At 41.8% G+C, this 72,089-nt stretch overlaps 1 protein-coding gene across 1 annotated transcript; it reads right to left on the bottom strand.

Moving 5' to 3' along the window:
• Positions 1-14,545: 14,545 nt before the first annotated feature.
• LOC132590599 (gamma-aminobutyric acid receptor subunit rho-2-like) lies at positions 14,546-69,655 on the bottom strand. Its single transcript, XM_060263554.1, has 9 exons — positions 69,305-69,655; positions 53,857-53,963; positions 33,076-33,143; positions 28,643-28,866; positions 26,776-26,858; positions 22,911-23,051; positions 20,982-21,134; positions 19,810-20,006; positions 14,546-15,142 (listed from the first exon to the last, which is right to left on the bottom strand). Exons 1-9 carry the CDS (start codon positions 69,415-69,417, stop codon positions 14,834-14,836), a joined length of 1,395 nt encoding a protein of 464 aa, XP_060119537.1. The 5' UTR covers positions 69,418-69,655; the 3' UTR covers positions 14,546-14,833.
• Between the last annotated feature and the right edge of the window lie 2,434 nt (positions 69,656-72,089).

Genomic DNA, 72,089 nt, shown 5'->3' with positions numbered 1-72,089 from the left:
TGGGCAACACTATCCCAGAGAAACCTGGCATGTGGTTGGGATTGCAGTGTCTATTATTTGTCCTTGCATTATTGGAGGTGTGGTGAAGGCAAGCATATTCAGTGTTGTGTATGAAGCCTAATTCTGATCTCACAGTGCTCGCAAGTCTGTGATCTGGGGATTTTTTTCCCTCTGCAGCCATATTCTTCCCTGAACATATGTTTCTTGCCAGATTTATGAATTGTTTCAGGTCTTGAACTGCCTTCAGCCTCAAGAATTAACTCTTCTACTCATTCATAAGTGGCAAGGTTAATGTTATGGCATTTATATGATTATAGGCCATTGACCTGAGTGGCTGTAATAAAATATTGTAGAGCATTCTGCTGCATGGAAGATTGCATAGTGAAGCCTGACAATTAGTGCTCCTAGTATGAGAAAAGTGAAAGGGCTGTTCAGCTACATGATTTTGGCTTGCTTTTTCTCTTGAGATAGGAAACATTCTGGCTTTATTTTTATTTTGGTGAGTCTAATGAACTCATTAGTGAAAGAAAGAAGTGGGGATATAATGAGTGAAATCCTGATAATACCTATTGAACATCTGTCTGAACTTTGGCATTTCTCTGTTCTTATAAAAATTGTGTCATCTCAAGCTCAAAATGTATAAGTTGCATAACACAAGTTTTCAATAGAAGCTATAATGCACCAACAAATAAGACAATGGGTTAAGTAGCAGAAATCTGTGGGAAGTTACCTGAAGAAACAATAAAGAAAAGGGTCCAGGGAATAAAGGAGCAAGGAGGTTCAGGGTAACTAGATGGAGACTGGAAGAGGGAGGTACAACAGACAGGGGAAAAGCAAAGTAAATGACACGCTGGAGGGCACAGAGGCAGGAGGCAAGGAAAGGCCAAGGCTTTGCCTGATGTTACCTCTTAGCACTGCTTTTCAGAAGTTTACTGCCTCTGGCTATGAAGGTTCCCTGAAGACATCTTGACTAGTAGTCCTAGATGGACATATTTTCCATTAATCCGTCTAATCTCTTTTTAAAACCATCATCCTCCGCAATCATATTCAGGTCCAATGTTCTGACTCTGGAGGACAGAGCTATATACAAGGTAGAAAGCATCCCACCATAATAATATTATTAAATAAAAGCTCTGAATAGTGCTTTTATTTAATAATAAATAATTTTATTTAATAATAAATAATTATTTAATAGTGCTTTTATTTAATGCTGACATTAAACTGTCTTTTCATGTCCCTTGATGTGATGGGGAAAGTTCCATAGCATCACAGGTATTGGCATATTAGCATATTTGTGATGTGCTTAGGGTAGGGAATCCCTGGGCCCTGATCCTAGGAAAATTTCAACTCATATGCTCTGAACATTTCATTTGTGTATTTAGAGCTGGACTTTACGATACGGTAGAAATATTTTTCTCTGAATCTATGCATAGCAAAGATAGCACTAGCAAAAGTAGTAACATTTTTCTCTGAATCTTTGCATAAACGTCTGCCTTCTCCATCTGTTTAATTTTTTTAAGTCTCAGGATTCTGAAAACCTGTTCAAGGTTATTTCAAACATTGCTATAATGCACTGAGAATTAAAAGGCAACTTTGAAGTGAAAGAAAAAAATGGTGATTTATTTCCCTCTGGTGGAGAAAGTGTAAAACTGCAAATTCTCTCCCCAAATTTCTTTAAAATGTTCTAATGACTGGAAAATGCAAAAATTAGTCTGAAAGAGGAAAAACCTCTACTTCTATAAAACATGTCAAAAGACATTATCTTTGCATACACATCTTTTCTTCTTTTTTGTCTCCTATTGTTTCAAGAAAGGAGTGAGGATAGAGAAGGAATGCATCGTGAAGACAGGGCCTCCAGGCAGGGAGGACTGGGGGACAAAATTCCTAGGGCCCAAGTTAGTTGGAGACCCCTGAAGCCACTGTCATGCTGCTGCATTCAGATTCTAATGCAGTTCTGCATTTCAGCCACTAGAACAGTAAACATCAGTCCTCTGCTTTCTGAAAAATTTACTACAAAGAGTCAAGCACTAAACCTATCTACCAAACTAGCAAGATAAGACAGCTCATGGCTTCTATAGTCATTGCCAGGCTTCAGCTTCCTAACAAGGTGGTTGTTTCTAGCAGTTTGTTTCCTTCTTCCTTCTCTTCCACCCAGTTCCGTGGTTTCGTCTGCTCATCCAGATGTTTCCTGTGTGTTGTAGAAAATAAAACAACCTTTCCTCTTTTCTTAATTCTCTTCCTCTTTTCTACACTTTTCTCTGTTTTGCTTTTTCCTTTCATGATATACCTTCATTTCTCTCCCCCCTTCTAATCCCGCCCCTTATTTGTCTTTATTGCTCAGTCCCTATCTTGGTTGGCTACTTAGAAGTAGTTAACAGTAGTCGAGCATCAATGCCTTATTAATATTATTAACGGAAGTAAGAGGAGGGGGGTTAATATTTCCCTATAATTATCAAATAAGTAAAAGTATGTCCCTGTATGGTAATGGAATGTTAATTAGACTTAGTGGTTACACATGTGGAACAGAAGTTAGAATTCCCATCCTTAATTAGTTTTAATTACATTTTAAACACTGTTCAGGCAGGGGGTTTGTAATGTACTGGGTTCAGATACGTTTAGAATGCAACATGCTTTATTGGCAAGTACATCACAAAGACAACATGGCGGGGCTGGGTCTCCTATTATATATATTCCCTGGAACAACCCTCTTTCTAGTCAGGCCCAATCCTGATCAGTTAAACTTCCCACCACTGATCGTCATAGACAGATTGCATTTGTCCCTTACAGTCAGGTGACCCGCGGCTTCCCGCTGGTCACCTCAGTGCACATAGTCGCACTGTGTTGTAAATTCAGGGACCGAAATGCAAGACACAACAGAGTTGTTGTTGTATTGGTGGGAAAACCAATATCTTTTGTTAATGCTGCTTTGCTGCTGTAGACATTAAGCTTTAGGTTACATGACAGATGACAATCATTTTAGAAAATATGCCAGCAAAATCAGCCCCAATGATCCCAGTACTTGCTCATCCAGCACATTTCATAATCAGTTTGCCCCTGCTTTTTGTGTTAGGTAGATGTACAAGGGTAAACTTAAACTTCTCACTGATTTACTTACTAAAGATATATTGTGATATGAAGTTTTTGTGATCTAGAGTCTATCAAATGTAAGAAGTGTGTCCTATATTGGTGTGTAAAATATAAAATGACAAAATTAGACATGCCATTTCAATCAGGGTCATACAAGGGTAGAATCTTTGTCTGGGGGCCCATGGTGGTTCTCAGCAGCCCTGCCAGAAGAATACTCTGGACTATGAGAGCGGAGATCACTGGGGAAGTGGGCAATCACAAACGGTGTTGTGGAAAGAAACAGAAGCAATTGTATTCATGGACAGCAGCTATAAAGCTGGGAAATGAAGGGTTTTAAACAGAAGGAAGTTATCGGTAGAAAGCAGTAAACAGGATGAAGAGAGCTGGTAGGCAATGGCAGAAAAAAAGTATTTGGAACAGAAAGTGACCTGCCATGGGGACACAGAGACTGTAAAGCCCTGGTGTGGTTGGACGGTATGATCTAGATGGAACTTAGGTGGAAGACCTGCACTGAATGCCGCCTTGAATGAAAAAGGATGGCATATAAATGTAATACGTCAGGGTCTAAACTATAGAAGCGCCCCCCAACTGCTTCTCACTCACCCTTGATGTAAAATTGCTGTGCCATAGATAACTGAGTCACTCTGCTTCATAAGGGAAGTGCATGGTTTTTTAATACTTGATTTGTTCTTCCCTCCATGTTTTAGAAAGAATTCATGGATGGGGAATGTGCTACATTAGATAAAAGAGCTGATGGCTGTGTCTTGTACTCATATGCCTTTATGACTTGCATGGCAGTCATTTGAGCAAGGAGGGAAGTGGAAGGATGCATTTGGGAAAGCTGCTTTGTTTTATATTCTTGAAGCTGCTGGTATCCGTGAGTAATGGCTTCTCCTTTAGATGGGCAAGCTGTTTCAAGACACACAGAAATTGGGAGGACAGGGGCAGGCTTTATTCAGCCACCTCTCTGAATATCCTTCAGGCCCCCAGTAGGGGTCTATCACCATGACTTCCAGGTGCACATAAAAATACAGAAAGAAATAATTTAGCAACCCTAAGCAGGTCTACTCAGAATCATTTGCAGATCTATTTAGTGGGGCTGACTCCAGAAAAATGCTCTTAGGATTGCATGGCTTGTATTTCAATCCAAGCCTATCTTTCTAAAACTGTGGAGGTGAGGTAGGAGCGTGTATTATCCCACATGCTCATTAGTAATGGCTCTGTATTTCCAAGAAGCCCACTCTACCCTTCTAGACCCGTCTAAACATATTTGCTTTTTTTGTCAGTGTTTCTTACATATTGAAATATGATGGTTTAATGTCCAGACTTTGTGCAGGCTTCTGTTTCTCAGCATCTGCCAGATGTTTTCTGCTAGAATGCTGTCCTCTTGCCAGCTTCCCTTTCTCATAGCCCAGAGAAGGTAGTCAGAAGTGTCCTCATCATGGGCCCACCCTTCGGTCCTTTGGAAGATGCAGTCCTACTGCTTCTGCACAAAGGTGGCTCCATTTTTGAGGGATCAGGAACGGCTCCTGCTGGTGTCACAGCTCTGCCTTCTGCTGAGCCATCCTGTTGTGGTAGTCATGGTTTTTTAAAGGCGAGTCGCTCAGAGGCAGCTGCAGCCCACCAAGAATTAGTAAATTAAAAGGACCAGTCTGCAGCAGCATGTGTTGGTCCCTGTTTGTTCCTTTCCTTTTGTTTCAGGTTAACTCTTCGTGACCAGTGTTCCCTCTAAGCTGAGTTAGTGTGAGCTAGCTCACAATTTTTTAGCCTCTGGCTCACACCTTTTTGTCTTAGCTCAGGAAAAATGGCCCCAGAGCAAACTAATGTATGCAGCAGCTCACAACGTGAATGCCAGTAGTTTGCAAACTAGAATTTTTGCTCACAAGACTCCACAGCTTAGAAGGAGTATCGTTAGTGACTATCGTTTTGTTCTCCAGTATCTCTCAATTTGATGAAGTCAGCAAAAAAAATTGCATTTTTTCTCTCTCTTCAAATTATCAGAAGGTTTTGCATACAGAAACAAATGTTCTGCCTCTGGTAGTTGCCTCATTGATTATTCCCAAAGCTGTAGGGAAAAGAACAGTTTGCTTTGTCAGTTTACAGCCTATGTACAATTTACAAGCCAAATCTTAATCTCCCTTAATTATGAATGGTTTGGTTTAGGTTGACTGAACTGTAACTTTAGATATGAACAGATATTTTAGGGGGATTTTCCCCCTCTGAAACAAAGCCGGATTTAGAGGTCTGCTGTGGGTGGTTGATTGCACCCTTGATCCACAGCCAAAAGCATTACATTACATAAAGAGTTTTTTCTTCATTAGGAATTAATCTTTACTAACCAACTGCCAGATTGTAATGACAGGTTATTAACATGTGGCTCTCTCTGAATGTGGCATATTTAATTGAAATATTGCATTTGGTACAGAATATTGAAACACACACCTACACATATTAAAATCCGGATTTACATCTATGATGCCAGTGAATACACTATTACTTGAGTGTGCATTTGTGAACTCTGGATTACATCCAATGGAGTATTTCTGCAAACAGAAGGATTTCCATCTGTAGAGCACAATTTTTTTGTCTCTTGCTCCCATTACAGACTCAAATGTCCCCAAAATCCTATTCCAGGGAGTAACCAGTCACCCAGGAATGGCATTTCAGGAGGCATTTGGGGCTGTAGCAGAAAGCAGGAGGCAAGAAAATTATGGTCCATGGATGGAAATCTTTCTGCCCACAGAAATTATCCTTTTGGATTGAGCCCCACAAAAACACAAGATAGCTATACAGAATAGTTAACTCAAACAAGTAAGGTCAAAATATCACACAAGATGGACCCTCCCCTTTCATGAACTGAATAACTGCAGTTTCTCTCTTCACTCTTCATTGAAAAGGAAGAATCTGTATGTTTGAATTAGGTAGCTTCAGTATCACCTGTACTGTCTAGGAGACACCAATAGGCTACATGTGTTCATGGTAAGCTATAGTCCCTGTATTATGTCAGTTTGTGAGAAACCTTTAGTCCATCTCTAGCTACTTGCAAAAAAAAAAAATGCCCTAATATAAATTTCAAGCAAAAGCTGCTTGCCTAGCTCAGATTTCAGTATAACAAGTTTAAATGATAAGATAATTCTGTCCAAGTAGAAGGGCAAAAAACCCCAACAACCCACAAAGCACCTCTGGGTTTCTCATAGCTGTGAGGCAGTAATCTGACTTTCCTAAAGGAAACTAGCAACTTGAGGCTGCTCTGCTTCTGACTGGCAGAACGGAGTTAATGCTGTTCAGCAGGGAAGTGAACTCGGGTTTTGGTTCACTTTTGTGGCTGGCAATGTTGCCCTGACCTGGATGGCCAAGGTTAGCCTGTTCTCATCAGATATCAAAAGCTAAGAATGATTGTGTCTAGTTAGCTTTTGGATTGGAGACTGCCAAGGTAGTCCAGGGTCACTATGCCTTGAAAACTCTATGGGGTTGCCATAAATTAGGTGCAACTTGACAGCACTGTCCACCACCAGTCTTGCCTTAGGAGGCCTTTGTGATTACCAGCTTAGTTGAGTCAACCAAGAAATGCACAAAATGAGAAGTGCAAGAATATTATTAAGAAGCATCACAAACAATTGAGTAGGGCTGTAGCTCCCATTTTTGGACCAGAGTTTGAAAGGAGAAAGCCAGTGAATGGCTCCAGTGAATAACAGGTGGGCTTGTTCAGCAATTTTCTTAGTCTCAAGTTCTGATCAGTGTTCCCTCTAAGCTGAGTTAGTGTGAGCTAGCTCACAATTTTTTAACCTCCAGCTCACACATTTTTGTCTCAGCTCAGGAAAAATGGCCCAAGAGCAAACTAATTTCTGCAGTAGCTCACAACTTTAATGCCAGTAACTCACAGAGTAGAATTTTTGCTCACAAGACTCCACAGCTTGGAGGGAACATTGGTTCTGATGCTACTACTTATGCATCTTCAAGGATCATACTAAAATTAGTGTCCCTTGCTGATAGTAAAAAATTATTTACAGTTGTTTGTCTGAAGGTTAAACTCCAAAATCCCAAACACAAGCTATGTAATACATTTTATTAGGACCAACTCAGTGACACATAACAATGTACAAGCTTTTGGGTTCCCCAAAACCCTTTTTACTGATAGTAATCCAGAGAAAACATGGCCTAGATACTCCCATTAGTAATGTGAGAATGTGTATCCCAAGGAAAAGATTCTAATATGGTTGTCTTTTTCTCTGACTGGTGTTTGAAATATCATCCACCTGCAAACTTCCTAACAAGGAGCAAAACAGATACATTTTACTATGGTGATATGTGGCCATAGTATTAGCAGTTACATGTTTATTCTACCACTACCTTTTACTGTGTCAGTTTGCCTGGAAAAAAAATTTAATTCTGTTAATATTGAGTCTAACAAATTATAGTTCAGTAGACATCTTATTGTTAGAGGTAACTGGCAGTCTTCTAAATGTGCATTTGATTATCAGTTATTTGACTTAAGGAATCTAAGGCTGAAGACAAACTATAAGGCAAAATCTGTTTCTTCCAGCCTTCACTCCTGTAGCCATATAGAACTGAAATGAAAGGTGACTGAAACATGGCAGGAGTATGCTGTCTGCTTTGTTCTGTCTCTTTCCTTTTTTTGTTCCAAGCATCTAGCATGACTATCTGAATACAAGTATGTTTTATTATATTTTGTACAGTACTTTTTTCTACTTTGTAAAGTTTTAGCAGGAAAACATGAAGGGAAATCCAGGTGGGTAGCCGTGTTGGTCTGAAACAACAGAATGAAGTTAAGATCCAGTGGCACCTTTAAGACCAACAAAGTTTTATTCAGGGTGTGAGCTTCCATGTGCATGCACACTTCCTTAGACAGGCATGAAGGGAGACAGCTTGCCAACTGACAAAGAACTAGCCAGTTGACACAGTTCTGAGAAGGGGAGTTGCTTCATGATTTACAAAAGCATTGGCCAATCAGTCCTGTGAACATTCAGGTTATCTTCAAACTAAAAGGTCATGTGCACAGAATTCTGTACATGCAACATAAATACAGTGAAATGTACTACCATCGAGACTCCCTGCTGCATTGACATGCATCTATCTTAAGCAGAAAAATTCCGTATCTGGTAAATTTGTGTGCTGAGATTGAATTATTGTGCTGAGACCATGAAAAGAACAACAGCTATTTAAATAAATTTGATATTTGTTAGGATTATATTGACAAATGTACTGTAGTTGTGATTTTCCAGATAGTTCCAGACCTTAGAGTTTTAATATTTTATTGTTGTTATCCTAATCAAATGTGAGTTCTTCTGAGTGAAGTTTACTGCCACAAGTCGAAAGTGTAAAAAAAGAGATGAGAGTTTTTCTACTTTCTGATTCTTACAATCCTTCTGAAAAATAGGTTGTTATTTCTCCTCATTTGACAGATGGGGAAGAGGCAAGGTGAGAATAAGTTGCTCTATGCCACCAAGAGAGTTCATGGAAAGGTAAAATTTAAATTCAGATCTCTCATAACCAGAAAAGAGTTGATTGATAACGTCAAGCAAAATAACTGCAAATGCATAGGACTGGTCTTGTGCTTTATTTATCCACTACTGTGTCAATAAATGGAATCAAAGACAGTAGATACATTCTCAAACAAGAACATGCCTGTATTCAAGATAATCACACACATATATGTCCACGCCAATGCCTGTAACCAGCATGCATAATTCCATCTGCTAGAACACTTACTGATACTTTTAAGGTTTTGTAACCTGTATTATATACATGCATGTGTGCATATTATGCAAGCTAAGGCTAACTTTTCAGAACAAAGTTCATTATAAAGCATTTGAGAGCTAATATCTGTAGAACAGAATCTGCCACTAGGTGAATTGCGGGGGAGCGTCAATAAAAATAAATAGCAAGATGGAGGCAAAGTATTTATTTACAGAGTGGAAGATATTGTTTTGTATGTGCATAATTTACTAATTGTGATTTTGCAAAACATTTGCTGGAGATGCACCAAAGGTGACTATGGCCCAAAACAGGGTTGCCAACTCCAGGTTGGAAAGCTCCTAGAGATCTAGGGATGGATCTTAAGAAGGCAGGGTTTGGAGAGGGGAGGGACCTCAGTAGGATACAATGCCACGGAGTCCACCCTCCAAAGCAGCCATTTGCTCCAGAGGAGCTGATCTCTGTAATCTGGAGATCAGTTGTAATTCTAGATTTTGAAACCCCACTTGGAGGTTGTCAACCCCATCCCATAATTCTTTGTGAAGATAAAACCAGCTTGTCCATTGGCTCTTTATACATAGTGCTAAATTAATAATCACCTGTAGACAGCTTAGCTTAGTTAAACGCAGGACTTTTTTTGTAGCAGGAACTCTTTTGCATATAAGGCCATACACTCCTGATGTAGCGAATCCTCCAAGAGCTTACAGGGCCTACTGTAAACTCCAGGACTGGCTACATCAGGGGCATGTGGCCTAATATGCAAAGGAATTCCTGCTGCAAAAAAAGCCCTGGTTAAATGAGATGTAGTAACTATAACACCCTGAATATAGACAGACCCTGCAGACAAGAATGAGAAACACTTAACCATATTTTCATTATTCAAACAAGCCTCACAAAACACCTGAGAGGTAGGCTAGTTCATCACCCCCATTTTATAGATGGGGAAACTGAGGCACTGAAGAGGTTCAGTGATCTATCTGCCCAAAGGTACACCCAAATCACCCAGACCTCTTTCTCTTCAGTCAAAATAGATTTTGGTGATTCATCTATAAAAATGGATTTCTACCTATGGACTGTCCTGCTGTATAAAATTCAACATGCAGACAAGAAAAAGGAGAAAACCATCATATCCAGTACCTGGAACAGCAGTCTCGCACCACTAACATCAATTCTAACAGCATCATCCATCCCTCAGGCAGTAGTGGGGGCAGTTCAAGGGAGCAAAAGACACATTCTTTTGCCCCCTTGAAGTCCCGCTGCCTTGTATGCACAAAATCTCTGCACTGGAGTCTTTAATACATTACAAAATATACATTAAATCAGTCATAAACCTATTTTCTACTGAAGGCCTAACTAACCCTTATATATAAATGCATGCAATACAACCCTATTGGCCTTTTTATTACAAAGGAAATCTCCTTTGGGAGGGAGTGCTTTGAAGGGAAGAAGCTGTTAGGATGGGGAAAGCTTTTGTCTATCCTTTTTTTATTATAAATGACCCTCCCAACTGCTTTTCCTCCCCACTTTTGGTACATTTTTCTTATATATATACAATTTGTCATAGCTCTTTTCCTTCAAAAAAGCACAAGGTTCTTTCCTCAACACCAGAGTGAGCTGTATACATATGTATAAATAGGGAAGAGGATTTATGGCTTTAAAATAATCCTTTCTGTCGCTTTTCTTAAAAGACCATCAGCACAATCTGGGGTGGGGGGAGTGCTCAGGGAGCAGACCAACTATTTCACCAATGTAGCTTGGAGTTATGCTGACAGATCCCCCTGCCTCACTGGCATAAACAGTACCACCTTGACCCCACTCTCCTCCTCATTGTTGCTGGATGTCTTGCTAGCCTTCAGCTGGCCAGGGGGCAATACTTCCACTTCCCTCACCAGACACTGATGGGGGGGATTGGCTGTGCTGACTCTTCTTGGCAGCAGCCCCACTGGTCTGCCATTGCACCCCAACAGGTGTGGAGGCTACCCTCTTGACTGCTGTGGGGGCGAAGTCATGCGGACAACCATGTGGCAGCTGCTGTGGCCTAGGAACATGGGTGCATGCATGAGATGGGAATCCTGGTCACAATAGGGCCTCTCCCCCCCCCCCATCTCTACACCTCATTATACCTATGATCCATCAGTCACTATACCACAGAAAGCCCGTGTGCCCCCACATATCCAACATGGCCTTGTACAATGGCAGAGGATAGTGCCTGGGCTGGCCCATGTCCCACCAGATGGTGCATTGAGGACAAGCTCTGTCATCCTCAAGGGGTTTGGACATGGTGAATTCCCCATGTGTGTGATCTCCAGGGTGTCCAGTGAGGACAAGTTTTGCATGTCCCTTTGCTAGTTGCCCATAGGATGACTGAAGGGGTATTTGCAAGAGGTGTAGGGGATTGAGGATGTTCCCATGGGTGTAACCCTGTTGCCTGGCCCAAGGGTGAAGGGCCTTCAACTTTTGCCTGGCCTTGGCATCCATGAGAGTAGGGGCACCTGGAATTGAAGGAGCAGCAGGAATTGAAGAATGCCCTGGACTGGGACTAGCAGTACTGCAATAGTCCTGTGAAAGGCCAACGTATGGGGAAGATCTCCTGTATAATTTTCTGTTGGCTATCTGGAGGCTTAATGAGTTGTGGGTTGCACTGAATAGGAAGTAGATGGTTTGTCCATAGTGATCTGTAGGCTTGCTCTCAATCCTACACCAGCCTCAGCCAAGGACCCTCTGAGGGGTCACACTGACAAACAAGGTTTTGGTAGAGATGTAGTCAGACATCCACAGTGCTAAGGTTCCCCCTGTACTGACCAAGCTGGGGTCACACCACATCATCACACAGTGGCCCAAGGCAGTCAGGTTATGGAGTACTTGCATGGCCTTTGCTGGAGCAGAGGCAGTGATAGTTCTGTCTTCAGCAGAGGGACACATCTGGCCAGTTTACAGAACCCATAGGGGTCTCCCTCCTGTGGGGATAGTGCCTGGGTGTGCTTGTGTAGGGGACGCAGCTCACTCCTGCAGCCTATGTGTGACTGATTGCCTTGCTTGATGATTTTAGTGGTCAGCTGTCATGAGGGGCACATTTCATTATGCTGTCATGCCCCCAGATACTGTTCACATGTATGGGGGCCAGGATGCCATGTGTGGCACCAATGTTCCACCTGCCTGGTCATTGGATGCCATCTCTTCTGTCCATCTCAGTTGTGCCATTATGCCAGGTTCTGCCACTTGGTGTCAAAGCACAGTTGCTGGGGCTCCAGCAAGGTCTCTGCACTGGCAAGCCAGCCAACCTGCAGCATGGGCTGGCTGTGCCATGGTTTGGGACTCCTAAGGGGACTAACCAGTGCTGCCACTGTTGTTCCAGCAGTCAGCTGCTATTGAAGCCACTGACCTCAGATTGGCTCTGACTGTAATCCAAAATAGTATTTCCATCTTGAGCTACAGTAATTTTGCACAGGGTTGTTGTGTAAGTCAGTTCTAATATTAAAATGTATTTTGATGTGACCCATGACAATGTGAGGCACAGAATAAATTTTCAAAGTTATCATGTGGAGTCAACAAATTTACCATTAGGATCCAGTGAAGACTTAGTTGCTTCTGTCATAAACAAAAGGGCCTAAAAATTCAGCTGAGATATTTGAATGATTCTGTCAACCCAAAAAGATTTTGAATAAGTTGTTTAAGTGACCTGAAAAGCATTTCTGGGCTTCATACTGTGGTCAAGTGTTATCTCTAGTCAGATCTCATCTATCAGATTTGGAATGCAAGATGAGATATCGTTGTATTTAAATAATCTCTGAAAGTGAACTTTTCCTTTGAAACTGAAAAGATGCATCCATCTACACATACATTATAAAATTTCAGTTTTAGAGATTCACTGGTGGTTTGATATGAGCTGCATTTTAATTTTGAACTCATGTTATGCCTGGGATCATTCCTAGACCATCACCATCTGATAGTAGTGGTTGTCCTGTGCATGGATGACAAAAACTATCAAACTGGTCCACCCTTACACAAGGGAATGGTATCTGTATGCTCAGGGGATGTTGACTTTGTAAATTAAAACATTTTTAAAAGGTCAAATGAGGACTTAAACTTGCTCCAGAAGGGAGGGGGTGTTGAGAGAAGATGAGAGTCAATTAAAGAAGAAAAAGGGGAGGACAAATCAGCCCTGAGAATTCAAGACCCTGAGAACTTATAAAATTTTGGTGGGGAAGAGGTTTTGGGGTAGGTGACATTTCCAGATGGGCCATCACCTGTAAAATCTGCCAATGACCAAGACAAAACAGATGATGTCTAATCATCTACAAAATAGATGTTGTCTATTATGTCATAATATTTGTTAGTCCAAGGACCCACTAGCCTGCTGTTGTTCTTAAATTCAAAATGAGCTTCAGATTCATATTATTGCTCTACATCTCTAATTCAAATAACAAATAAAGAAAAAGAGCACCTTGGTGTCTAAAATGTAGGCATTAGCGGCAAGATCCTGCAAACTCTGTTGCCACAAGAAATCATCCATCATGCTCATCTTGACAGCCCTGTCACAAAGGGACAATAGCATGGAGCAGGGATCCACTGGGGATGTGGGGGGGAGGTAGTTGTAAATTTCCTGTATTGTACAGGGGGTTGAACTAGATGGCTGTGGAGGTCCCTTCCAACTCTAGGTTTCTATGTTGTCAGGTAAATCTTTAGAGGATTATAACCTCCAGTTCAATTTGTTGTCATACTGGAAAAGTCTACAATATTATAGGGATAAGTTAGTAACTAACAATGCAACACTAATGGACTGACCAGGGTGTAACTTTGCTTAGAATTGTGCTGCAACCCTCCTTCATTGTGGAGAAAAAAGGAACATAATAAACATTAATAGAAATATCTTAGTGTTGCCTACCTATCATCTACTACTAGATATACATACTTTCATATCAAGACACCCCCATGATGTCAGTGAAAGAAGTTAGAAAAGGTAGAAGGTTTTACCGTGTTTCTTCAGGCATAATACTTGCGAGATGATTGGTATGTTGGGGGGGGGGCATTATTATGCCACTACATCAGTAGTATTCTGGCTACTGACATAACATGCAGAAAAGTAGGTAGTTGTGAGAATTCAAAGTTCTACCTAACCACAAGGGCAAATAATAAAGCAAAAGTTCCACTAGGATGAGTAATCTTATATAACAATGTAAATATTTGGCTAGAACCCCTTCCCCCGCCCATACAAATTATTTGATTTTACTGACACACTAAAAAGCAATATTCTTCAGCCGTATTCTAATAGGACCTGCCTTTTTCAGGATCTCTTATAAACATAAAAAAGAGAAGCCAAGTTGGATCAGGCCAATGGACCATGCAGTGCAATACTCTGTCACACAGCAGACCAAACCCAAATGCCATCAGGAGGTCCACCAGCAGGGCCAGAATTCCAGAAGCCCTCCCACTGTTGCCTCCGAAACATCAAGAATACAGAGCATCACTGCCCTAGACATAGTGTTCAGTCTATATCTTGTGGCTAATAACCACTGATGGACCTGTGCTTCAACAATCACCAGAAGCAACTATGCAGAAGATCTGGAGTAAGGATTTATAGACTACATTGATAATTCCCCGCAGAACAAACCTGTTTGCAGGTCTCATTTGTTCTATATGGTAAGAATGTTCCAAATTGTTCATTTTCCCATAAAATGTAAGAACTTTCTACTATTTCTACAGTACCCATTAAATTCACGTAGCAGGTCAGATCTCTTCCTCCACACCTCTTATTGTTGAAGAGTTGGCTTGGCAATCTTAGATGTACTGCAGGTGCCCAGGATGCATGCAGTACCAATGTCAACAGGTTCTAGTTTCAAGTATGAAATATGAGACTGACATAAATTAAGAAATGATTGCAAGCAGTAATTAAATGGCACAAGTGAGTGGTATCCAGTACAAGTTTGTGAAGCGCAGTACTTTCATGTTCCAAAGGTGCAACAGGAGAAATAAATTTGTCACTCATCTCTCTCTTGTAAATGACTCCTGGCTCCCCACTGCTTCCATATATTCAGCAGAAGACAGACCAATATACCAAGTTAAAAAATATATAGGTGCCTGGGAATATTAACCTTGAGTAATTATCAATAACATGAGTGTTCTGGATGATACGAAGGCTCATATATCCTTTGAGCCCTTTCTTCCTTGATGAATTAGACTCGTTATTCATGGTCAAATGGATCACCATCTTGTCTTGCTTATCCTCCTCAGTCACTATCTGGCCTCTTGCGTATCTTTCTAGGCTGCTGACATCTGACTCACTGTAGGTACCATCGAGCAGCACAGTTTTTGTTGACGATATTCCACAAGTACATGGAAACTGTAGAAGAAGAAATACAATAAAAGGACAGAAAGAAAGTTACTGGAAGATCATGTTTTTTTCCTGCTTCATTTAATTAGGAGCTGGTTCCCTATTTGGAGATATCCTTTCCCAATGTGGTCATGTTAATCTTCGCTTCAGGAACCTTGAGGCTAGATTTCACTAATGTGCTCTGTCCTTGAAGATTATCTGGAAACTTCGGCTCCACAAAGCAGCAAACGTAACATTAAAACTGTTAAAATATAAAATCCAATTGAAACATAAACAAACGCTCTAGGAGGAGGGCAAAAAATTATTATGGGGGGTATGCCAAATGAAACAAAGGGCATTTTCGCACATGCTAAATAATGCAATTTCAATCCACTCCAACAACTGTTTGCAATTGGATTTTGCTGTGTGCAATGGCAAAATCCAGTTGCAAAGTGAATTAAAATTGGATTGAAAGTGTGTTATTTACTGCGTGTGAAATAGGCTGAAGTCTTCACCTGGCAAAAGACGCTGATAGAGAGAGACAGATAAATCTCTCTGGTGAGGGACTTCCAAGGTGCCATGACAGAGAAGGCCCTTTCACAGGTTGCCACTCATCTATCCTCTACTTGAAGGAGTATCGCTTCCACCATATTCCTGTTGACATCTTGTTCCTTCTCAGAAGTCCTGTGTTCTGTGCCCCTTCTGTTTAAGGCTATCACAACTATCTAGTCTCTGGCTTTTTCATGGCTTCCCCCTGCTTGTGGAACAGCTGCCTAGAAGGGGCTTCTAATCTCCTGGGTCTCCAAGGAGGCTGTAAAATGTTTATTCCAGAGAGCTTTTGGCAATATTTTATTTATGTTATTTGATTTGATTTGTATCCTGCCCTCCCCGCCAAAGCAGGCTCAGGGCGGCTCACAGCATAAAACCTCACAGAATTAAAACAATACATATTATAAAATAGTACTTTCTATAAAATTATATATTTAAAGATTAAAACAACAAATCATTTAGTGCTCAGATCTAGATATTATCTTGTTGGATTTTACAGTGCGATGGTATTCCATCTATGATGTAGGCTCTGTATCAATTAAAGGCCAGCTGGGAGAGTATAGTTTTGCAGGCCCTGTGGAACTGACCAAGATTCCGCAAGGCCCGCATTTCCTCTGGGAGTTGGTTCCACCAGTAGGGGGCAGTGATCGAAAAGGCCCTTTCCCTGGTGACCTTCAGTCTGGCCTCCTTCGGCCCAGGGATTACCAATAGATTTTGTGAACTGGATCGAAGCACCCTCTGGGGAGTATATGGGAAGAGATGGTCCCTAAGGTAGGCAGGTCCTCGGCCATATAGGGCTTTAAAGGTAATAACCAGCACCTTGTAACGAATCCGGTACACTATTGGCAGCCAGTGCAGTTCTCACAGCCCCGGCTGTATGTGCTCCCACGTAGGGAGCCCCATTAACAACCTGGCCGCCGTGTTCTGCACCAGCTGCAGTTTCTGGATTCGGCACAGGGGCAGTTCCATGTAGAGGGCTAGGGTTGCCAATCCCCAGGTGGGGGCAGGGGATCCAGTTTGGAGACCCTCCCCCCGCTTCTGGGTCATCAGAAAGCGGGGGAAGGGGAGGGAAATGTCTGCTGGGAACTCTATTATTCCCTATGGAGATTTATTTCCATAGAAAATCATGGAGAATTGATCTGCGGGTATCTGGGGCTCTGGGGGGGGCTGTTTTTTGGGGTAGAGGCACCAAATTTTCAGTATAGCATCTAGTGCCTCTCCCCAAAATACCCCCAAAGTTTCAAAAAGATTGGACCAGGGGGTCCAATTCTATGAGCCCCAAAAGAAGGTGCCCCTGTCCTTCATTATTTCCTATGGAAGGAAGGGATTGAAAAGGTGTGCCGTCCCTTTAAATGTGATGGCCAGAACTCCCTTTGGAGTTCAATTATGCTTGTCACAGCCTTGATCTTGGCTCCACCCCCAAAGTCTCCTGGCTCCACCCCCAAAGTCCCCAGATATTTCTTGAATTGGACTTGGCAACCCTATAGAGGGCGTTACAGTAGTCCAAAATCAAGGTGACCATTGCATGGATCACTGTTGCCAGGTTGTCGCGCTCCAGGAAGGGGGCCAACTGCCTCACCTGCCTAAGATGAAAAAAAGCTGATTTAGCAGTGACTGCTATCTGGGCCTCCATTGTTAAGGCAGGCTCCAGCAGCACCCCCAAGCTTTTGACCTTGTGTGCCATTTGCATTGGCGCACCATCAATTGCTGGGAGGGGGATTCCCCTACCCAGACCACCCCAACTCAGGCAAAGGACCTCTGTCTTCGCTGGATTTAGGGCTTCCGTTTGGCAAGATGGAAGTGGGGGATCTCCCAATTTGCAATCTCTGCCTGCTGCCAGTCAACTGGCCAGTGGGGGAAAGCCCACCTCCAAACAGACATCCCTATGTGCCATCGGCAACACACTAACATCACTTCTGGAAGTCACATCATGTTGGCAACATTGGGGGCAATACTCTACCTTTTGGCGCAAACCTCTATGGCTTGTGGTCATTTTTATCACACAACCAGAATGTCCCCCAAATCCTCATCCTGACAACCCTACTTGGCAAAGAGGGAATATCCTGCTAGTAAGGTACAAGGTGTTTTTAGATTGGTAGGTTGCCCAGGAGAAAAGTAGACATATAATTATTACTTAAAATAGCATGAGAAAACTAATTTAACAAGGGTGTTTTTGCAACATATGTTAACCCTGCATCAGCAGATCATGCAATTGTAAAACTACTTATCTAAGGTTTCCTTTACTCTCCGCATCAAAAGATACATCAAGACACTTCACTGGGGCTCCAAAGAAGTCTGCAATGAAGTTCCAGCAGTCCATCTGCACTGGCTATGCATGCAGAAGCCTGCTTCTGTGTTTGGTTTTGACTTGCTAATTTTGGGTGTACAAAATTCAGGCCCGCAGCTATGGTGGGGCCCAGGAGGGTTCAGGCCAATAAAAACCCCAATCCACCTTTATGGCCACTCCAACCAGTCCCTCTAATTAGTCGCTCTCAGCTGTGCTCTCCTTGGCGCAGTTGGGCCACCCAGCCAGAGCAGGATTCATGCAGTGGAGATGCAGGTGGGTGGCGAGCCACTGCAGCTGCAAGTGGTGCTGCTGGGCAGTCTGCCAGGGCTGGAGGGGGGCAACAGCACCACCAAGGTGCCACTGGGAGGGCTCCAGCTTCTGCAGGAGGCAAAGCATACCCCAGATCAGGCACCATCTGAGCTGGCTGATTTGCGAGGGTGATCCTGGCTGCCTGCCTTGGCTTCTCCAGGAAACTTTTGTGGCAAGCTATCCTCTGCTGGCAGCCTTGACCGGCCCTTGCAAAGGTGCAGGCTAGGTCTCAAAACTGTGGTGGTGTCAGCTGCTAGAAAGGAGGATTCACCCTCTTTCCCTTGCAGGGCGCGTATGAGTATATATAGTGTGCGTTCTTTATAGATGTGCCCAGATCCATGCATAAAAAAAAAGTTCCATTTGCAACAGGTCCTTGGAGTGGGGGTGAGGGGGAAGAGAGAGACTCAGTCCTCCCCTTTTGTAGATTTGCAAAGAGAGGGACATACACACACCCTCCCCGGAAAGAAATCTTGCAGGTGGGCAGAATGCTGCAAGTAGGGGAATCCCTATTCCAGAGACTGCCTGTTGAAAGCCACAAGGATTATTATTATTTTTCTTTAAAGGGTGATCTTCCCTCTTCCCTGCAGCCTTGGTGTGAAAATGGACCTGGGCAAAGGGGGTAGGGGGGAGCTTGGGAGAGAGCTGGCAAAGATTCCAGGAAGTCACATGCACCAGAGCCACCAGCTCTTCTGGATTCCCACATACACAAGTGGCTGGCCAAAGCTCCTCAGGAGAGGCTGGAATGAGCACCTCCTGCCAGCTGCCTGCTGGGCATTGTAGTTCCACACTTCCACAGTGTGCCCACCTTCGCCACCATCACAGGTCAGGGCTGCTGGATGCCTCTCTGAGAGCCCTGCTGCAAGAGAGACTGGGCATCCCTCAGGTGGCGGGGAGGAAGTTGTGTGTGGATCCTTCCTCTGGCTGTGCTCTTGAAGGCATCCTTCCCTGCCTTCCAGTGCTGAGAGCCCAGCCAGGGCCAGCAAACCAGGCAGCCCCCTGGCTCCTTCAACAAAAAATCCTGGCTGTGTGCTCCACCAAACTTTAAATCCTGGCTATGGCCTTGCATGAGTTTCTCCTTTGCACTTGGTATGAGAGATGATAATACGATGCATGTCACCCATGCTTCTGATCTTGCCAACTCTATTTAACTTGTGAATCGGAGTGGATTGTTAAAATCATGAGTTTCTGCTGTCACATTGGTTGAAGCTAGCTTTAATATGTACATCTGATTGTGGTAGGGGCTTCATAATTATTCATTAGCAGTAACAAACTGCATTGAGGCAAGCATAGGAAATCACCTCACTGAATTTTCTTCTTCTTACCCTCCCTATTTTGTTCCTGCCAAAATCCCAGCCTGCAGATTTCCCCAGTTCTGATTTTAATTTCCTACTGTGTTGTTTCTACTATGATCTGCTCCTGGTTTTTTGGTGTTAGGGCTTTGATGTGAACAAAAACTGTTCCTATAAACAGACCTATGGGCACTGGAGTTTTCTTCCTCACATTCATAAACCTCTAATATATTCCATAGAGGTGTGCAGGAAGTCTCTCTCACCTTCTCTCGCAGTTTCCGCTGTTTTCGCTCTTGTACTGTGGTCAGGTAGTTCACTGCTGCATACTCTATGACTGAGAGGAAGACAAACACAAAACTGACCCAGAGGTAAATGTCCACAGCTTTGATGTAGGAAACCCGAGGCATGGAGGCATTGACACCAGTGATGATAGTAGACATTGTCAGCACCGTTGTTATTCCTGCAAAGGTGGTGCACAAGGATTTACTACATGCATCAATACATGGCAAGTATAAGGCTTAATTTGAACCTGGCCTAATAGCAGGAGCACCTGTTTTCAAAGTGCAATGTGTAGAAAATAATAATGAAAGCTAGATTGCCTTTGAACATGTGCAGAATTGCCTTTTCCCTTATCATTAAGTAGCTCAAGCAAATGCCACACATATCAAATTAAAAGATGAATGGCCTTGAGCTGCAAGTAAACGTAAGCCCCACCTCTTATGTTTTGCAAATAAAATACTGATAAAATAAGAAAAAAACAGATTGGGATTTCCCACTAGCCTTATACTGCTCTCACGCTCCTCTTCTCTGCAGGGCTTCTGCTCCGGGGCTGCAACTAGCCTCGCCTTTTTTGCACGACAAACGAACTGCTTTTTAGAGGTTTTTTTGCCGTGTGAAAAAGGCAAAACTAGTTGCAGCTTGGGGGCAGATAGTGTGAAATCTGACGGAAGCCCCGCAGTAAGACTAGTGGAAAATTGGTCTGAGTTTAGTTTCAAAGTTAATTGCTTCTCTTCCTGCATCTTTCATTTCAGGCTACAGAAGGTAGTAATTAACCATGAAGTGAGAGGGATTGTCTATAATTCTTCATCAGGATGAGTTGTTTGGGTGTATGTGTGAACATGTACTTTGAGTAAATAGGGCTGCCAGGTTCCTCCTGGCCACAAGCGGGGTGGGGAAGGTTATCATTGCCAGCTGCTCCAGGTTGGGAGATTTGGGGTTGAAACCTGGGGAGGTCAAGAACCTCAGTGGGGTACAATGCCGTAGAGTCAACCCTCAAAAGCATCCATTTTTCTCCAGAGGAATTGATCTCTCTAGTCTGGAGATGAGCTATAATTCCAGTGGATCTCCAAGTCCCACTTGGAGGCTGGCATCCTAATTGATAAGCCTTTTTAAATGGCTGTTGCTTCACAATGTAAAGTAAAATAACTATTCTCACCCAAGGAAACTCTTGCAGGCACAGCTCTGCGGTCTATCCAGAAGGACACCCAGGACAACATGACCATAAGAGTGGCAGGAAAGTATGTTTGGAGCAAGAAGAAGAAGATATGGCGATGTAAAGTGAAGCTAATGTAGAGGCGATTGTACCAGCCTGTTGGGAGGGAAGCATAAAAGTGAGAGGTAAACCTCTTTATGGAGATGAAAGCAAGAATGGTGAGACATATGCATAGTGAAAACAATAAGGCCAGAAAAGGGAGAGAGGTGGTACTGGAAGGAAGCATTCAAAAAGGAAGATAAGGAAACCAAACAACAAAATATTGCCATTATTATATTCATTAGCTTCACAAAACATTTTTATTCATATTTTATTTATATATAAAGCTATCAACATTATATAAAAATGAGAATATTGCTTTAGAATTTTACTTACTAATTAAGCTGCCCGGATTTATATGTAATAACTTTGATTTTCTAAAAACTGTTGGACTTTATATATTTATGTATTACGTATATGTTTAAATAAATCAAAATGAAACATATATATATACACACACCACTCTCATGTGCTCGGAGAAATCATATTTTAAGATATCAGATAACAATTTAAAGATATCAGATAACATTCAGCAATATCTGGGTTTTATCCTCTCAGCTTAACTGCTGGGGAAAGGAAGATGAGTCACTTGTGACCACTGAGAAAGCTATGCCAGGGATGTTAGGATATGCATAGACAAAAGTCATATGGGGTGGGAACTGATTAGTGCAAGCCTGAGCAGCAAAGCCAGGGTTGCCAGATCCCTCCTGGCAACCAATGGGGGATGGTGGGGATTTAGGGCTGCCAATCTCCAGGTGGGGCAGGGGATCCCCCAGTTTGGAGACCCTTCCCCCACTTAAGGTCATCGGAAAGCGGGGGAGGGGGGGAATGGCTGCTGGGCATTTTTCCCTATGGAGACCAATTCCCATATTGTATAATGGAAAATTGATCCATAGGTATCTGGGGCTCTGGGGGAGATGTTTTATTGAGGTAGAGGCACCAAATTTTAAGCATAGCATCTGGTGACACTCCTCAAAATACCCTCCAAGTTTCAAAAAGTTTGGACCAGGGGGTCCAATTCTATGAACCCCAAAAGGTGCCCCTATCTTTCATTATTTCTAATGGAAGGCATTTAAAAGGAGTATGGTCCCTTTAAATGTGATGGCCAGAACTCCCTTCATAGTTCAATTGTGCTTGCCACACCCTTGCTCCTGGTTCCACCCCCAAAGTCCCCAGATATTTTTGAGTCAGACTTGGCAACCCTATGGGGATTTACCAGGAGTGGGAGGGAGGCCCAGGCAATGTCAACCATGATGTGATGATGTTACTTCTGGTTTGTACTCATCATGTTGGGACATCCTGGTGATGTTCCAGTATTTGGGGGGAAACTCTACAGTAAAAATGACTTCTACCATAGAGTTTTTGCCCAAATACCAGAGCATTGGCTGGATGTCACTGACACAATGTTGTAACTGCCAGTACATGCCAGATGTAAGGCCGCCATGTTACCAGCAACATAGCCTAGGTCTCCCTTCCACTCCTGGTAAGTCCCTCTGCTAGGCAGCTGATTGGGGGCAGGCCCAGAGGATCCCTGCCTCCAGAGAGGGCTGGCAACCATAAGCAAAGTCATTGACTCCAGCTCTCTGTGCCCATCACTTTTCATATGTGGTATCCCTTACATCTATAACACAGATGTGAAAATCATATTGGTTAGAAGGTATGCTTGATTTAAAGATGACTGACTGAAATATGCTTAGTAGAATCATATGTGAGAGAAAGATGGGCAGAAAAAGATCTACGACAGTTTTATCAGCATTTCACTAAGTAAATATGTGATCCTGGGTTAGCAAACTGACAAAGATGCAAAAGAAAATTACAACTAAGCCCTGATACCTGTGCTACTGTAGAAAGCGAGCCTAGAGGTTGTATGAAATTTTTGTATTAAGAACTGAGATAAGGAAATCTTCTCATCTGTTTTCAGTGATTCATTCCCATTTTTCCAGTAGAGCATCAGATCTTCATCTGTGTAAGCATCTAGGGGAAAAGGGGAAGAGGACAGCAGAATGTAACGCTGTACAGTTCAATTCCAAAATAATGAAACTGACAGATGAAGTATTAACACTGTGAACGTGTGATCTTGTAGGAAAGTGTGATTGTTTATCAGTACTGATTAGAACACATGAAGAACACATAACTAAATTGGGTTGTAATTAGGAATACAAGCAAGCCCCTGGGTGGGAGGGGGTTCCCTGCCATGAACACCTGATATTTACCTTAGACTAAAACAGGTTGCATATTTGCTCCCCCACCCCAGGGCAAGAAATCTTTGGAATCATGAGTGTCTAAATTAGGGCACATCTTCTCACCACCTTCATCAAACTATAATTCCCAGGATTCTTTGAGGGAAGCTGTGACGGAACAGGCCTGCTTTGACTTGCAGACCCTTCTGTGCCTACCCCTCCTTGGTGCTACCAACTCCTCGAGGGGGTTACTTCTTCCTTCCAATAGGGTAACTCACTGCCACCATCTGCACTTTTTTGGGGGGGAGGGGTTTCTTGCTAGGAGGGTCAGGGCTCCTTGCACCCCTACCCAATCTGAGGCCCTGCCTATGTCCTCCATTACCCAGAGTCTGGTTACCACGGGGACCATTTACCACTTTGGGGCTCTCCTAGAGAAATAGCCATGTGCACACAAACTTCTTTTTTCCCAACCCAGGGGCCCCTCTTGCACTAGTGTTTCCAAGACAGTGGGGGATCTAGGTGGTTCAGGGACTGAGAATCAATCTCCAGAGTAAAAACCTATTTATTGAAAAAAATATATTTACAAGCATCCTTAAGCACAGCACTAGATCTGCAAAGGGATTTCCGAAGGAAATTGGTCATAAATGCAATCCTTTTCCATGTTCTAGACATACTCTAACTGATTTAATAATCTTAAAGAGTTACAAGGTTTCTATCTATGTCCCATTACCTGGGAGACTGCATGGTTACGAAAAGATGCCTGCCTGCTTGCAGAACAGAGCAGTGTCCTCCTCAACCAAGCATCCCAAGGAAAAAGAGGCCAACTTCCCCTTGCACTTAATCCCTTGTCTCTACCCATTTTACATCACTCCCTCCACCCCCTTATTATTATTATCATTATTTGTTTATTTATATTCCGCCCATTCCCCATAGGGGCTCAGAGCGGAGCCCATCCTCCAAGAGCTTACAGGGCTCTTCTTACAGGGCCTACTGTAAGCTTTTGGAGGATGGGCTACATCAGGGGTGTGTGGCCTAATATGCAAAGGAGTTCCTGCCACAAAAAAAGGCCTGGTTGGCATTCTTACCAGAGCCATTAGCATATGTACATATATAAGCTAGCAGGCCATTGAATTGGCCCCCTGCTACTTCCAGAAAGGGGGGAAAGCCCACACTTTTAAAACTCAGAATGAAGTGGGGGGTTTCCTCCAAAGAAGCCATAACAGTTACACTGAGTTATATTTATAATACGTTTGTATCATAGCTATATCCAAAATTGTTGAACTGTGGCATTTATTTGTACCAATAGCAGAAAATAAATTAAATAGGATCTTCCTATATAGTGTACACCAGCAACCATCACTCAGGGCCAAACTACACATTACAATGCAGTCCGTCATGGGGTTTTGCAGCCATACTGCAGCTGTGAGTTCCCAGTATGAACTCCCTTTAAAAGAGCTGCAGGGGCCCAGTTTGGATTTTGGCAAGGGAAACAGCACGGGGGGGGGGGGGGATTCCTGCTTCTGCCTGTGCTGTCTTCCCAAGCCAAAACAGAGATGGAGAGCTAGTTATTTGCCCAATTGCAGGTCTCCATGTATAAAGTGCAGCTCCCTAATGGAGCAAATAAAGTCCTCTGGTCCCACATCATCATGGAAAATTGGTACAGGAGAGAGGGCACAAACCCCTCCTTTTTCTATATTCCTCCTTTTTCTATATTCCTGATCCAAACTCCCCCTTCCCTCAGTAGGGCTTTTAAATGGAGTTCCCATTGATAAAACCTAGTTGCAATATTGGGTTGCCAGGTCCGACTCAGGAAATATCTGGGGACTTTGGGGGTGAAGCCAGAAGCAAGGTTGTGACAAGCATGATTGAACTCCAAAGGGAGTTCAAACATCCCTTTTAAACATCACATTTAAAGGGACTGCGCTTCTTTTAAATGTCTTCCCTTCACTGGAAATAATGGAATATGTGTGATGAGTTTCTAAGAAAATCGCAAAGAGGACAAGGGCACTAAAATTGCAATAAAGACTATTTCTTTAAATCATTTATATGCTGCAGAGACTTGCTCATGGCAGCTCACAAAATAAAACAGGATAAAAACATAATATCAAACCCCAGCCCATAAAAACAAATAGCATTAAACTACATAAAGCCCAGGGCATAAAATATGTAGCAAGGGATACAGTTTCTCCAAAAAGTGCCAAGCACATTCATAATATATTAAGAGCTTGCTTTTCCTTTGTCTTCATATATCCTAAGTATGTCTATCTTCAGTTTATTTCAGAATCTTTGCCTGGGCACAGAATCAAAGGCTGTTTTGGTCCATAAATGCAACAGCCAGCAATCCATCTTTTGAACTAGTATACTTATGAACAATGAATTAAGAGTGTGACAATGACTGCACACTTAAATGCCCTACTTTCAGCAGTGATACTAAGAAGATTCAGCAGAATCCCATACTCAGATGGACTCTACAACTGTGGCAACAACATAATTGATTCTGTAGACCACACCTTCTTTGACTCTAATCTCCCCATGGTTTAATTAGAATTCTTTCTCTCCAGAAGCAAAATCATCCTGGCTACTCAGTGATAAAGATAAACAAACTACTCTCTGTGTGGCAAACATTTTGGCAGTTTGTTGTTAAGTTACATAATAACTAACTTTAGGTTCTTATATGGGATGAGAGTCTGCTGCTTATGACTTTGGTTGTAAAAACTATAAGAAGTAAAGTATATTAATACAGTTGCCTTGTTTGGAGTGCTGCTTTTATGTCCTAATTTTTTTACTTAGGACTTCATGACATAAAATAATAATCTTGCATACTTTGTGGGTGGCGGTGGATTAAAGGTTGCTGTAGCCAAGTACGTGTACAAGCAGAGCCAGCAAGCAGATGCAGACGATTTTATCACTACCAAGATTCTGCATGTCAGCTGGACCATGGATTAGCAGGTCTGCTCAGAGGATTTATGGATGACAAAGCAAAGAGGCTCTTTCAGAGCCAGTGGCTGAGCCATAATTTCCGCAGGGTATATGTTGTTGGTGTATGACCTTTGTCCTCTTCCTCCTCATCGGCATGGGGATGCCCTGATCTGAGGACACAGGGGAAATAGAATGTTTGACCTTTTATTCTCCTTTGTCCCATATTCAGTGATAAAGACTTTCACTGTGCAAATGGCAGTCAAGAAGAGCTGTGTGTTCTTGGTTGCATTGAGTAATAATTATCTTCTGGTTTAACATGTCGCTCTTGCAGTGTGAGATGTTCATACAGGCTGGAAATGGGAGGGGAGTGTTGACGTATGTACACAAAAATGTCAGAACCCAGCAGAAAGCTGTGGGTATTGTTTATTTGGGTATTGTTCACGTAAAGCCCAAATTGCACATTATGAGAGATTCATGGATATCATTGAGTTGCATTTCCCACTATCTCTCCTGTAAACATGTGCTAGTTAACCAAATTAACTAGTAATTGAACAGTTGTGCAGGAAAGAATTGCAGGGGGAAATGTGAATTCTACATACAGCTTTCCAGCTCCAGAGAACAGGTCTGGGAATCTAGTGGAAAACGGCTAAAGTCCATGTTGCACATTGCTGTCACTGTGATCCTAGAAATTCCAAAGGACATAGTCAGTTTTGGTATACATGGGCAGGCACAGGTACATATACACACCAATAGACTATGAGTTTGAAATGACTGAACTGATAATTATTACACAAAAACATTAATCACAGATTTTAAAAATTGCTCTTCCTCAATTGATTGATGAGGTTGGGATGAAAGGGACAATACTTATAGAACAAAGTTTGAGTGCAGTGGCACCTTTAAGACTAACAAAGTTTTATTCAAGGTATAACCTTTAGTGTACACATATATTCCTCAGATACAATGTAATGGAAATTATCTGCCCATACATAAAGACAGAAGCTGAGCACTTTTAAAAGAGTTTTATGGCTTATGTGTTGCTGTGATAAGAAATTCTAAAGTTCAGACATCTTGAATTGATGAAGAGAACATTTGAAATGATGTGGAAATAGAGGAAAGAATACATCTCTATTAATGATAAGAGAACCCAAGCCAGGGTCCCTCTGTGTCACCACCTCTAGGGCAAGCAAACAGTGCTCAGATCTGTGGGTCCCTGAGGCTGAGTGCACACAAGAAACCAAACCTTTGAAAAAGATATATAAGTTTATTGAATGATTTATTTAAAGGAGTATCACACAGTCTCTAAAATTCATTAGCAAAAAATAATAATAAAGACTAACTTTTCTAACACTTTGGTACCTTGCATTAGATGGCACAGCATTCAGAATATCAAAGTCTAGGCTAGAGGCTTAAGTGTCTTCCACATAGCAATCCATTGAAATGAAACTTATCATAGTTAAAGCAACTGTCCCATAGAATCATAAAGTTAGCATGGCTTCCTTCTTATCTATGGCTTAATTATAGGGCGTTTTTGCACTGACCTTACTCAGGAGCGACGTCCCTCTTCACCGCGCAGCGTCCGCACGGATTTCGCACTAATTGCTCCGCAGAACCCGGAAGAGCCGCAAAGTCCCGCGGCTTTTGCGTCGCAAATGTAAACTGGTCTTTGGCCAGTTTACATTTGCGACGCAAAAGCCGCGGGACTTTGCAGCTCTTCTGGGTTCTGCGGAGCAATTAGAGCGAAATCCACACAGACGCTGAGCGGTGAAGAGGGACGTCACTCCCGAGTAAGGTCAGTGCGAAAACGCTCATAGTCTCTTGCCCTCTGATGTCAAGTGGTCTTTAGAATCCAATCACAGCACTTGCTCATTGGAACCCTCTAGAACAGGGGTGGCCAGTGGTAGCTCTCCAGATGTTTTTTTGCCTACAACTCCCATCAGCCCCAGTCATTGGCCATGCTGGCTGGGGCTGATGGGAGTTGTAGGCAAAAAGCATCTGGAGAGTTACTGTTGGCCACTCCTGCTCTAGAAGATTATTCCATTTGTTCCTGACTCCCCCCTCCCATCTAGTTATGGAACTGACTGCAAGTTTCTGCAGTTAGCCAATTACCACACTCTTAACCCTTGGGTGAAATTAGGGTTCTTTGCCTCACATATATCATTAATAATGTCACAAGGGATAGCCATAATAATTGCAAAGTTCTTGTTCCATCACAGTTTATATGGCAAACACCACAGCAATGGATAAGCTACATGGGAGAACCACTGATTTTATATTGCCCAGTACACCTCCAATGGAAATAGAAGATACCATTGAAGGACAACTTTGAACAGCTTGAAACAGAGATGTAACAAAAACAATTTCTTTGTGGGAAAAATCTCTTTACAGAAAACACCTCCATGGAAACTGGAGCAGAGCTGGCGGAAGAATGCTGTGCAACTGCTAATGAATTGATTGTGGCCTTACCTCATACTATAGAGCACATGGCCATCTGGGAACACCCGCAACATGATATTGTCAGTAGTTGTGTCATGAATGAAGGATCTTTTAGAGTGAACAAAGAAGACATCAGGCACCCAGATCTTCTTCACGAGCCTTCCATCAAAAGTCATGCTCTTATTAGTATGACTGGGAAAGGCAAGACGCTCATCCTTCCAGTAATGCCTCAGATACAATGTCATTGTAAAATCCTGGAGAGAGAAGATGTGTTATGATGATTATATCCCCCACATCCATAAATATTAGTAGAAAGGGCCTACACAAAGAGAAAGAAGGAAGGAAAGGGAAAAGATAGCTATATTACCACTTCCCTGAGGTAAAATCTCCTCAGCTAAGTCTTTTCTTACAATATCTACATGCTCATGTCTTCTCTTTTACTATGATTTTCTTCTCTTTAACTGATTTTTACACGAAGTCACAGCTGTCTTATGGCAACTCCACAGGGTGTCAAGGAAAGACTCATTCAAAGGTGGTTTGCCATTGCCTGCCTCTGCACTACTGGACTATTTTGCACCTTGGACTATTTTAGCAGTCTCCTATCCAACTACTGATGAGATTGGTCTAGCCTGTGCTATCCAAGTCTTTATTATAATACCTTGCAACAATGGGGTATTGCCATTTAATTATCTGTTATCTAAACATTTTAATGCTACTTTTCAATTTAAAAACTGCCAAAGGCGCTTACAGTAAAATTGTAATTTTACCCAGAAGTTGAAACTTTAGCTAAACATACTTTTAATAACCACTGAAAGACAGTAGTGGGCAACAGTAAACATTGCCAATTGCCTGCTACACATTTCCTCACTGATCCAAGCAGCCATTATGAAACTGTACTCAAGATTGCCTACACTTGAACAAATCCATAGCTACCTCTGGTGTTTGAATGTACACAGATCTCTGAGTATCTTAGATTTTGTCACTTAGATTTTGTCACTTACAAAATCTATTTTTGCAATAATGATCCAACACCAGACAAGAAAGGGTGACATATAACAGGCTTTTCACTGATGCTTTCTCTACTCAAAGCAAAGGAAGCTGTGTGAAACAACTTGATTTAGCACCATCACCATGAGGACTCCCCCCCCCCTTCCTTTAGAAGGCTGATTGATCACTTTGCAGTGTTTTTTTTTTAAAAGCAAATATTCAGAACTATATGCCTGAAAGACATATGGCTACACTCTTTGGGAGTCATACCTGTATGAATGTAGCATTATAGTATTGTCACAACTATAATTAACTAGATGGTTATGTGTGCAAATTTGCAGGCAGGCCCAACGTCAATGCATCCCCTTTATAACATGTACAGATAGGGTTACCAATCCCCACTTGAGGGCAGGGGATCCCCTGGTTCGGAGGCCCTCCCTTGACTTCAAGGTTATCAGAAAGTGTGGGGGAGGGAGGAAATGTCTGCTGGGCATTCCATTATTCCCTATGGAGACTGGTCCCCAAAGAGTATAATGGAGAATCGAGTCATGGGTGTCTGGGGAGATTGTTTTTTTGAGGTAGAGGCACCAAATTTTCAGCAAATTTTGACTCTCTTTAAAAAAACACCTTGTTTCAAACAGATTGGACCAGGGGGTTCAATTCTATGAGAAAGTGCCCCCATCCTCCATTACTCTTGAGGATACTCAAGAGGGCTGACGATACTGAAATTTAACACTAGCAGCAAACTGTTTTAATATGTTTTAATTGTTTATATTGTTCAATGTTTTAGCGGTTAAAGTTCAGTATTGTAAATGTTTTATTGATGTGAGCCGCCCTGAGCCTGCTTCGGCAGAAAGGATGGGATATAAATCCAATAAAATAAATAAAAAATAAAATAATTATTTCCAATGGAAGGGAGGCATTTAAAAGGAGTGCAGTCTCTTTAAATGTGACGGCCAGAACTTCCTTCAGAGTTCAATCGTGCTTGTCACAACTTTGCTCCTGGCTCCACCCCCCAAATCCCCAAATATTTCCTAAATCAGATCTGACAATCCTATGCACAAATCCCCTTTCTACAAAACTTAATTTTTATGGTGGTAGTTTCTTCAGCCTTCCACATATATTTTGACAAACAGTCCTCAGGAACAAGCCTAGCCTAGATTAGTCCTCAGGGCAGGAAGTTTTCCACCCCATTTCCATTGCCTGCTACTGCTCTGAGTGGCAGCAGAAGAAATTTAAAAAAACAAAAACAAAACTGCAGCATGTGCTGTAGCATCACGTTACTTTTGGTAAAAAACAACTGACATAGGGTAGCTCTACGAGTCACTCCAGAAACTCTATGGGTAGCTCTAGGAATCCAGCAACTATCTATCTGTCTGTCTGTCTATCTATCTATCTATCATTTTCGATTTATAGCCCGCCCTTTCCCGAATGAGCTCTGAGCAGATACTATATCAACTCTAATATAAAATGTCTATTGTTAAATATGTTTTTATCAAATATTTTTTTTAACCTGGGTGTACATAAAAACAAGATGTCAGGGACAGGGTTGTCAAATCTGACTTGGAAAATTCTTGGAGAATTGGGGCTCCAATTCCTCTGCTGCCCTCCAATGGGCGGAGCCATAGGAACCTCCAGGGTTCTTTTCTTCCTGAGAGGGCCTTAGGAGAACCTCCTAGGGGATGTGGGCTTGCTTCCATGCAGCACCTGCTTTCTCATGCCTGCTTATGCCTCTCCTTTTTGCAGTCAAGGGAGTGGTCAAGCCCCTTGGACTTTCCTGGATCCACCTATTGAAGTGTTCCTTGGAGGAAGGACATCTCTAGCTTTTCTTCTTTCTTCAATCCAGAGGCTAGGCCTTGTAGACTGTCAGAAGCCCTATGGAGACCAGACTCCATAGGGTATAATGGAGCTCCCAGTGGACATTTAACACACACACACACACACCGCTTTCTGATGACTCTAAAGCAGAGGGAGAGCCTTCAAACCAGGCAATCCCCTGTACCCAAATGGGGATTGCCAATCCTACACTGGCTGTTTTGGGTTCCTGCAGGGCTCTCCTACAGAGAGCCAGTGTAGTGTAGTAGTTAAGAATGGTGGACTATAATCTGGAGAGCCAAGTTTGATTCCCCACTCCTCCACATGATGTCAGCTCTGGGTGATCTTGGGTCAGTCATAGTTCTCTCAGAGTTCTCTCAGCCCCACCTACCTGACAGGATGTCTATTGCATCAAATCACTTAAGAGGTGGTACTGGCCTCCCGTTAGACTTCACAAATTTGTCCCTACTATTGCACCTACTTGTATAAAAAATGTGGAGAACTAGCTACTTATGTATATATGTATGTATAAATATACCTACAATTCCACCAATCATGTATATTTGGTGGAATTGTAGGTATATTTATACATTTTGGCATCAAATTTAAATCCAGATAAGACTAATTACAGGGTACCTCTTGCCTTTAGAACCAGACATTTTTTTATTGCACAATTGGAAAGACCTCTCGCTTAGGAAATGCTCTTCTGATTTAATCAACATTCTTATTGCAGCTGCTAGACTTACAATAGCGGCTAACTGGATAAACTCCTCTCTGCCATCATTAGAATACTGGTTTCAGAAATTATGGGAACTGTTTGTAATCAATAAGGTAGCTTGCAACTCATTCAAACTGAATTTAGAGCAGTATGAAGGATGTGTTGTTTCTGTTTGGTTTCCTTTAATATCATATTTAATGAAACATGATATTGTACCTCAGAATTCATTTTACAGAAAACTGATTTATTTTTTATTTTGAGTTATTTTGTATATTCTGCACAACTGACTTTTTAGAACTTGTACTTTGTTTTCAACATTAGATTGATCTTGTCTATGTGAACTGTACGGACATGTCATGGTTGTAACTGTAAGCATTAAATAAAATTTGTTTTAAAATTGAAAAAAAAAAAGGATGCGTACTGCGGGGAGAGAATTGGGAAGGCAATTGTAACCCATTCTGAGACTCCTTTGCGTAGTAAAAAGTGGGGTATAATAACCCACTCATCTTCCTGCAGCTGGCTCCCAGACACCTCCAACTGGCCCATGGACACTTCCAGATGAGTTTCAGGAGGGAACTAATCTCTATAGTTTGGAAATCAAGTCATAATTTGAGGAGAACTCCAGGCACTACATGGAGGTTGGTAACCTTGGGAGAAGAGTTCTAACTTTCTCCCTGGCATTATAGTTTTCTATATGCAAAAAGAAAAAAATTAATACAGGAACATTCCATTATATCAGCCTCCACCTGCAATTTGGAATGGGGTAGCCCAGACCACAATTTACCATCTCAGTAACAACCAGACCCAAGTAACAGTCTATCATACATTGATTTTGTGAGGTACTTACATGTTAAGAGTATAATACCCTGCCCTAACCCAGAATCAAAATTCAAGATTTTGCTAGCTGGAAATAGACTTTAAAAAAAAAAAAAAAGTTACCTACCATATCGACCTCAGAAATACTGTCCAAGCTTTCAACCTGTACATCAACCCCAACAGGAATAGCAGGGCCTGTGGGAGAGTGAAAATGTCCTTTATAAATCTTCAGACAACTGCAGGAAAGGATGCGAATATTTCAACTTACGTTGGTACTTCGATTTGAGCATGATGTATGGATTGTACATTGTTGGTATTAAACCACAGCATAATATTTTAAGACAGAGTACTTTATTGTATAGTAAATGTTGTCTCCTAAAATGAGAATCCATGCTCAAAGGATGATGTGGAGGGGGGAGGAATGTAGTCAATAATTTTACTCGAGCCTCTCTATCCAAGAAAGCACCAGCAGTTTTGGAAACAAGTCCAAGCAGGAGAGCTGGTTTGGTGTAGTCGTTAAGTGTGCGGACTCTTATCTGGGAGAACCGGGTTTGATTCCCAACTCCTCCACTTGCATCTACTAGCATGGCCTTGGGTCAGCCATAGCTCTGGCAGAGGTTGTCCTTGAAAGGGCAGCTGCTGTGAGAGCCCTCTCCAGCCCCACCCACCTCACAGGGTGTTTGTTGTGGGGGAGGAAGGTAAAGGAGATTGTGAGCCGCTCTGAGACTCTTCGGAGTGGAGGGCAGGATATAAATCCAATATCTTCTTCTTCTACTCAGAAGTAAGTTCCATTTTATTATATGACATTACTTCCAGGAAAGTGGTTTTTTGGATTTCAGCAGATGAATATATTGCAAGGGTCAATGCCAAATGGCACAAACCATAGAGTGAAGTGCAGAAGGTCTGGGAAGCAATTTGCGAATAGTTCAGAGGTGTTTGAAGATCTAAATGGAAAAGGATGAAGTTATCCTCAGGCAAACAAAGTGCATCCTGGAAACTCCTGTGGCATCACACAACTTTTCCATATTCTCAGACCGATTTCGCTCTCACTCTACACCGCTCCGACGTTCCTCTTTTCAGTGTGGTGTCCTTCCAATTTCCCACTATCTGCCCCGGGACTTCAGCTTGCGTTACCATTTTTTCAAGGCAAAGAGAAACCAGTAAAAACCAGTTTCTCTTTGCCGCACAAAAACGGAAATGCAAGCTGAAGCCCCGGGGCAGATAGTGGGAAATCGGAAGATTGCCACACTGAAAAGAGGAACGTCAGAGCAGTGCAGGGTGAGTGCGAAATCGGTGTCATTTTCCTCACTGTTGCTTTGTGTGTGTTTTTCCTGTTTCATATGTGCTTTACTCCCTCTACTGGTCAATTTGATGTTAAATTGGTTTATGACTGGCATAACTCCCTACAGATTTTTATGTCAAACATAAAGCAAATTGACACTAAAGACTAACTTTTCTAACACTTTGGTACCTTGCATTAGATGCCACAGCATTCAGAATATTAAAGTATAGGCTAGAGGCTTAAGTGTCTTCCACATAGTAATCCATTGCAATGAAGCTTATCATAGTTAAAGCCACTGTCCCATGAAATCATAAAGCTAGCATGGCTTCCTTCTTATCTATGGCTTAATTATAGTCTCTTGCCCTCTGGTGTCAAGTGGTCCTTAGACTCCAATCACAGCACTTGCTCATTGGAACCCTCTAGAACAGGGGTGGCCAGTGGTAGCTCTCCAGATGTTTTTTGCCTACAACTCCCATCAGCCCCAGCCAGCATGGCCAATGGCTGGGGCTGATGGGAGTTGTAGGCAAAAAACATCTGGAGAGCTACCATTGGCCACCCCTGCCATAGAGTATGACTCAGTCAGAACATCAAGCCAGACATGCTGGAAACAGTTGAAATCACAGCTGATCTTGATGCCTCTTCATTCCTTAGCAAAATACAAGTACACCTAAGGTTGCCAGCTTCAGGTTGGGAAATACCTGGAGATTCTGGGAGTGGAGCCTAAGGAGGGCAGGGTTTGGGGAGGGACTTCAATTGGTGTAATGCCATAGAGTCCACCTTCAAAAACAGCCATTTTCTCTAGGTGAACTGATCTCCGTCACCTGGAGATCAGTTGTACTCTCAGGAGATTTCCAGCCAACACCTAGAGGCTGGCAACCCTAAGTGCACTAAGATTACTTGGGTAGCTGGACATGCTAAGCAGTAAGCTTAGATTAATGTGCATGTTAGACTGTCTGTAGCAATAGAAAAGAGTAAGAGTTCAGCAGCACCTTAAAAACTAACAAAATTTGTGGTAGTGTACAGGGTTGTCAGCCCCCCCACCCCGGTCCAGATTGGGGTTTCCCTGCTTTCACCGGCTCCTCCACACCTGCAAATACCCCAAAATGTGGCATAATGATGTCACCCAGAAGTGACATAATTGCGTCACTGATGCTGGGTAAATTCGGGCTCAAATCGTAGAATTCTGTCCAAAAACTAGAGTGTCACTTTATGCTTGCAGCGGACAATCTCAGGAAGGCCCAAAGATTCCTGGGATTGTATGGAGTATAATGTTCATTATGTTCCATACAACTTTTGAATGGATTAATCAATTACTACATATTCACTTTTTAAAACAATACTGGTTCTGTGGACTACATGACAATCATATAAATGAAGAGAACTCTCTTAAGATAATGGTTGCAAAGGGCATATACAGCATGCATATATGTCATTGGAATGACAGTGAATAGTCATTTTACAACTCAAAGGTGGCCCTCTAAAATGCAGAGGGAGAAGGCACAACAAGGCCTTCCCACCAGCCTGCTTGGGGCCAACTGCCATGGAGCTTCCCTCTCTGTCCCTGAATTTTACCTGATCATTACGGAACAGTTTTATAATTATCCAAAAGTTTACACCTGAATTTGCTTGTTTTTACTTTCTCTTCCTATCTCCCCTTTTATGTTATGTTATATTCTGAGGAAATATTGTGAAGTGTAAACCACCTTGGATGTAAAGGCATATAAATAAATAAACCAATTAATCACATGGCTAACTTTTATAACAGTAAGAATAAAAAGTTGGGTGAACACATAGCACTCACTTTTATACTATCGAAACCTAAACACATATACAGAAGAACCCACCTCAGACTCTGTTTGGGTGTTTTTGGAGGTTGCCCTGGCAGCAGACCATACTGCTGAATTAAGCATCTCGTGATGAGTCACCAGGAGATTTTTGATCTCGCTAATCCTTATAGTCATTAGAAAGCTGCTAGATATTTAATCCTGTCTCTGCCTCAAACTATACTGGCTTGGGAGGGTTGGGTTGCTTGCTCCAGATGGTTAACCACTTTCTTCTCTAAATCAACACCATTGAGGAGAAAGCAAAATAATATTTAAAAGTATAGAAAATACAACAAAGGGAAGCAAAATTAACAGTCCTGAAAGGACTCTGAAATACAGTCCTTTGGAAATGTCTCTAGCACAGGCCTTGCTGAACCAAACAACAGCCAGGGCCAACACATCTCCCACCCATTTAAGGGGGGTTGCGTGATTGTCATTCTGAGTTGCACATTTTGCTCCCATTTCCATGTGTACAGTCTTTCACATGCTTCCTTACAAAGAGGTTTTCTGTTTAGTGTCACTTGGTGAGCAGTGGCAGCACCAGAAAAAAAAATTCTGGGGAGGCACAGAAGGGACAAAGTATATTTCTGACTGCTTACAGACAGACTAGCATGGCTATTCATCTTGATCTAATTCTGTTCTTTGTTTGTCTTTGCAATTTGATAAAATGTGGATGCACGTAAGAACAGGATGCAAATACATACATTTGTTGAAAGATTAGAAGTTTTCAACATCAGTATTCTTACACACATCAACAGTAACTAAGTTCAGCCTTTGGTTGAAGCAATGAAGATAGATGGCTTGTGGCACCTCTTTCAGGAGCAATGCCTGCACCCCATTTAGTTTTCCACTCATTGCATCATAGGTTAGTGCTATGCAGTGCTTGATATCTATGCCACAACATGCTAAGGTATTCTTTATGTAAGTCACTAGTGAAGAAGCATCTAGTGAATAACATGGCTAGAAACCAACAAACTTTTCATATACATTGCCATTGTAGCAATAATAGAAAATGATTAATATTTGTAATATTTGTTCCTGTTTATGTATGTCCTTTGTTTCATTAGCAATTAATGCCAAGAGGCCAATTTCCTTCACTTAATAAGAAATTAACCCCAGATCCAGAATCGTTCTGCTAATAAATATCTCTCTTCTTTTATGTGCATGTGTGTGTCATGGCAACCTCGGGTGACTGACCCCTACTGGGGGCATGGAGGATATTCTGAGAGGTGGCTGAATAAAACCTGCCCTCTTGGCTCTGATATTTCAAGGGCTCCCATCCAATTACTTGCCAGAATTGACCCTGCTTAGCTTCCAAGATATGATGACATTGGGCTTGCCTGCATTATTCAGGTCAGGGCAACCATTCTGCTAGTGATATGTAACAATTCATACTGAACACAGTGATTTGTGTATTTTGCATATCATGGGAAAGTATCTGCTTCAGACTGGATTCTAGTATTTTGCTTTGCGATTAAGTGCAAGAATTCAAAGATCATTTCCCCTGTTGTCACTTGCCTCATTTTCCAAGTGTCCATGCTGAGCAATGTTTTGTGTAGCAGTGACCAAAAGAATATCTGCAAGAGTAGCTACATAATACTTGTTTCCTTTTATAAGTTGTTCATGAGCAACACTTAATTGTGCTAAAACAAAACCTCCTTTGAATTTCTGTGTGTGTTCGTAACTTTCCCATGCCACCATGCAGTCTTTGCAGAGTGCACTTGAAACACATTAATATAGGATAATTTTCCTAACAACCATCTGCTGCCTACCCATTGCATTTTAATATAATGCCAAAATAAATTGATACAATAGAATAAATTGATTTAATAAAATGCCAAAATAAGTTGATACAATGTATGCAACAGGTGGGATATTAAATAGCTAATATCATTATTGATAAACTCTTACAGGAACTGGCTTCCAACAATCCAATCTTAAAATTTTCTTAGACCACCCACACCTAGTTTTAACATTCTCTATATTTCTCATTACTTTTACATTTTTTTCTGGGAGGGGGAGGGAATAACCCAGAAGTAACACATGATACAGGAAGGTGGACCAAAAAGAAAAGACAATCTTATGTATAATCTTATGTATAATCCAAACAGTCCAAAGAGAATAAAGAACATTTCTGTGAATTTCCAAAACAATTCTCAAAACAAAACTGAACTTCCTAACTAAACCACAGAAAAAATGTAAAGGAGAAGGCATTATGCTTATTATACTAAACCAAAGCAAAGACAGAATTACATGGAATAATTCTAAAGAAATCCAAACAGGATCACATATCAAAGCAACAGCCTAGCAGAAATTAATAGAAACTACTCCAGTTTGGAGTACTGACTGGTACTGAGTAATGACACCTTGTGGGGGAATTGGTGGAAATTTCTGCAACATTATATATGAGTGCTGTGACAGGTCTTTTCTATCAACTAAGGGGACCCTCACAGCTGTCTGTGATTTTTTGGGAACTAGGCTTGTTTTGAATTATAAACCTTTCCTCCAGTTACCAGGCATTCCTAAAGTAGCAAGTGTATAGGCTTTGGGTTCACTGCTGTGTGGTGTTTTGTGGTGCACAATTCATTCAGACCTTTATTGGCATAAATTGTGGTGCACAAGTAAAATACAAAGATCACTGAGGTAGGATTAGAACATAAACGACAAAAAAGATTTACTTATTTATTTATTTACAGGTTGGTTTCAACAGGTCAGCAACACCAGTCTCCAGGTAGACAAAGAAGAAATTTGGCTGAGATGATTACATAAGGGTAATTGGGAAGAATACACAAAATGTTGAAACCCAAGTCACTATGAACAATTTCAAATATATTCAAATATTTACACCAATTCATATAATTATAAATCACAATCAATCAAACATTCAATTAATAATATATTACAAGTTGAGTAAATAATAGTCCATAGTTCTATAGTCTGGAGAATTCTCTGAATGCCAAAGAGTAGCTCCTTAGATTCTTCCAAATATCCAGAAATTTGAACCTCCACAGCTTCCTCATGGAGGTTCAAATTTCTGGATATTTGGAAGAATTAACTTGAGAATTAACTTGAGAAGACTCTCTCAGGATTTACTCTTCAGCATTCAGAGGATTCTTTCTGGACTGTAAAGCTATGGACAGAGTGGTTGTGAGGATGAAATTTGTGTTCTTCTTGTCGTCATAAAAATATCAATCTCTGCCTTTGAGGAAACTTTATTCAGGGCTTTTTTTTGTAGAAAAAGCCCAGCAGGAACTTATTTGCATATTAGGCCACATCCCCTGACTTCACCATTGTTTCACACAGGGCTATTACTTTCTATCATTAATTACATTTATAGTATGGGCACATGTACTAAATGCGACAACACATGCTTTCACATGAGTTATCATAGTTGTGAAATGTATGTGGATCTCAAGATGTGTGTGCTGTAATCTTACTTGCTTTTTAATAACCACTTTTTAGTTTGAGAATAGTTTCTCACTTAAAAGTCAGTGGGACATTTCCTATTATGATGGTTCCAATCAAAGAAACAAATGAGTTTGTGAAAAGATTAGGCTTCTCTCATAGACTCTTGTTCAAACTGAAACACTGGTTCAGGCGAGGGACTGAAAGAACATGGAAAGTTTTTGCATTCTGGGCATTAAGGCCAAGCTGATGGTGACTCAGAGAAAGAAATAAGGGAGAATGTGAGACATTCACAGTTGCAGGGAGTCTCATCAGTCCTAATGATGTCAAGGCCACCTAAGGGGCCTATACATTCCATCTTGTTAATGCAAGGATTTGTGGGAGTTTGTAAATTGGGTCTGATGCTGTAGAACATCAGAAACTAACTGGCAGTCTCACCTGTTTGGTTACATTACCTTGTCAGTAACACCAATGGGTCAGTTGGGTTACATCAGATTAAGGATGGATGCTTTCTATCCCTAATGGAAAATGCAGTTTGTGATGATTTGTGGTTCCTGGCATGCCCGGTTCATGAACCACAAACTGTCACAAACTTTTCAGAGTTAAATTAACCAGTTATGTGAGGTTCATAATGCAATAGAATGGCCACCTGGCATTCAAGAAACACCAAACTTGCAGGAGATCTCTAGCTGATTCTCCTCTACCTGCCTGCCAAGTTTGAAGAGGACTGGATTTACAGGGTCCAACCTATGGCCAACAAAGCCCAACAAAGAAGAAGCCCTCATCCTCCATTGTTTCCAATGGAGAGTGGGGAGCAAAAAAAAGCAAGGGCAATAGAGGCCCTGCAACACAAAATCAAAGTCCCTGAGAATCTCTGCAGTAAAAACTGAAGGTGGGTAGTATTTCTGCAAGCCCAGCAGAATCAGTGCCACTGTGGCAGTTCAAACCCAACAGGACTAGGGTCAAAACAGAGAATCTCTGCAGTAAAAACTAAAGGAGAGATTTTTGCAAGCCCAGCAGAACTAGTGCAGTGTACTAGTGCCCAACAGAACCCAGTGCCACTGACATTGCAAGCTTAAAATGACAAGTCACAAATCCAAGCAAGGAGGGTAGAATTTTGTAAGCTTTGTACAAGAAAATGGAAAGTGAACACAAAGGAAGGTGGGGGAGCTCTTGAAACTGACATGACTGCTATGAAACTGACAACAGTGCTTCCAAGGCTGGGGAATCCCCCCACAATTGCTTTGAAGTTTGGTAAACATTTTGTTTGAGCAGAGGCAGACCGTATGGAAATGTTTCCATTGACAAACTGGCATGATCCTTCACAAACGGCTTGAAAGTTCATGCTAGTTGACCTACCATAAACTGGCCAAAATTCACCACAAACTAGTGCATGTGCCAGTTTGTGCCCATCCCTACATCTGATTGGCTAGCCTAAATCATGCTAGCACAGGCTGCAAGGCATAAAGGAAAGATCCTTCATTCTTCTTTTGCCCTTTGCTTGGATTACAACTAGCCTTGGGACACTTTTGACTTGGGTAGGCATCTGTTAATTTTGGACTTTGAAACTATCTTGTATTTGCCTTCCTAAGTAACCTCTGGATTAAAACCCACTATTTGTAAGCATCTAGGTTAGTTATCTAGCTTTGTTATTCTGTTCTCATTGTTCTTTGCTCTTTGTTAAATATTCCTGTCCATCCTTTTAATATTTTCACTTTAATTATATTTCGGTGTATTCTTGAATTCAGGAAGCTTCAATATGAATCTAATACTTTGACCCAAGTTGGCTACAGCTACCAAAGTAGCTTCTTTTTTGGGTTCAGCTTCTGAGTGCACAACCTTACAGGGCTGGTTTCTTGTTTAGACCTGGGAAGATCCCTTGGTCTCTGAGTAGTCAAAGGGGTTGGTGGCTGCTTCCAAACTAGCCACCCTTCTGGAGTGGGCTCCTTGACTCAGGAGTTAGCCTGCCGGGTTGTAGAACGGTGACAGCAATTACACTTAATTATACTTAACTGGGAACAAAGAAAAATAGAATTTGCTAATTTAACGTTTTGGATTAGTGGTGTTATAAGAATGGATAAGGATAAAGGACATGACAGATTGCTTGCAAATCTGGAACAGGATAGTTGCTCAGGCTCCTGCTTTTGAGGTAACACCATAGCTGTGGGTGGGTTCAAAATAACCTCCACTTATTAGCAAGAAGATAAAGGGGTCAGAGCAGTTGGGTTCAGAACACAACAGAGGGGCACAATTTTAAGTAGGGATGTTTGAACACCCTCCACTCCAGCTTGCATCCTCTTCAGTAGTTGTGAACAATGAGCTGTTCGTGACTGTCAAGTTGCTTCATAGTACTTCCAAAAAGCATAGCACTTAATATACTTAAAATAGAAAGCATACATATATGTGCCCATAGGTCCTTCTTTGCTATTAGTCTTTATGCTTTTCTTTTTATTTTGTTCACAATTATCTATTTGTAGTTTGTAGTAGTTTCATGACCTAGCATGGACATGTCCCATTAATGTATGCCTGGAAGGGTGCCCTCTGAATTGTTTGGCCTTCCACTCACTACAGTCGCTTTCTCACGGGTAACTTTCAAAGCCCTACAATGCGTTAGTTCTATTGTAAAATGCCCTTTAAAAGAATTTTTACTTTTTTTGTACAATCAGAGATTCGGTTTTTGGGTTTTTTTCAGTTTGATGCATTGAACCTTGCTCTCTCTATCTCTCTAACAATGTGCTTTTGCAGAAGTGTATAGGATACTAAATTCAGATTGGTCTGACACATGAGGCTTTTTTAGGGACAACGTTTTGTAAGAGGGGGTCTGATGCTTTTCTCCTTCATATACCATAATTCTGCTTTGGAACAAGTCTGGAATGAACCCTGAGGGACTCAAGTTTTATTATTCTTGCTTTTTACAGGCACTACAGTATTAATTAGGTAATTCAGCATGGAAGGCAACACCAAACGGAGGGGGCCTAGACCCTGCGGCTCTGAAGAGAAGCTTATGCTTCACCTGCCTGCTGGCTCCCAGCTACTGTGGCTAATCCTGCAGTTTTGTGAGCTACGTTTGCTGCAATCTAGTTAGTCAGTTATTTCAAATCTTGATTGAATTTTAGATCTCTGCAAAGAGGCCAGGGATTAGCAATCCCAGAGATTGAAGTCCAGCCCTGCATTTATGTGAAGAACTAGCACGACGGCCACCTGTCTGACTCGTGTATGCATCTTTACAAAATTAAAAGGCACCTCTTGCAGTTTCAGTGTTGTCTATGCTATAAAATTGTTTCTGGTGAAGGGCTATATATGGCTTATATATCAAAAGATAGCGCTGTTTTAGTACTATGTGAAACAACTATACTTTGCGAACATGTTTCCAAACCCTGCTTTGCCAAGATGTCACAAAAGGTCAGGAATATTGGTGGGTGAAATGTACATGCACATACACCCCCCCTGCCTGACAGTGCCTTCCTTCCAAACTAGCTTGTTTCTGATTTTGGACCCTGGGTGTAGAGAAATGTTTTAAAATGGCATGAGTGGCTGGGTGAGAGGACCAGTGGGTGGAGAAGATTTAATCACTCCCTACTAATTCTCCCCTGCAAGCATCCCTCATATGCCCAAATCTGTAATTTGCCTTGTCCTTCTCATAAACCCAGGTTTGCCCTACAGAACCAGCCCTGTGTTACATGTTACAGCAGCTCTCCTGATTCTTAGGCAGAAATCTTTCAAATTCCTGTTACTGGGGGTGCTTTAATTGGATATCAGAACAGAACCTGAAACTTTATAAATGCAGAGCCTGAAAACTAGCACTGCACTATGGCTGTTCATTATAGTCTAGAGAATAGCACTGCAAATAAAGCTGTCATAATTTCTCAATTTGCTTTTGAGTGCTGATAAAAGTGAACGGTAGTCAAACATCTATTTCGAGTTGTTGGTGTGCTTTAGTGTACTATTTAAAATATATATAGAAACATTTCTGTATGAAACAGTATGTGATTTATCGCTCTAAGCATCACATTCCCCACCTACCCACATGGTCTGCTCTGCAATATTTGCACAACAGCCCCTGAGTCCAAGCAGAGGACCCAGGTGATTGACTAAGATGCTAGACTTGGAGGATGCCTGTCATGGGCTATCTGCTTAACTATCCACACAACAACTGAAGTGGAGTGCCTCAGGGATCTGTCCTGGGCTCTGCGTTGTACAGTGTCTTTGTAAATTACTTGTATGAAGGAAGAGAGGGGATGCTCATTAAATTAGCAATGATACTGAATTGGAAGGGGTAGAAAATAGAGTAGAAGACAGAATCAGGATCTTGACAGGCTGGCAAACTGGAGTAAAATTAACAAAATGAATTTCAACAGAGATAAATGTAAAATTCTGTGTTTATGTGGGGAAAATCATAATTCTAGAATAGGGGTGATTTGTCTTGGTAGTAGCATATACAAAAAGGATCTAGGAGTCTTTGTCGAGCATAACTAAACATGATCTATGAGCTAAAAAGGCAAAAGCAGTTCTGGGCTGCATAACATAATTTCCAGATCACCTTACTCTGCTCTACATAGACTTCACTGTGTTCAGTGTTGGGCAACACAGTTTAAGGTTGATGATAAGCTGGAACATGTCTGGAGGAAGGTGTCAAAGGGCTTTTTTTTATAGGTGCAGGGCTATTGTAGGTTTTTTGTAGGAAAAAACCAGCAGGAATTCAATTGCATATTAGGCCAAACCCCCTAACATCACCATTGTTTCACAAAAAAGCCCAGCAGGAACTCAAGCCAGCCAGAACTGTGTTCCTGTGCATTCCTGCTCAAAAAAAGCCCTGAGTAATTCTGTCAAGAACCCCGATAGATCTAAGATGGGCATGGTAAAAGTGGAGGCCAGGGTGTGTCTTACCTCATTTAATATTTGGATAAAGTTCATTCTAAAGCCCAAGGGTTTAACTCCCCTGATACTTAATGATAACCATGGATCAACTTGGCTAAAGACAGTCAAAAATAAGCTGAAGAGTTTGGGTTTTTCTCCTTTTTCTGTCCTGGAGCTTGGGTATGAACAGGCAAAGGATGCTAGATACTAGCACCAGACAGATGTAGAGAGCTCACTGGCTTTCTGTCCACAGACAGCTCCAGATACGTTGTTTCATCAGCCACTTATCTCTCTTGTCTGGAGATACCAGCTCACAGGAGAGCATTTATGCTTGCTAAAAATCAAGCTCTCTCCTCAGCGGTTCTAGAAGGGTGAAACAGTGGAGAAGTTTGTATTGTCTCTCCTATAACTAATAGATACAGGACCTGTCCTAGGACGCATGGCGCCCCAGGCAGCCTCGCTACCCGCCCCCCTCTGCAGCTCCCCCTCCCCCCCTCACAAATTTAATGCCAGGGAACAGGCAGTGAAGTGCTGCACTCCCAGAGCACTTTAAAGGTTGCCCCCCTCCCCCACCAATCAGCTGATCGGTGGGTAAAGTGGCACGGAAGCTGGTGGCTCCTATGCTGGCTTTCCAACGCACTCAGAATGATCAGCGCTGGGGCAGCAGCAGTGGGAATGATGACTGAGCTGCTGAAAGAGCGGACACACCACTGCTTCTTCCGGAGGCAGTGGTGTGGCCGCTTTTTCAGCTGCTTGCTCATCCTTCCCACTGCTGCTGCTCAAGCACTGATTGTCCTCAGCATGCCGGAAGGCCAGCCTCCATGCCACTTTACCCACCAATCAGCTGATGTGTAGGGGGGGCGGCTTTTAAAGAGCCCTGGGAGCGCGGCGCTTCACCGCTTGTTTCCTGGGCATTAAAATTGTGAGGGCGGGAGGGAGGGGGAGGCAAATAAGGATTTGCCTAGGGGGTGAGGCGGGGGCGAGGGCTGATTTCAGCACCCCTCCCCTGCCCTAGGCAAAAGTCTAGTTTGCCTAGTGGGCGGGCCGGCCCTGAGCAGATACTAGATACCCAGGCCATCCAGATTCAGTGTATATTAGAATGCTGCTAACTGATGAAATCTACTGGTCTTAGTGAATAGTTTCTTGTAGCTGCTTAGTGAATTTGGCAGATAAAGAAGGTTTAAGAATGGTTTATTATGTTTTAAATACAAAATTATTAATAGTTTTAAAAATTTGGAGCATGTGAACCTGTTTTATTCTGTGCTGGTCAATGACCATTTTTAGTAAAGATTGATTAATTGATACCTATTCAGGAATTACCACTGCAAAAACTAGTGAATGGTCTTGCAACCAAACTGTACCATTTATGCCTCCAGTCTATGTATGCTGATTAAATTCTGTCCTCTGGGATCTCGAGGTATGGCAAAGTGGGGGTGGATGGAAAGTAAACTACATCATAGGAAGCATTAGGCTGTTCTTCAATAGAAAAGATACAGCTATTTTAAGTATCAGCTAGCTAAAGCTGCTTATTCATGGACTCTCTATCAAAAAATATGAGATGCCCTAGATGAAATGCTTCCAGTGAGAGTATGAGGAAGGGAGCCCAAATGAACTATTTACATAAGCTTTAAATATTAATATCTGTAGTAAATAATACCTGAACATCTGCTCGTTTCACCAAGGTCACTGGCACTAGGAAAACTCTGAAAGGGCCAAATTATTATTATTTTTATTATTATTATTATTATTTTACATGTGTACAATTACATAATCATTTTGTAGTTATAAAGAACAAATCATTTGAGAACTGCAAAAGGTCCTGTGTTGTGTGCAAGAGAAAGTTGTATTAAGTGGACAAAGATGTCGATACATAAGCATATGGGCAGAGATAATGGTGATGTAAACAACAGAACAGATAGAATCACTTCTTGATGGCCATTAAGCTATTACCATATGAGTCAGTGGGAGCAATATGTCACTGTGAATGTGGCCCACTTTCCAGTCTGAGCCCCAATTCACACTGGGATAATCACATTATTTGTTTTGGGTCCTGTCAAAACAGAAATGTACAGGGAGTTCCATATCCAGAGCTCCCAGCGTTTTTTGTTTTTAATCTTAATTCTCAGACATGTGAGAGCCCAATTCAGATTGGTGCAGAGCACAAGAAGAGGGAAATTAAGCTTTCTTCCAATGCTGTTTTTTGACCCAGGTGAGAAGGTTTAAGCCCTCTTTTCTCATGTACTGTGATTCTGATCTAGGTTGGACCTCTACAAACCTGAGAATTCAGTTTCAAAAGCTGCTAAAAACTCCAAACAAAAAAACTCCCAGTGCATATCTGGGGCAGACCCAGAAACAATTTAATGCAAAGCCCCAAATAGTGTATAAGGAAACTAATTTTCCTCTGTTGCTTCTCGTTCCTAAGCTAAAGGAGCTTTGGTTTGGAGTCTACATTCAGTTTAGAGAATACCCCAATCTGGGCAATGATACATATAAATACCCAAAGGGATGTGCTGACAAAGTCATGTGTATCCTTCATAAATTCTGAAGGAAGCACTGGGAATCCACATACAGTGAAATCAGAAATACAAATTGAAGGACTTGAGAGGGCCCTCAGGAGGGTGCAGAAAGAGTCTGCTTATCCCACTTCTCTCCATGTTCTTTCTTTTCCTCCCCATCCTTGTTTGCAGCCTCTTGCATTTCCCTCTCTCTCCCACCCATGCACCTATGTACCTGCCCTTTTCTGTTTCCCCTAGGCAGCCTCTGTCCCCACTCACTCACCTTTTTTTGTTTCATCTACTCCTTTTTTCACCTTTTCTGCTTCTCCCCTCTAAATATTTATCTTCTTTCCACCCTTTATTTTATTTTGGGCCTCTGCTCACCTGCTTGCCCCCCATTGTCAGCTCTCAGCTGTCTACTCACCTTTACCCTCATCATCAGTTCTCTGCTTGTCTTCCCCCTATTGTATCTCACATCCCCTCCCATCCTCATTGGTGCTCTGCTTGTCTGGGCCCCCATTGTTGGTGCAGCACTTACTTGCCCACTTCATCCCATGCTTGTCAGGGTCCTAGCCTGTTCTCCCCAATCGCTGGTGAAGCATTTGCCCACATGCTTCCCCTCTTTTCTCAGCACAATGCCTGTTTGCCCACTGCACCAACATCTTTCCAGCCTGCAGGGGCGCTGGGCTACCTGAAGCCCAGAGGTGGCTGCATTCACTGTGCTTGTGCAAATATCAAAAAAACAAAACAAAAAAAGCCATTCATGTTTGGGGGAAATTTAATGCTGCCATTTTTTTAAAAAGGTTTGTTTATATATATTGTTGAGGGGCAGGAAAATATGTGTCAGTGTGGCCCCAGTCTGCAGATTTACATACATAGATGGAGGCTAAGCTTCACTATTAGACACATAGATGTTTATTGAGGGAAATAGTACAACATGACTACCAATCTGAATCTATTCCTCTGAGGTGTTAATTGCCTGAAATGCTGCTTCATGATCTCATCTTTTTACCAGCCAGAAGCTAATCTAACATCTCCAAGGTGAAAGAAAAATGAGACAGCCAACAAAATGGAGGCTTTACGGCAACAAAGCTAAATTTGATTACACAACACTGATCCATTGCCATAAAATCTGCTCATTTCCCAGTTCTTTGTGAGTACACCTAGAGTTAAATTAAGCTCAGCCCTCATATACTGCACCTGCCACTAAATGCTTTCATTCTGCCAGTTAGAAAGGTCGGTGTCTATATTCAGCAAAAAAGCTCTACAGACTCAGGGGATATACTCTGCTGCACAGACATATATGTGCATGCATTTATATAAAGAGTACTTCCAAGTATCATGCCTGAAACAAGATGCTTCTAAAGTTCCTCTGAGGATCTGAATTCAATGACTTCTGTCAGGGTTCATTTATTTTAGTTACAGCACCTGATTTTGAAGGTGCTACTCCTTTGGAATTTTTAATTCTGCAGGTTTTGTCAATAGTCTGTGAAAATATACTACAAAGAAATCATCTTGTTTTATTTGAAGGTATTAAAATGACTAGATGGGGGGGGGGGATTCCTGTGGTTAGAGTATTTATCCTGCCTGCCAGCTGCCTTAGGAATCCATCCTTACTCCGTAAAACAACATCTCCATAAAGTTGTGAAGCAATAGCTGCTTCTATTGCCATCTGAAGCAAAGTTATTCCCTTCTAAACCCACTGATTTCAGCACAGGATGAGAGCCTAGCATGGTGGTTAAGAGTGACAGACTCTCATCTGGAGAATTAGGTTTCATTCCCCACTCCTCCACAGAGACCTGCTTGGTGATTCTGGGCCAGTCACAGTTCTCTCAGAATTCTCTCAGCCCCACTTACCTCACAAGGTGACTGTTGTAGTGAGAGGAAGCGAAGGCACTTGTAAGCCACTTTGAGAGAGTAAAGTGGGTATAAATTCTTCTTCTTCATTTGGCAGTAATAGAAATGGTGTTGTACTACCAAAACGCAAACGCTTGTGGCTGCTACCATCTGTTATAATGTGTGTTTTAAATTTGTTTTAACTGTTTTAAATTGTTGTAACCCGTCCTGAGCCTTATGGGATGGCAGGATAGAAATTGAAAGAAAGAAATAATCAGAATAATTGTATCAGATCTACCTGTCACACCAGAAGCACTTTTCTGTGATAATCATGCATATTTTTCTAGCACCCTACATAAAGGGTAAACATCCTATATTTGGCAGACATCATTTTTTAGCACCAAGTACTGTGGGTGTAAGGAACTGAAGAAACACAAGCAGGTGTAATCTGAGAAATCTAATGAAAGAGTACAAGGCATATACTTTAAAGAAAATAAACACATGGTCATAAAACATTTTACTGAAGTAGTAGTAGTAACAATATTTTACTTAAGTTTCATTGAACTAAGGAAAGATATTTGCCACTTTGGTGCATGCCCTGGTAACGTCTAGATTAGATTGTTTCAATGTGCACTACATGGGGTTGCCCTTGAAGACTGTCTGGAAGCTTCAGTTGGCATAGAATGCTGATACCAAAGCATTGGCTGGAGGGGTTTGTAGTAGGGTTAGGGCACATTGCGCCAGTCCTGTTTCCTCTACACTAGCTTCCAATTTGCTTTTGGGTTCAATTCAAGGTGCTGGTATTGATCTTGAATTAACCCCCCCAACCCTCCCTCCCCCCCCCCCCGCAACAGCACTGGGTGAAAATTAGAGCCACTCCCAGCATTCTACATAAGGGGTAAACATCCTATATTTGCAGGGGGGTGGGAATAGCAAAGTCATGGCCCCATTTACTGTTGTAAGTAAACAGTAGAATAATTCCTTCCTAACTCATTTCTGATGGGCAGTAAATATCATTTAAAATATGTTGATGCCACTGGGAGACAAGATATCACTATTTATTTTGGAATATTGATTCCTAGAGATACTACGCACATGATTATGCTAAATTTTAACAAGCTAATTGCTAATATGTGTTTGGATTTGGATGGATGGGGAACATTAAACCTGAATTTATGGGGCAAAGTGAATACACTCAAAATGAATATTATTTATTTGATTTGATTTATATTCCACCCTCCCCTGAGATACAGGGTTCAGGGTGGTTACAACATTCGATAAAACAGTCAATTTATAAAACTTAATTCAATAATAAAATTCCTCAGTGATAACCAACAAATCACAGCATTCCAAGATGAAAATTTGAATTTCAGCCTGCAGTGTCTATCCTGCTAATGCATCACCATAAATGGCTTTTATGGAACAAAATGGAATAAGGTAATGCAGGATTAGGCGGGGGAGGCCAATATGATTGGACATCCACTGCCTCAGCCAAATGCCTGGTGAAACATCTCTGTTTTACAGGCCCTGCAGAGCCCACAAATCCCACAAGGCCCTGATCACATTTAGGAGATTATTCCACTAGGCCAGAGCCAGAGCTGAAAAAGCTCTGGCTCTTGTCAAGGCAAAGCAGATGTCTTTTGGGCTAGGGATCACCAGCAGATGTTGATCTCCTGAGTGCAAGGCTCTCCAGGGGACATATTGGAAGAGACAGTCCTGCAGATATGTCAGTCCCAGATTTCATAGGAGTTTAAAGGTTAATACTAGAACCTTGAGCTTGATACGGTACTCAACTGGGAGCCAATGTAGCTGGTGGAACACTGGTTGTACACATGCTCTGGCAGGTGTCCCTGTCAGAAAACATGCAGCTGCATTTTGGACCAGCTGAAGTTTCTGAGTCAACCTCAAGGGCAGTCCAGCGTAGAGTGCATTACAGTAATCCAGCCTCGAGGTGGCCATTGCATGGATCACTGTGGCCAGGATAGGTGGGGAGAAGTAGGGGACCAGTTACCTGACTAGAAAAAGATGGCAAAAAGCTGATCTGACAACAGCTGTGACTTGGGCCTATTTATATTTTACATGCAATTCAATTTTTTATACCTTGTCAATATTTATAAAATTAATAGTTAATTTCAGAAATTGATGCGGGGTTTCTTACCACCCCAGATTTCTCTTAAAAGGATTCAGCTTTGGAGGATTTGGTTTTCCTGATCTTGGTTTCTATCATCAAGCATATTTGTTAAATTGTACTAATTATTGGGATCAATTCTCACAGTTGGACTATCCATCTTAAACTCTTTTGGAGGTTTTTATCTAGTGCCCCTTTGTAAGTGGAATGCATTAGTACAGGAGTGTCGAACTCATTTGTTACGAGGGCCGAATTTCACATAAATGAGACCTTGTCAAGATGGGCCATGTGTGTCATAAACTGTAATACCAGATAGAGGACATATAAACTTTATAAAGGGCACAAACACAATTGAATATTTTTTTGCTTAAAATAAAACATGCTTAAAGCATTAGCACACTTGCAATATTTTGTTTTACAGTCTCTGATAAATGTCACTCTTGCTATGAATTATTGTATCAAAAACTGCAGACAATGTCTATGTTGTAAAAATCTTGAATATGCTGTTCAGGTATTGTTCAGGTGTGTACATCTATAAATTGCAAACCTACTTTTGATTTATTGACATTCATTACAGAGATCTCATGGTCAATGCTTTGAACCATGACCCAGAGGAAAACATGAAGCGGCTGGGCACTGTGATCTTTTGTACATAAGTTGCTTCAAGAACATGTGAAGGCACTATGGCACAGACTGGGGGCTATGTGCTTATCTGCAAAACTATAGTCTTCCCCAGAAAAATAACTATAACTCCTAAGTGGCAGTGCAAGAACAGAGAGACAGTGGTACAGTGGTCAGTATCAGCCTGCTATCTGGGAAGTCTAAGTTCAAGATCACCAATCAAAGGGAAATGTGAAAAAAAAATCAAGGGAAATTTGCTGGGTAAACCTGGGCTGTACACATACTCTCAGCTTAACCTGGGCTTGTTGTTATTGCTCTTCTAAATAGTTCACATTCTTTCCTATTGAGAAAGACCAGAGGGCATGAATATAGGAAAAAGAAGAGGGGAAACCAGCTGTACCCATAACAAGCCCAACCAAACTCTCTCTCTTTCTCCCTGTAGCAAGGCAAAAAGCTCATATCTTCAATGAAACGTCACTAGTCTTAAAAGCATTTGTTTTGTATTTCTCCTGATGGTGGGGACCAGGCAAAGGAAACTGGAGTTCTTTTCTTCTTTCCCCAGGGGATGAGGAGAGGGAGGAGCCTCAGCCACTAAGGAAGAGAGGCTTGACTCAGTAGCTCTGCATTGTGATTGATTGAGCCTGGCAAACTTAATACAGCAGAGCTATAGAGCCAAGCTCCCTCATTGGCTGAGGCTCCTCCTCTTGCCTCCACCCTTTGGGAAAAGGGAGGGGGAAGAGGAAAAGAGCCAGGAGAGGCTGCTTTGCTGGCTGACTGATCACAGGGGAGAAACGCAAAATGGTGACTGAACACAGCAAGCAAGGGAGAAGGAAGCAGACAATGGTCAGTTGCTGGAGGGCCTGATTGGATCCCTCTGAGGGGCGGATTCATCCCGCGGGCCGTATGTTTGACACTATTAGTGTCTACTTATGCTAGAGTGAATTCTGTCCCTACTGCAGTTTCTGCAGCTAGAGAAGTATGGTACATAACATCATACCAACTTGATCCATTTTCACATGCTAAATTAACATTATGGGCATTGGCCCATGAACATTGGCAAACCATGTTTGCCAATATGTTGGACTAGCTGATAGACTATGATGATGAATTTTTTGTCATTTTCTTAGCTGAAATGTAGCAATAAGCTACAACATTTGTTGGTATCTAACTATGACCTTGTTGCATTATGTGTCCCAGAGTCTCCTTCAGGAAACTCTAATTGTATCAATGCAGAAAATAATACCTACAATATTAGTTTATAAATATTTGATGTTGATTAATATATTAGGCATCCCTGACCTGGATAGCCCAAGCAAACCTGATATCAGCAAATCCTTGAAAGCTAAGCAGGATCAACTCTGGTTAGTACTGGGATGAGAGACTTCCCTGAAATACTGAGGACAGAAGCAGGCTCTATTCAGACACCTCTCTGAATATCCTCCAGGCCCCCAGTAGGGGTCAGTCACCAGAAATTGACATGACTTCCAGGTGCAAATGTGCATGCACACACACAAACAAAAATGCCAAAAAAATTATGTTATACAGAATCTCAGGAATGAATGGAATAAGAAGCTTAGCTTGCCCTGTTTTGCCAAAGTCATGGGATATAGTCTTAAAGTTTAAATCTGCTAAATTTATGGACCTTAAGTTGTGACACATTCAGCTAAAAAATTACCTATGTTTAGGATATATTGACTACCACAGTGACTTTCATAAAGGATTGAGTAAAGTTTCTAATTGTTGGTTTTGTAACTCACAGGATGCGTCCCTTAAACATATGCTTCAGGCATGCCCAGTCATTACGTTTTTCTAGGAGAAAGTTAGTACTCATATAAATTCTGTATTAGAATGTTAGTTGAATTTTAAGAATGATTATATACTTTTAAAGTATCTGCCTGTCTCGCAGAGGCTAACTGATGATCAACAAAAATGGATCCTCCATGCCCTTATTACTACAGCCAAGAGACTGGTATTACAACATCTGAGAGACAAATGCCCACCTCCTGTAAATCAATGAATTAAAAACCTGACATATAGATGTCAACTGCATATGGACTGGTTTTTAGATATCTGGAAAGCTTTTATAGAAACTTATGTGCAGATTTTTTACCACTGTTCTGATATTTTTGTTTACACAAACTCCCTTTCCCTTTTTCTTTTTTAAAATTAGTTACTGAATTGTGATCCCCCCTTCTTATTCTCCCCCACCCCATTTTTTGAAATAGACAGAGAGAAATAGGCAGACAGACAGATATGTGCTGCAATAGAATTTAGCAACATACTGAGAGTGGGAGTAATATTTCTATGCACTCCTGGAAAATCAGGAAGTTACTCAACTCCTATTTTCATCAGCTTTGGCTTGTCCAATACAAAGTAATTTTATAATAATATGTAGGAGTGTTGGGAATGGCATTAGGTTTATGAACAATTTAGCCAAAAAGGAACTTGTACAATTTCTTACCTCCAAAGGCAGGTCTCATGGTGAAATCATGGTCATCTACCCTCAGAAGATGTTCAGTTTTTCCTTTCCGAATTTTTGTTATGTCGTGATTCTTTTTATAAATGTGACTAAAATGGAAAATAATAGCACCAATTGAAATTTATAGAGCTCAAACATCATTTTAGAAACTATCATTAAAAACTGTGGGAAATTTGCTTTATTTCTGTAGTGGTTAAATATTTTAAAAGGTAAAGACTCTGAAATATATTTCTGCATAATCACCTTTAAGTAGAATAAGAAGCCAAATTTGCACATCCCAGCTTGATAGCTTTGTACGAAACTGGGAACTGAAGAAATCCCTTGAAAAAGCAGGGATTATGTGTTAAAATACAACTCATTGTGTGAAAAGCATCACCTGTACTGGCTCTTGAATTGTTTGTAGGGTTGCCAGGTCCAACTCAGGAAATATCTGGGGACTTTGGGGGTGGAGTCAGGAGCCAGGAGACTTTCCCATTCCCTAAAAATAAATAAAAATACAGCAGTGCAGTTCCCCTGAATAGTCTCCTTTTCCTCCTCCTCTTTTTTACATTCAGATGGTTCTACAGCAGCTGCACTTCCACTAAAATGAAAGTGAACTCTCTCTCACACACACATTCACAAAGCAGCTTAAATAAACAGTTTGCACGCTCACACTTTTGTGATCTCCCTGGGGCAATGGTATAGATAGCTTTACTTACTGGAGTTGCTGAATGTAACAATCTGCTGTATTTCAACCAATTTATGGAGAGGGAGGTCTAGGGGGTGGAGTTTTCTGCTATCCCATACTCAGGTTCTAGTTAACTCTTTACAATCCCTTTTACCACACCCCTTCCAAAACAAAAGCAATTGCAAGCTTCTGAAAGAGCCTGAGATCTAAAGGTACATCTTGGCTGGTGATCCTATCTGGTATTCTAGTGAGTCTGGTTACTTCCAGGCTTTGCCATCCGATCCAAGGTATTATACTGAACTAAAATTGTTAGTACCATGTTCTGCTGTGTTGCCATAGTTTCATTGTACTATTCTGTCGAGCAAAAAGGGACTAGAGAGGCAAAATAAAAAGTGAATGTCCACTAGGATAGAGGTTTTGGAAAGTCCTTTATTGTGAATTTCTCAATATTAAGACTTTGAATGGTGCCTTGGGGAAAATAGGAAGCCAGTGCAGAGGACTAAAGCTCTGTATTGTATTTCTCATAGCCCAACCTCATCTAACAGCAAGGTATCTCATCTTCAAGGACTGACCCAAGAAGACCACAGGGTGAAGACAAATTATTATGACTGGATTCTAATTTAGCAGAAAGATGTACACTTGATATGAAATTATGAAGTACCACAGATCTGCACATTACTAAAATATTACACATTTTCATGTAATTACAATAGTTTGCCTTTTTATATACTTTTTAAAACTACTTCCTTCTCTTGTACACTGGAACAGTATGTATTTACTTGGAACCCTCTTCAAAACATGAACACATTGGGCCTGATTCTGTCCTAAATTACAGTGCTAATGAAACTTTGTATATGCACATTGTCCTGTCTTATATAGCAATAGAAATGTATACTCATTTTCTGGTTGCAAATGATGGCAGGGCTTTTTTTGTTTTTTTTTTTTAAAAAGCCCAGCAGCAACTCATTTGCATATTAGGCCACACCCCTTGACATCATTGCTTTGTGCAGGGCTTTTTTAAAGAAAAACCCAGCAGGAACTCATTTGCATATTGGGCCACACCCTGACATTATCATTGTTTCTCACGGGGCTTTTTTGTAGAAAAAGCCCAGCAGGAACTTACGTATTTATATGTTAGGCCACACCCTATGGCACTAAGCCAGCTGGAACTGCATTCCTGTGCGTTCCTGTTTTTTTAAAAAAGCCCTGGATGTTCCCAGTCCACAACAGATTTGAATCTGATTGCTCTGAATATGTTTCCATGGGAACAGAATTCCTTTCCAATTAATATATTTACAACTGATTGCCTTGTGGAGTAGATGAGAAAATGAATCCTCCAAAATGGAAATTAATGCAGAGAGATGACAGGGCAACTTCTTCATTTAAGAGTTACCATAATGTATATTACACAATGGGAATATAATTACAGTTCAATAAGAAGTCATGAGATGTTAGCTAAGGAAAAAAACACCCTAGTTTTATAATCACTGCTAGAAGATTAGAATAAATTAAGATCCCTGAGCCTTTTGCCCTGGCAGGGAGATCTACAAAGTTGTAAATACCATTGCTCCAGTCATGGGCTAGAGAATGTAGAAGAGAATCAAAATCACTTTTTCAGGGAAATATTGGCTGACAGAAAACTTTAATGATGGAATTAGAACAGCTGAGAAGAGCGATGCAGAAAAATGTCACCCAACTGAGTTGAAAATAGGAACAGGATGCTGAAAACCTCTGATTCCCACCCCCCCACACACACTATAATAAGTGAGAGGAGCACAAGTTGTAACTTCAGTTCAATACAACAGTTCTCAAACTGTGCCAGGCATGCTAAAGTATATGAGAGACTTGTTGGTATGTCATGAGAAGTAGATTCATTAAGTAAAAGTTGCTTGTGAGCAGGGCTTTTTTTTTTTTTTTGGTAGCAGGAACTCCTTTGCATATTAGGCCATACACCCCTGATGCAGCCAATCCTCCTGGCGCTTACAGTAGATCCTGTACTAAGAGCCCTGTAAACTGCTGGAGGATTGGCTACATCGGGGGTATGTGGCCTAATATGCAAAGGAATTCCTGCTACAAAAAAGGCCCTGCTTGTGAGGCCTAAGTGCCCACTTGCAAAAGAAGCCAGATGTTGCATCTTTCTCTGATTCATTATCTGGCCTTGTATCTTTCTAATCAGCCCCCACTGGGGTGGGTCATCTCAAGTGTGATTGGATTATTCAATCAGTCTCCATGCAGAGGTACAGCAGAACTATCCAGCCTCAAAAAGGTCTTGCACTCTGCCTCAGTTCTTGCTCAAAACTCATTTAATTCCAAATAGGAGGGCACTCTGGCCAGTGATTCATGCACAAACATTATGGTGGCTTTAGGGTTGCCAAGTCTGACTCAGGAAATATCTGGGGACTTTGTGGGTGGAGCCAGGAGACTTTGGGAGTTGTGCCAGGAGCAAGGTTGTGACAAGCACAGTTGAGCTCCAAAGGGAATTCTGGCCATCACATTTAAAGGGGCCGCACTCATTTTAAATGCCTTCCCTTCATTGGCAGTAATGGAGGATAGGGCACCTACTTTTGGGGCTCATCGAATTGGACCTCCTGGTCCACTCTTTTTGAAATCTGAGGGGAGGGGTTTCAGAGAGGCACCATTTGCTATCCTGAATATTTGGTGCCTCTGCCTTAAAAAGCAGCCTCACCGAGTCCTAGATACCCACAGATTGATTGCCCATTATACCCTCTGGAAACCAGTTTCCATAGGGTATAATGGAGTACCCAGAAGACATTTCCACCCCACCCCCCACTTTCTGCTAATTCTGCAGTGAGGGGAGTGTTTCCAAACCAGGGGATCTCCCAAACAGCACTGGCATGCTACAATGTGCCCAGCACAATGACATCACCTGGAAGTGGCGTTGTCACAATGGGTACATTGTGGGGGGATGTTCTAGCACTCGGGGGAATCTCTATGATTATTATGGAGTTTTTTCTAAATGCTAGGGCATCCCCCGTGATGTGCCCAGTGTGATAATATCACTTTGTCATGAGCCCTGACGAGGAGGAGCTGGAAGGGTTAACAGACCTGGAAGAGTTGCCAGCCAGTTCCTCAGCTGAACAAACAGCAGCTGGCCCATCAATCACTCTCCAGGAACCAGTGTCAGCTGTTGACGATCAATCTCCTCCAAGCTCTCCTCCTCCCATCTCAAGAGTTCTAAGCAGGCTCTGGAAAGAACTTTAAGAGCGAAGACATGAAGCATGCCAATGCTTCAGATCTCTCAGCCCTGAGTTCTAGCAGAGTCACTGCCACCCAGGGAGGAGGCTGATCGAGACTCCCATATAGCTCCCACCCAGGACCTGGTAACCTTGTGAAAGCAAGGAGTCTATTCTCTGGCTTGCATCCACGCTTATTCCTGATCCTGACCTGCTTGATTTCCTTGGCACCCTGACCTTTTGGCTTTTGGACATTGACTTCTGATTCCGGTTTGTGATTCTGCATTGGTGACCTGGCTCCTGCTTGACTTCCTGGACTTTGACCTTGGACTGGCTTTGGACTCCTGCCTGCCTGACCCTGAGAACGTGACACACTTTTGGGTGATGTTATTGTACCAGGCATGTCATGGCGCATCAGTGCTCTTTGGGGGTGGGGCTCTTCCTACCAGCCAATTCCATGGCAGCAGGTTGGAGGCCCCAAAATTGGGGAAAAACCCACCCCCAGTGGAAGGCTGGGAACCATATTTGCCATTGCTCGGCTCTGCATCACAATCCTGGCATTCCTTGGAGGCCTTCCATCCCAATACTAGTCAGGGCTGACCCTGCTCAGCTTCTGAGATCTGCCAAAATCAGGCAAGCCCAGACTATCCAGGCCACCCAGATTAAACAAGTACCCAAATACCTAAATAACCACCAAAGAGCAAGTTACTTCACATGTTCAAATGGTAAGCAACTTGTTGTTCAGTAGGGATGCAAGAAGCCAGAAATACAAAGCCAGAGATGTATATTTATTGACCTTGAAGGCCCAGCCAGAGAGTCAATGACCTAACAGTGCAAGCACACAGCAGCAAGTAAATGCAAAAGGAGGACAACGCAAGATTATGTATCATATGCCAGATTTGCTGCTGCTCAAATTTAGGTAATGTGGAGCCAGCTAAAAGAACATTTTGAGGATGTGTTCTGTCCCCAGCAAATAGCATTGACTCAAACAAAAACATTTTCTTTCCAGGGATTTGAAAGAGATGAGGGGCAATGGTGGTGGCCAGATGTGCACCCTTAAGTGGATAAAAGGGATAGAGGATGACTGGAGTTGTGGGAATAATTCCAAATAAGATGAAAGGGCAGACATTTCCAGGCAAAAAGGGTGTCTGTTCTGAGGAAGGTTCAACCACAGCATAGCTGTGCTGTGTGGCAAGCAATTCAAAGTATACCAACTGAAACCACTGGATAACTAGTCCAAAGGTAGGAAATGAAACAGAAGCTGATTTCTGTGTGGGCATGAATCCTAAATTTAGGTAATGTGGTAATGGTATATTACTTAACTATTGGGGAGGATCCTTGCTTAATGGTCTGATTGCCAGGAATTGGGTGAGGGAAGGAGGAGTGCAAAAGTGAGTACTAGCAGAAAATTAGGAATTAGTAGATTTATACCAATCTATTCCTTAGTTCCAGAATTTTGCTTTCCATTGTATTCTACTTCTTCCCAATCCTGGTTTTACTAGGAGAATTCGTAAAATTAATTTGAGAACTGGAGCATGCAGGGGCGGGGGGTTTCTGCCGGAACCCACAGGAATGGAGCTCCACCTGGACTTGGCAGGGCTCCCGCTGGACTAAGGTTGTCAAGGCCAATTCAAGAAATATCTGGGGACACTGGGGGTGGAGCCAGGAGCAAGGATGTGACAAGTATAATTGAACTCCAAAGGGAGTTCTGGCCATCACATTTAAAGGGACCATACACCTTTTTAAATGCCTTCCTTCAATACAAAATTATGGATAGGGGCACCTTCTTTGGGGGCTCATAGAATTGGACCCACTAGTCCAATGTTTTTGAAATTTGGAAGGTATTTTGGGAAGAGGCACTGAATGTTATACTGAACATTTGGTGTCTCTACCTCAAAAAACAGCCCCCCCAGAGCCCCAGATAGCCGCTGATCAATTCTCCATTATTTCCTATGGGGATAAGTCTCCATAGGGAATAATAGTGTTCCCAGCAGACATTTCCCTCCCCTCCACCTGCTTTCTGATGACCCTGAAGCAGGGGAAGGGCCTCCAAACTAGGGGATCCCCTGCCCTCACCTGGGGATTGGCAACCCTAAGCTGGACCGACCCGCCATGTGGCAGCCAGATGCTCCCAGGCCAGGTGGTGTGGCCTAATATGCAAATGATCTCCTGCTGGGTTTTTTCTTTAAAAAAAAAAACACTGGGAGCATGTATGGTTTGCTGCAGCTCATGTGCATTTTCTCCACCATCTGTGTTTCAATCTGCAAATGTGCACTGAAAAAACACTGTTTTAAAAAGTAAATAATTGGTGTGATCATATGTATATCTGTAGGAAAATTCTTTTTCTGTGGACTTTACTGATGTGCAGTGGTCCTGCTAATTGGTAAAGCACCACACAAAAAGAAGATACTGTACATCACATTGTTCCTTTTTGGGAGATTTTATCCATTTTTATATGCACATTAGTAACTTGGAGGGTGAAGGAAGATACAAGCAGACTTTAGGAACGGAAAACTGTAAGCAACTGTGATGCTGTCTGCAAAATTCCAACATAAAAGAGCAATTAAAACATTCCTAATGGGAATAAAGAAGAGGTAGGAGAGAAAGGGCCACAAGATTTTATATATTTGCTATGGAAACAGACCAAAATGGCCTATTCATGGCAACTGAACTTACAGAGCAAGACCATTGTGTTGTGAGTCTTTATAGGGAGATCATTTTTGTGGTATCCTTTCACAAATGACATGTCCTGGTCTATAGCTGACAAGCTTCAAATTCTCTTCCCATAATCATTAGAAGAGTCTGGAGGCTCACAACTTGATGTTACCAATCCACAGGGCTTTTTTTTCCTGGGGGAATGTGGTAGAATGGCGTTCCGGAACCTCTTTGTGGAAACTAAATTCTCAAAAAATGTTTCAAAGTTCATGAGGGGCACCCATGTGTTTCTCCTTCATTTCCCTCTTCATAGCTCTGGCACTTAACTAGGCAAAGGTAGTTTGAAACAGTAGTCTTAACAGTTAACTAGGCAAAGGTAGTTTGAAATAGTGGTCTGGGTAAAAAAACAAGGGAATGTGTTCTCAGGTCCTTTCCACACATCTCTCCAACTGAGTCTACCATCCTCCAAAGCCTTACAGACTTCCAGCCCACAAATGGTTTGCTAGAAAGCCACATATGGACAAAGGGTGTGTGCCTCTCACACAGCAGCCAGATCTAATTGAAAATAGCTTATTTACACCCATGTTCTGCTGCTGCGATCAGCGGTTGGGGTGCACACAGCTTCACTCAGGGGCTACCAATTGTAAAATATATTACCCTAATTAATTGAAAGACAGCACAGCAGCCCCAAGCTCTCTTCAAGATCACATAGCTGATCACATAGCACTCCAGGGCGAACAGGTTGTGGCTCAACCTTGGCCACCTGGCCCAGCCTCCCCCATTCCCACCAAGACCCCCTGCCTGCTCATGTCCCCCTGGCTCACCTCCTAGCACCGTTCCAGGTCCATCCCGCCAGTGCACTCCTCCATGGTGCACAGTGCCAGCCAGGTAGTCCAGCTCAGCGCAGCATGGCCCAGCCCTGCCCAGCCTCTAGTGCCAGTAGTGTGCAGCCCCAACAGGAAGCTGGGGAGGGGAGAGGCAGCAGTGGGAGAGCCAGGCACCTCCAGTGGTGAGCCGGCCTCCAGGAAGCTACCGTCACAGTGTGGTTCAGCCCTGCAAGCCTGGCTACAAGAGGTAGTGGCAGCAAGGCCAGAGCTGTGGCACTGACTGGTGTCGCAGCAGGAGGACAGGAGGAGGATCTCATTTGCGGGCAGCGACTCCTGACGGCTGCTGCCTCCCTAATGGCTCCCAGCACCTGGTGCCAGTTCCCCAAGTGGCAACCCTTCCTATGCATCCTTGCTGCTCACCCAGCCGCTGTCACCTCTTTCACTTCCTTCTTCCCTCCCTTGCTGGCACTTCGCGCCTGCTCAGAGCAGAGAGGCTGGGGAAGGGAGCCTTCCAGGGCTATTTTTAAGCCGGAGCACTGGCCAAGCCAGCCGGAACGGCATTCATGTGCATTCCAGCTTAAAAAAAAAAGCCCTGGCAGGAAGGGAGCAAGTACAGTCATGTGAAAGGTGGAAAGACCATGAACATGGCTGAAAATGGACAGGAAAGGGAAGAGGAAAGGGAAGATCCTGGAGGAAGAGTCAGCAATTTGATACCTTTTTTTAATACCTCCCCCTCCCAATTATTTTACCATCAGATCTACCAGATACTTCTCAAAGGCCAATTGTCTGAGGTAATGGAATAGGAAGCTGCAAATGAATCTGAATGTTCCAGCATCAAGTTCCTTCCATTCCTATGGTCCTAAGCCAGGCATACTCATGAAAGGTCAATAGCATACCCTCCATTTGCAAACAGATAGTTTCTCACTATGTGGACCAGTTGTTGGTTTGCATACTAAATTCTGTACCAGATTTACCATGTTTACTAATATATACTGAAATTGTAAAAAAATGTAATGTTTGGGAGCTATATTATTGTAACACACTATAAAATATATGCAGGTGTGGTTTCTAAATGTTAAAAAGGCTAGTTACAAATATCTCTTGGAGCAATTGCTTCCTAATATCAGCATGCCGTCCACTAGACTTCAGAGAAAACCTTGTACGTACTACTTCACTTCACAATAAGAAGTGTTTTTCTTATGCAATATAAAATAGCACAGCCCTTTTCATCTTATAAACATTCAAAGGGAAAAGAAGGGGGCTTTATGAAGGCATTAATAGATGTAACAGCTTGATAGATTAAAAACAGAGCTTCAATTAATCAGACACTGCCATCTGGGTATTTCCAGTGCTGCTTACAAGTCCATGCCTAACTCTCCAAATTGCCTCCTCCTTTGTCTTCCCATTGTGGAATCTCCTTTCCATGGAGCTGAGATGAGCTTTGGCACTATTAGCATTTGGTCCATCTTGACTGTTCTTGGGCAGCAGGCCAACAATACAGTGAGCAGAAGTTGGGGGAGGAGTAAAGTGATGTCAGAAAGGATCTTCCTGCGTGAGCAAATCTTTCAGAGAATGGGAGTGAGCAAGCAACACATTTTATCCTTGTTACCTGTAGAATTTTCTATAAGGATATCCATGGATGTTTGGGAAGATAGATTGAATGTATCCATGAACTGCCTTATACTGAATCAGATTATTGGTCCATCAAGGCCTGTAGTGTCTACTCAGGCTGACAGCAGTTCTCCAGGGTTTCAGGTAAAGGTTTTTCACATTATCTACCACCCGATCCTTTTAGCTGAAGATGCTGTGGAACCTGGGACCTTCTGCAGATACTCGACCATGGATCCACAGCCTCCTCCCCAAATAAATTATTTGGGAATTGTAGTTTGATTAGGGTGCTGGAAATGTTAAGAAATCCCTTCATGTACTTCCTGACCAGTAGTTCACAGAGTCTTTAGAAGACAGAAAATTATACTCAAACCATACTCAAAGTTTATAGTATAGATATGCTGCATATTTGTGCTTTATTGAGTAACATAGGCTATATCTAACTTGTAAATTAATTCATATCAATAGCTACACTGCAGGATAATAGAAATTTGGCTTCCTCTGGCATAGCGATGTGGACATTGGGAAAGCTACATCTGTGGAATTATCTTAATCTTTAATGTTTTTTATTGACTGTTATCATTTGTGTGTGTGTATTTGTATATTCAAAATATTTTAGCATCAGTATATACTGAATTTTAATGCAATATATTCCAACATATGTAAGCAATTGTAGCACCTAATAATTTCCATTGAGATCAAAACACACCACACAAGAGTTAAAGGCACAGCTGATTTCCTTGAGCAAGGAATGGACAAACCTAATATTCTGTAGATGACGTATCTTTCAGAGAAGAAAAGTGGACAAGTTCCACAATATCTTAGCTTAACCTACTGTGAAGGTTGTTGTGAAGATAAAATGATGGGGAAGTGGCTCATATGGAGGACTGGACCACCCACTAGCCAAATTGGGTAGGGTTGCCAAGTCCAATTCAAGAAATATCTGGGGACTGTGGGGGTGGAGCCAGGAGACATTAGGGGTGGAGCCAAGATCAAGGCTGTGACAAGCATAATTGAACTTCAAAGGGAGTTCTGGCCATCACATTGAAAGGGACGGCACACCTTTTCAATGCCTTCCTTCCATAGGAAATAATGAAAGATAGGGGCACCTTCTTTTGGGGCTCATAGAATTGGACCCCCTGGTCTAATCTTTTTGAAACTTGGGGGGTATTTTGGGGAGAGGCACTAGATGCTATACTGAAAATTTGGTGCCTCTACCGCAAAAAACAACCCCCCCCCCGAGCCCCAGATACCCACGGATCAGTTCTCCATGATTTTCTATGGGAATAAATCTCCATAGGGAATAATAGAGTTCCTAGAAGACATTTCCCTCCCCTCCCCCCACTTTCTGATGACCCAGAAGCGGGGGGAGGGCCTCCAAACTGGGGGATCCCCTGCCCCCACCTGGGGATTGGCAACCTTAAAATTGGGCCATTGCCTAGGGTGCCAATGGTCCAGGGGTGAAGAATTGGATCATGTGCTCCCTCGCCCCTGTGTGCCTCTCGGAGTCTCCATGAGGTGTGGGTGGCAGGGCTTTTGCACCCTGGGCACAGGCTGGTGGGGCAACCCACCCACCAACCCAGGCCCATAGGACAGAATGGAGAGATTTTGGGCTGCTGCTGCAGTAAACTCTAATCTGGACAGCCAGGTTTGATTCCCCACTTCTCCATGTAAAATCTGTTGGGTGACCTTGGGCCAATCACAATTCTCTCATAACCCTTTCAGCCCCAACCTACCTAACAAGGTGCCTGTTGTGCAGAGGGGAAGGGAATGTGATTGTAAGCCGCTTTGAGATTTCTTAGGGTAAAGGAAAATGGGGTATAAAACCAGGGCTGACCCTTCTTAGCTTCCAATACCTGATGAGATCAGGCTAGCTTGGCCTATCCAGGTCAAGGCAATTAATAACAGCAATCTTAGAAAATAATAAGTTCTCAATTCTTTAGAGAGTTGTTTATGGAACCACCTTGGTTTCTTTAGGCACTCCCAGTTTTCCATCTCATAGGAATTGTTTGTGATTGTGCCTTCAATAGTTTGCTTTTAAGAAATTCCCATCCCTCTTGAACTTCCCTCTCCTTAATTATTTCTGGCCTTAGGATTCTATCCAGCATAAATTTTTAAGTTTGTCAAAATTTGCTTTCCTAAAGCCCAACCTATATATCTGACTACATAAGCTTTCCCCTTCCCCAAGACTTTAAATTCCAAAATTACATGATCACTACTATCCAGGGTGCTCACTACTTTCACTTTGTCAACTAGTTCTTCCCCAAGATAGCAGATTCCCTTGTTTCCATCTCCACTTTCTGGAAAATGAAGTTGTCAGTAAGACAAGTCAGGAATTTATTTGCTCTTTCATTTTTAGAAGAGTTGATTTCCAATGAATATCTGAGTAATTGAAATCTCCCATGACCACCATGTCCCATCTTGTTGAGAATTTTGTTATTTGTTCTAGGAGTGAAGGCTAGCATCCCTATTTTATGAAGAAAATGTCTTCAGTAATCTACCAGACATCTTTCCCTTTTATTTTGCTGCTAAAACAGGGTGTCACAAAAAGCCTTTTCAGAAGAGAATTTCCCCAAGCATATTTCCCCAGCACATTGTATTTGCTTGTGAGCTTTTGAATTTTTGAGACACATGCGTGAAAGTAGCTCACCATCATAGTTATGTTGCAAATGGGGGTTTCTGGAAGGAGGTGGGAAGAATGTTCCATCTTTTTAAGTCTTGAGCAATGTATGCTATAGGCATAAGAGTGCTGCTGGCTCTTGTGCTGTACAGCTTTCCTCCTGAGGCATGCTGGCATAATAGGCCGCATTGACTACTTAAGAGCACTTTTCAAACCTTTTCTTAGTGTTGGTGAGCATGGGTGGGAAAAAACAGAGCAGTTCTGCAAGTGCTTGTATTGGGTTTCTGAATTGACTGATGGCCAAGAAGGAACAATTATTTGTTATGTCATTTCAGTCATCCAGCACTTTACCATGCCTATGTGATTTTCGTATGTGAGAGATGCGTGTAAGAGAGAGTGAGCTGTTACTGCCTAGACACTCTCGTTTTCTGAGCCTCATTAAAAGATCTGTGTTCAAGTGTGAACACGTTGCTAGTTATTTATCATTTTTTCAGTCCTTTATCTACTGTCTTAATGAGAAAAAAAATTCCAAAGTAATTCAATCAGACCAAGAGGGAACAAAGTATGTGCGTGCACTAGGAAGTCATGGTGACCTCTGATGACTGACCCCTACTGAGGCCATGGAGGATAGTCAGGGAGGTGGCTGAATAAAGCCTGCCCCTGCCTCCTGACTTGTGGTATTCCAAGGAGGTCTCCCCCATCCAAATACTTGCCAGGGTCGACCCTGCTTAGTTTCTAAGATCTGACGAGATCAGGCTTGCCTAGGGTAGCCAGGTCAGGGCAGCCTTACTCACTTCACAGGGTCGCTGTGGAGATAAAATGAAGGCGGGAGGAAGATATTATGCAATGCCCTGACACTGCTGGAGGAGAGGCAAGATTCAAGCTTGGCTTCTCCATCCCAGCTGTAAAGCATGTAAAAGAAGTTTACATGCTTTACAGCTGGGATGGAGAAGCCAAGCTACTTCATTTGTGCATTCTGTACGGCATCTAGCACAAATATTGAAGAGTAGCAGTGACAGCCAAAATTCTAGCATTACTTAAAATACATTAGATTTAGATTGATTCTAAATTCCCTGCAACTGTTGCCTTAGTACCTTCCCTTGATAAAATATTAATTTTGTGTGTATTCTATTCTGTATTCATTGACTGTGACCTCTACCATCCTGGAAGAAAAGACAGTGTTCTTTGAAATAAATCACAGTTGGGAAATAATTATTATATCATTATAATGTGCAATAGTTCAAAATGTGTTTCAGCAACAACGGTGCTTGGCATGGCAGCCTATGCACCACACGGTGCTCTAATGTTTATGTCCAAAACTGACAAGTTATGCTCATTATCCCCATTCAGGCACTTCAGTTCTCAAATACAAAAAAAATTACAGTTCTAGCAAGAAAACACATATGTCCTTATTTTTTTCTACAACAGGCAACAAACTGGGGGGGGGGGGGGGAATCAGGGCAGCGACTTAGCTGAGAAAGGCAATACAAATGGACATTGCTTCTGGTAAACGGGCAGCTAGCTTGTTATGAACGCACTGTTGTTTGACTGCATGCTACTTGAGCAATGTAGCCATATATAACTAACTCTCATTGTTTCAAAATGACTCTTATTCAAATGTATCACATCCTGTTCATTCAAACCAACTGCGCTTAGCTTCTCCATATACTGTGTTGTTTCATTTCTTCATGCAATCATTCACCCAAGTATATGGCAGCATAGAGACGTTCACTGTGAACTAGCATACATTTCTATATTATGTGTTATAGTTTAGTGAACATGCAACCATGCGAACCATATATACGGGCCTGTATAGTGAAAGTGAAAGAAGAAGCAATTACTTCTTTGTTCTGCTGTTTTTCCTGGAAAGAATTGGGAAAGGATTGCCAAAGGAGTCAAAGCAATTTTAAAATTATTATTAATGCAACTGTGACACAATGCTAGTGCAGTGCTTCTTCATCAGGGAGCAAACCATGAAAAATGTTACATTTGGATGCAATTGGTACTTGGGTTTTTGTAGATCAGACAGGAACAAGCAGGAATCTGGGGGGAAATTTTCATTTCCATCAGTATTTTACTATGGTATTTTTCCGTGAAGGGGAAAATGATATGCAGGAATCAGTCGTTATGAGCTTTACATTGGAGAGTACTAGGGGTTGCCCTCCAGTGTTTAATTACACATACATTCAGATAAAGAGGTAGGGTTTCAATCAAAAGAGTGAAATCCACTAAGCGCTGCTTCATTGAAACCATCATTGATTTCAGTAGTTGGGGTTTCTTCAAAAAGAATGGGCCCTGCACACAATCAGTAAATTGCATCCTAAAATTATTTGTTTTTGTATTATTTTAGCTTATAAACCATTAACAAGTTTACAAGTATTCTTTTTAATCAACAGCAAAGTTCTCATTGATTTACAGTGCAATCCTATAAATAATTACTGCAGTCTAAATCCATTGTAATCAATGAACTAGGACCTGGAGTAACTCTGTATAGGATCAAGCTGTTAAACAGTAGAAAGTTTGATTCACAGATGTCCTGAGGCTGGCAAAGTGAGGTCTTTTGCTAATCTAGAGACTGTAAATGTTCACTAACATTACAATGGTGATGTTAGGGGTGTGGCCTAATATGTAAATGAGTTCCTACTGGAGGGTTTTCCTACAAAATAAACCCTGACTAACAATCTTGGCCAAATAAATCACAACATTCACTGTGTTGAACTTAGTAAAACAATGGCAGCAATAATCCCATGTGCAAAACCTGAGAACAGTGTTATTTGTAAAGCTAAGTATCTTTTCCTGTTAAACAGTTAGTTAGGCATCAGCCCTGCTCTATTATGGATTTGCCCGGAATGTTTGTTTTGCACCAGCTTGTGTAGTACATTAGCACCTCTTCCATGAATGCTGTGAGTTCAGAGGTTCATGCTGAAGAACACACAGCAAATGAACGGATGATGGCCACAGGGTTTCCATTTAATGAGATGGGCTAACTCATTGTTTACAAGGCAAATAGTCATAAGATGCCACTGTCCACTAAATGACATAACAAAGAGATAATGCACTTAAACTCGCTTGGCAGTTTTGAGAGATTATCTTTTCTAACATTAACCATTCAGTATGTCTCTGTGACGCTAAATCTCATCAACTTTACTATTTAGCTCTTTAGTACATGCTTTCCTTCCCTGATAGTCCAAAAATGAAGGGAAAGTCTCCAACCTGCAACCTCCCCCCCCCAAAAAAAAATTACAACTGGAGAATCCGGCAAAGCCGATGTTTGTCCATCCATATCAATGAATGCCTATCTAATAGGTAAACATGAATATATAAAAAAAAATCTATCCTTGACAATATTTTTAGAAATAATTTCCAGTGAACTAAATAGTGTTTCTATGCAAATAGGCATGTATATGTTTGGGCAGCTCACTTTTACTGTACAACAAGAAAGGTATTTAGAAATATATTTTAGGACTCTAGGTTTGATTCCTTTTGCACTCTTTCAGTCTTTGTGATGCAGACCAGGACCACAACTTCACTGGCAGCATTTCAGAGTAACTGCACAGGGGATAATGCTTTTGTCCTCAACATTTTTGTCAGAGAATCTATTCAATGCTCCATTTATCTCTGACAATGCTTACAAACGTGATCCATTACAACAGCTCTCAAAGAATAAAGGAAGTAGTTTAGGATTAACTCAGGGAAACTTCCACCCTGCCTCTTTCACACACTAACAAATACAATGCCTAACAATGCTTAAGTACAGAGCACTCCTAGATCTCCACACATCATTTTTCCAGTGACAATATATAATGAAAACACACAGAGAGACAGAGATCATTTGACTTCGTTACAGTTCCTTCTTTACCTTGTCTTCTGCATCTCTATCTGTCCTGTCCATCTCTTCCTCCTGTGCTTTCTGCTCTCCCCAAGAAGGACCAAGCAAAAAATCAACAAAAGGAGCTTTACAGTATAAGGCATTCTGTGGGAACTGCTGGTCCACCTTCCTTCTCTCCAGTAACCTCCTGCAAGTACACCCTGGTTTAAACATTGAATCGTCTGTGCCTCCAGGGCCTTGCATTTGCTAGAGTGTTCATTGTTAGAAAACACTGCTTTTCTGATTTAATATTTTAAACCAGCTTTCCAGGGCTTCCCACTCAAAGCTCTTTCTCTCATCACTGCTCAGCGATTGGCCATTACTCCCAAAGAAGTTAGTCCTGTCCGGCAACATTTCCTCAGGGTCCTAGAGTGGGTCTCCCCCCCAACAGCTACAGATAAAAAGATTTCAATTCCATCTGCCAGGTTTCTGCTTGAACCACTAATCTCAGAACTGTACAGTCCTTCTGCCAGACTGCATGTTAAGAGTCTGGATAGGTGGTGTGCTATTACATGAATCATTGTATAGATCAGAAAAATAGCACACTTGAGTCACAATCCTGATTGGGATCCCATATGCTGATAACTGAATTTTAAAACTGTGGGAGCTTCGATCATATAACTCTAGCATGTTATCTAGCTTGGCCTTGTTTTATGACAAATAGTGATTTGAACCCAGTTGTCCCCAGTCCTGGTCAAACATAGTATTCACTGCACTGGTACATATGTTTTTATTCAACACATCCTGCATACACGGTTGCAGTAGCATAATGGTAGAATTTCTGAAGCCATCATAGTTTAGGTTTCAGGTGTGTAATAGAAGACTTCATATTAAAATGTGCATGCTATTTAAAAACAAATCTCTCACAAGTTAAAAAAAAAACCCCACCTCCTTAGTGGTACTTCCTTTAATTTGGATCGTTAATTGCAAATGACTAACTGTTGCAAAAACAAAAGGGTTTAAAGTTGTTTAGCTTTAAAAACACTCATTGCTGGCTTTGAATCCTAAAAATTATCAATATATCTAATTTTTAACACAGCCACATCAAAATTCAGTAATACTTTACAGTTGCAGTAGAAAAGAGCAAGAGCCCACTAGCACCTTAAAAGACTAACAAAATATGTGGCAAGTTAGAAGCTTTTGTGAGTCACTGCTCACTTCTTCATTAGCAGGCAAATTACATTAGACATGGTTGGATTTAGATAAGATATGCAGAGGGGAGATAGGCATGGAGAAATCATTGAGTGCTGATTTCTCCATGCCTACTACCCATCCGCATATCTCACCTAAATCCAATTACGCCTACTACTGACATTCACTTGATAATGTCTTTTGCTGTCTGAAATCACTCCACCTTCCAATATATAGGACAGATGGACTCCCATTCTAGCTGTATCCGAAGAAGTGAGCAGTGACTCATGAAAACTTATACCTGTCACATATTTTGTTAAGTATGGTGCTACTGGACTCTTGCTCCTTTCTAATGCTACAGACGAACACAGCTACCTATCTTGGTCTACTTTATTGTTGCATAATTCTTTGTATATAGTCAATACATGCTAATGTCAAAGTATAGTTAGCATGACACAACTTGTTACAGTCAAAGACCAGCACAAGAATTAATTAATTAGTAGGAATGTTACATTAAAAAATTAAAAGTATAGCTGAATATTACTGAAAACAAAATCTGAAATCTATCAGTAGCAATAGGGATGATTAGTCACACTCAGATAACATAACTCCACTCATGAATGCTAATGCTACAATCAAGAATTCTCTGAACAGCCACTTAAAGAAGAAGCTTATTCAAAAAGCTCTGATGCAAATTGCCTTAGGCTGTATCTTAGATGTATCTGTATGGGAACATTACAGTCTGTATGGACTCCCATGTTCTTCCAACACAGGTGATCATCACAAAGGCCAAAAAACCCTGCAGTTTTTTTTTTATTTTCTTCAATATTCGCTTGCAGATTATTTAGAGCAACAAAAACTTTTAATGGTAATTTGACCAAATAGTCACACTTTAAAGATGGGATTTACATATTCTTACCGTTAAGAGAATAATGCTTGGTGGTTTCATGGGATACTCTGGTGGTAATACTATTCGACCATGATAAACACCTCCATCAAAATCTGAATCTGGAGGACTCCCGACAGTAAAGTGCCATTCAAATTTAATTTGGATTGTTAAATGCAAATGACTAACTGTTGCATAAACAAAAGGGTTTATAGTTGTTTAGCTTTCAAAGCACTCATTGCTGGCTTTGGATCCTAAAAATTATCAATATATCTATTTTTTAACACAACCAAATCTGTGGATATTTAACAGATCTTCCTACAAACCAGAAAAATCTAAATTCTAAAAAAGTAAATTAGGGAGTTAAAACACCCCCAAAATAATAGCAGTGCCTGTACCTTTAAGAAAGGAATGGCTGTTAGTAGACATAGTAGGGAGGTGCTAGGCAAGCACAACAATATTACCAGCCTTCAAACCTTGATTTCTGTCAGTAAAAGGCAGAGGGGGAGGCACATTTCCAAAGATATTTTGACTCCCAGCCTACCCCTGCTCCTCTGCCTCTTGTCCTGGAGGGAGGGACACAGTGGCACTTGGACCCTTATCAGCAACCTTTGAGAACTTGCTATCATGCAACTGGCATGATTCACCCAGGTGCAATAGTGATTACTGGATGACTTGATGTAAAGCAGCTTGCCTAGGCCTAGAGGCAGTTTCCACACAACTTGCCAGACTTGGATGGGCCTGGCAGCAGCCACCACA

Source organism: Heteronotia binoei, unplaced genomic scaffold (assembly GCF_032191835.1).
Source record: "Heteronotia binoei isolate CCM8104 ecotype False Entrance Well unplaced genomic scaffold, APGP_CSIRO_Hbin_v1 ptg000323l, whole genome shotgun sequence".
NCBI classification, from domain to species: Eukaryota; Metazoa; Chordata; class Lepidosauria; order Squamata; family Gekkonidae; genus Heteronotia; species Heteronotia binoei.
This window is presented reverse-complemented; position numbering and strand designations above follow the sequence as displayed.

Bases quoted from the DNA above. Each gene is read 5' to 3' on its own strand.
- LOC132590599 (XM_060263554.1), bottom strand. From the start codon at position 69,417: ATGCCTTATACTGTAAAGCTCCTTTTGTTGATTTTTTGCTTGGTCCTT. The intron at 53,964-69,304 runs GTAAAGAAGGAA...TTTCCATTTTAG, and splicing joins ATAGAGATGCAGAAGACAAG to TCACATTTATAAAAAGAATC. The intron at 21,135-22,910 runs GTATCAGGGCTT...CCCTCCCAACAG, and splicing joins CGCTTTCTACAGTAGCACAG to GCTGGTACAATCGCCTCTAC.